The sequence below is a fragment of the Bombyx mori genome, chromosome 22, assembly GCF_030269925.1.
Source record: "Bombyx mori chromosome 22, ASM3026992v2".
NCBI classification, from domain to species: Eukaryota; Metazoa; Arthropoda; class Insecta; order Lepidoptera; family Bombycidae; genus Bombyx; species Bombyx mori.
In genome coordinates, this window is record NC_085128.1 from 18,397,665 (window position 1) to 18,469,132 (window position 71,468).

The 71,468-nt window shown below is 49.0% G+C and overlaps 4 protein-coding genes across 6 annotated transcripts; 3 read left to right on the forward strand and 1 right to left on the reverse strand.

The window, feature by feature from the left end:
• Positions 1-1,936: 1,936 nt before the first annotated feature.
• On the forward strand, positions 1,937-29,587 carry LOC101744743 (cadherin-87A). 2 transcript variants are annotated; one of them, XM_038018880.2, is made up of 25 exons: positions 1,937-2,658; positions 5,487-5,681; positions 6,523-6,666; positions 8,085-8,233; positions 9,070-9,198; positions 9,491-9,709; positions 12,246-12,458; positions 12,744-13,568; positions 13,641-13,836; positions 13,925-14,228; positions 14,996-15,878; positions 16,183-16,368; positions 16,448-16,622; positions 18,264-18,383; positions 18,516-18,736; positions 19,636-19,762; positions 20,331-20,506; positions 21,078-21,198; positions 22,290-22,456; positions 22,527-22,733; positions 23,175-23,278; positions 23,971-24,031; positions 25,909-26,069; positions 26,177-26,427; positions 28,528-29,587. In XM_038018880.2, exons 2-25 carry the CDS (start codon positions 5,492-5,494, stop codon positions 28,602-28,604), a joined length of 5,406 nt encoding a protein of 1,801 aa, XP_037874808.1. In that variant the 5' UTR covers positions 1,937-2,658; positions 5,487-5,491; the 3' UTR covers positions 28,605-29,587. The 2 variants fall into 2 exon arrangements, with proteins under 2 accessions (XP_037874808.1, XP_037874810.1); XM_038018882.2 differs by having other exon boundaries at positions 2,468-2,674.
• A 3,645-nt stretch (positions 29,588-33,232) lies between these two features.
• LOC101744601 (retinol dehydrogenase 12) lies at positions 33,233-37,434 on the forward strand. Its single transcript, XM_012688773.4, has one exon. It carries the CDS (start codon positions 34,103-34,105, stop codon positions 35,162-35,164), a length of 1,062 nt encoding a protein of 353 aa, XP_012544227.4. The 5' UTR covers positions 33,233-34,102; the 3' UTR covers positions 35,165-37,434.
• A 4,146-nt stretch (positions 37,435-41,580) lies between these two features.
• LOC101739675 (microvitellogenin-like) lies at positions 41,581-42,547 on the reverse strand. The gene has a single exon (NM_001309593.1). It carries the CDS (start codon positions 42,481-42,483, stop codon positions 41,623-41,625), a length of 861 nt encoding a protein of 286 aa, NP_001296522.1. The 5' UTR covers positions 42,484-42,547; the 3' UTR covers positions 41,581-41,622.
• Positions 42,548-44,422: 1,875 nt separating this feature from the next.
• On the forward strand, positions 44,423-46,177 carry LOC101737755 (microvitellogenin-like). Of its 2 annotated transcripts, XM_038018691.2 has the most exons (2): positions 44,423-44,576; positions 44,821-46,177. In XM_038018691.2, the coding sequence occupies exons 1-2, from the start codon at positions 44,557-44,559 to the stop codon at positions 46,109-46,111; spliced, it is 1,311 nt and encodes a 436-aa protein (XP_037874619.1). In that variant the 5' UTR covers positions 44,423-44,556; the 3' UTR covers positions 46,112-46,177.
• Positions 46,178-71,468: the final 25,291 nt, after the last annotated feature.

Consider the following 71,468-nt stretch of genomic DNA (forward strand, 5'->3'; position numbering starts at 1 on the left):
TTTACTCTACTTATATACGCCATTGATTAGCGGAGCTCCGTACACCCCGGGGTTCCAAACGGTACATGAGAACGGGAATGTCGAAAATCCAAACGGCCTACGTTTGTATGAATGAAATGTTTTATGCAAATTTTACTTCGCTAATGAAAAAATGGTCCGGATTTAATACGTCGTAATAAAGAATCACAAATGAGTACACGGCTCATTAGGTTTCTTTCAGTGAGCTCGTAAGGTACCCAAATATCGAGCTTTTTTGTGTACCCAGTTTTTTTCAAATGCGCCAAAACTATTTAGTGGTCAATTCCCAGCTCTTCAGCTACGCCGTAACTACTGATATGCCGATCTTGTTCCACTTTTCAAAAATGGCATCCATTTTATTCATAATAGGGCGACCAGAGCGACCTGCATCTTTCACATCAAAATTTCCGGATTGAAAACCAAATTTGTGCTACTCTCACAGACACTGCACTAGATCCAAAAACATCACAATTTTTTTTCGCGGCTTGCGTTGCATTTGCACCTTTTTTGTAGTAAATTTTTAAAATGTATCGAATTTCTTTATTAGATTCACTCATCTTGACAGTACGAAAAATAAATAAAAATCACACATTTTCCTAATTTGAATTTGGAATTATCTTCTTTATAATTTAAACTTTTAATGATAACAAAACCAGCCAGATACAAATAGTATAGCCAAACAGATTTTATTACAAGTTCATACATACAATAATGCGAAAATACTTTTTACAACCTATTATGTGACCCAGACCGAGGGACTTTAGTCAGATATCCGTTTCAGATAAACACTAATCAAATCAAATCAAATCAAACCAAAAAAAAATTATTCAACATAAAGGAAAGTACATACTTATTGAACGTCAAAAGAACTACCGCCAATTCACAAGAACTAGCCTCCGTCCTGAGAAGAATTGGCAAGAAACTCAGCGGGCATGTCTTTTTTTTTTAAATATTAGATAAAAAAAAATATTAGATTTTTTTTTAATATTCATTTTTACTTGAGTATTATAACATAACAATTATTACAATATTGAAATGCCCGGAGCGAGCAACTCATTCCCACTTTGTGCAATCTTCTAGATAATCATTGACTTTATAGTAAGCTTTATTGCACAGATGTTCTTTAATAGTTTTCTTAAACCTATGTATATGTAGGTTCTGAACATCTTGTGGGATTTTGTTGTACAGGCGCACAGACAAACACCCGAATGAATTTCGTATCTTATGTAACCTACTCATCGGCACAACAAGCTTGTGTTTGTTCCTAGTGTTTCTATTATGTATGTCCGACATTTTAGGAAACTCCTCAATATGTTTACGAACATACATCAAATTTTCAAAGATGTACTGGGATGGCATAGTGAGAACTTTAATTTCTTTAAATTTTTCCCTCAAGGATTCCCTTGAGTGCATGTTATAAATAGTACGTATAGTTCTTTTCTGCAGAATAAATATCATTTCTACATCGGCCGCATTGCCCCATAGCAAAATGCCATAGGACATGACACTGTGGAAGTAACTAAAGTAAACTAAACGAGCCGTGTCCGCATTTGTTAACATTCTAATTTTTTTACTGCGTATGCTGCAGAGCTGAGCTTATTCGCCAATTTATGAATATGAGGTCCCCACTGCAGTTTGGAGTCCACTGTTATACCAAGAAATACGGTACAATTAGTGTGATAAATACGATTATTTACTCTGAGTTCAATGTATGTATATAAGTAGTCATTTAAATGTATATTATTAAATTTTATTACGATTTCGTGTATTATACCTTGATTTTCACAACAGAGAAAATCCTAGCTTGGGAGATTGGTTATATACTACTAGCTGCTGGTCGCGACTTCAACGGGCGGCGCGCTCAAGGAAAAGTGTCAGTGTAGTTTCCCGAGGGAAAGAAATAAAAGATAGCTTTTACATTTGTAATTTAATAGTATAGACAGTTAATAGAAATGAAGTCCGATCGGTAGTTCCGCCGCGGACTGCGTCACCATCATCGGCCAGTAATAGTTGTCTGAGGGCCGCCAGGTCGCCTGCCGCCCGGCGCCGCTCGTCAGCACGAGGCGTCTGACGTGTCGACCTACTTCAGCGCGCGGTGCGTGTGATGCCGGTGGATACGCGCGAGACCCGACGTGAGGTCTGCCCCCACCTCGCTGTTCGCTACAATTTCACAACAACAACCTTCCGACCCGCCGCTGCTCTGTTATGAGCGCGAACATTGGACCTCTTTTTCTAACACCATTCACCTTACGCGTGTCGTCTCATCTCACGCGTTTAAAGAAAACCCGTTACTTTTACCTGCAAAAAGACTCTATCTGCAGTTGTTAGCAGACAGACCTATCACCGATCTACAGCCTCGCTCTGACGCGGCGTTTCTGTGAGTGTTGAAGCGAGACAGAAATAAGTTGTACGAATCCAACACAGCATACCGGTGCTGCAAGTTTTTGACAGTTTCTTCATTTCAAAGTTGGCGGAGTGATACCTCTAACGTCATGTTTGTTTATTAAGCGTTAATTAAATTTGCAAAAATAATAATAAATAGAAATAAAGTATATGTAAAAGGTTGAGTGGGACGTATAACATTCGAGTGAGAACCGTGTCAGCGGTGCGTGCTCTGTGCGCGAGTGTACATCGAGGAATGTAAGTAATACATAAGGTATGTAGCTGGTTTTGATAACTGTAAGTTGACAGTGAGATGGAGGCGTCACGACGTATTGTCGTGCGGAGTACGGACCACAAGATGCATGTTGGCACGCGCACGGGGCATCAAGGTCACACAGTCACACTGCGAGACTGTGCTGTGCTTGCCTGCAACGTTCGAGCACGACAAGCCAACGAGAGAAGAGACTGGACATTGTACTAATATGTGTGACACACAATATGCTTTACTATGTTAGACCCCGGCCGATGACTATTGTTCTAACAATTATAATAAAAATGCCAGTTATTGAGTGAGTCAGCGTGTGCATAGTAACATGCACATTTTGGTTACATAAGCGATAAATTGTTATAGTTGCGTTCTTGTAGTTTGTCTTCAGTTCCGGGTTCTGTTCTGAACTAGTTAGCAATTCATATAGTCTCCCACGAACTCTACAACTAGGGCACGACGGCGTCGGTTCATTGTCCACAACCTGACTGATTCCCACGAGCCTCGAGTATGGTCCCCATTTGTTTCGTCGTTGAAGTGAATGATAATGACACGTCCATGGACATCAGGCGCATGCCCCGCTGCCGCACGAGCAGAGGCAGACGGCAGCCACGTCCTCCATCGTGGACCCTTGCGTGTCTACTACACAGTCTCTCTAGTGCGATTTAGTCTTCATAGATTTTATTCGGATCAGTCTATTTGTCATCCAGCTAGACCTTTGTACGTTATTCATGATGCGTCACATTTTGTGCACAAAAATAAAATTATTTCCGAAATAATATCGTTTGAAAGTTTCACATGGCAAAATGATGAACCCACATGATCATGAGCGACCAAGTCTAAATATAGAAACTCATAAGCTCACTGGCTCACAATAATCACGATGGAATGATGTATTTATTCACATCAATTATGATAGCTACACGTGTATAGAAGGGAGCTCTACATAACTTATCTTTAGCTTTACATTCTCAGTTAAACCTCAGCAGATGTATAAAAGCACTTGCATAACTGAATATTCACAAAATAATGTAAGTTGTGAGTTGTATCTGCAGGCGTGGTGTGGTGGGTGTGGGGTGAGTTCAATTATCACATTTCTCACGGCTCGTCCCGTGCGGCTCACTGACTCAATGCCGAATGCATAGATCACACTTTACAAGTAGTGTAGTGTTTGACTTGAGGTTTCGTCTTCACAATTTGTACCGAGACCGATAAGTAAGTAGGTACATACTATGAATACCAGTCAACGCCTCGAACGTCAGCAGTGAATAGCGTTGTTCTTCAAGACGCTGACCTCCTAACTGTCCCGGCAAACAATAACACTGTTCTTGCGCGGCTCGAGAGAGCTGGATCGTAAACTCGTACAAACAATTTCCGTGTGACGTCATCATGGAGCAAACTGTACTAATGGTCATAACAGAAACATTCAACTCGAACGAAAGTTGACAAGTGTTAAACACACCACCACTGTGTACAGGATAGCGTTGCACTTTAAACTTGTCGCCATATTGTTGTTGTTGTTGTGTTATTGTATTGTTGTTTCTTTTTCTTTTATTTCCTTTGTGCCTACAAGTCGATTATACGGCCAACCTGATGGTGAGTGGGTACCGTCGTCCATGGACACCAGCAGTGCTAAAGAGTAGGACGACATCAGTTATCCCAATTCAATGAAACTTCGATTTCGATTAATATCACGATATGATGTCGTTCGGAATCTTGTGATACCTCTGCAGTGAGAAGGTTGTGAGTTGGCCTGCTAAGAGCTACGTGTTCCCGATATTCCAACTGTGACTGGTCTCGGTGAGCCCAGCGCATCACAGCGCTGTGACACTACAATTTACAATCAAACCACAGTAATTGTACGTATTAGTACTTATTAGTCGTCGTAATGTCTGCTTGCCCCGGCCGCCCGGACACGACACGCGACAGGATGAGTGTCATTTCTGTGGCCGCCCCGACCGACAGCCAGCGCTCTTACTGTAGTGCAGGAGTATCGGAACGCGGAATTTAAATCGTTTTAGAATTTATTTGAAAGATTCTCAAAGTGCTTAACATTTTTTTAGTTTCCTAAAGAAGTGATTTATAAGGCAGTAAAATTAAAGCCAAATAATAGATGGCGTCAACAACATGATTTGCATAAGCAATTGCAATACTTAGTCAAAGTATTAATGTTAATTATAACATAATTTATTATTAATATATAATATGCTTTATTATTATTTGAGTATTTTGACAATCATTTATGTTTTTAAACAATAAATTAAACATTAAACATCTTCTGAACAATTTCACATCAAAACAGTGTGTACTAAATATGAATTATGGTAGAATAACAGCTTCATATTACTAATAACAAATAAATAATAACATAGAATAAACTAAACTATTAATCATGTTAATTATTGCTAATACGAGTAGTGGCGGTGTGCGACCATACACTCGTACTCGTACCTGACTGTATGTGTATGATCTATGTGCCTACCTAGCTGGCAGTAGATGATGGCCCGTGCACTATTTGGTTGACATTATTAACTATATTTAGATTGTATGTGACATTTAATAAAAATGAATACAATTACCTATGTTAAAATTACATTCCTTTAGTGCTTTGGCAAATGCATTTATCGACCATTATATGCGTTTATATTGTATATTTGATGACAACTATTGTACATAAACAGGAAACTTCATACGATGTTTATTTTATTTTAACGGGATACGCTGGGAATATTTCCGGCACATCAGCCATGTAGGATCACCTCACGGTGTTAATATGTGAAGCTAACAGTAATAATGTACAATTGTAGTCGTATGTTTTCAGAGGAAATGGCAGAGATCCTGCCGCGGCGAGGGGCGGACAGCTGGCCCGTACCCCTGCTGCTGCTTGCCGTGCTGCATCACGTCACGGCACAGCACGTGAACCGCGCGCCTCACTTCGTGCCGCAAGTCGGGGACATGTCTCACTTCACGCTCGCAGAGGACACGCCGGTCGGGACTCCCGTTTATCAACTCAAAGGTAACCAATATTTAATTAACCCTTTTCTGATTTTTTCCGACAAGGGGCCGAACCTCACGCGTGGCTTCTACGCTTAGAGGATTTTCGGGGTATGTGTATTTTAACGTCTACAGATGTTCGGAGCAGACCGCGGGCCCAAAGATCTCTTTTGGGCCTTACCTACCAAATGAATCCCTTAGAAATCTTTTACCTCACGTCTGATCTCCACGCGGGGCTATAACTCGTGCAGAGTAAGGAGCTTCCCCCAGTGAGGGAGGTGATCGTCGACGACCAACGATGCTGGTTTCCGTGATGCGGCAGCGCGCCGCACAGCCCAAACCCCCTCAAGTTACCCCTGACCATCACAGAGAAGAAACTGCCTCTTAGGGGTCGGACGGCATGCTGTCGAGAGGGAAGAAGGGCTCTCCCTCTTCCGCTCCGCCGCCGTTGCTAGCACTGGTCTAGCAAGAGCAGTGCCTCGCAGAATCTACCACCGGATCGGAAACGTGACCTACTGAGAAGATCCGGCGAGAAACTCAGTGGAGGGTGTCCATGGGTTAGTTTACTCGTTGGGCCCTTCGTCGCAAGGGACGGATTCGGCAAGGACGGTGACTGGTTGGCAGCGACAGGTCCGGTCCTGTCTTCACGACGAGAAGCCGGCGCTACTCTGCGAAAACAGGGCATTACTGGAGACATCAACCTCATGTCTGTGAATGGGGTATTCATGTTATAGTGACTATGAAAGCGGATAGGTATGCTAAAGAGTAGGTGTACTATAGCTGCATGAATTAAGGTATTTGTTGGGATACATAATTATTGCTTTAAGAGAAAAAGTTTTGTTAACAAGTGTATGCAACCGCAGGCATCGATCCGGAGAACGATCAACTACGGTACTCGATATCTGGGCAACACTTGTCGGTGGACGCACTGAGTGGCGTGGTGACCCTCGTGCGGAGCCTCGACCGTGAGGAGCTGGACCAGCTCGAGGTCATCATCAGCATCACTGGTCAGTGCCGTTAGTGCACTATGTGCACATTTCTTATTTACTATAATAATATGCTTAGAGTATAAGTTATATTCAGTAGGAAGTCGCGAAGGGAGCATCCAGCTTCTATATTTAAATGATATTGATCGTGTTGCCGTGGGAATTTCAGGACTTGTCTAATTTGGTTATTTCCACAGCATTTTGTCTTTTGTTTATCTTGCAAAAGAGGACTATGCGAGTAACGTATAATGTAAAAATCGAGATTCACTACGCCGGATGAATAAAGATGTCGGCACGCCCACAGTTGCACCACAAAATATTATATTTTTACTAGTATCATCTACGTCGTTCAGAATTTTGCCTTATACATATTTTATGATTGCAGTGACATGCCTTCGAAGAACACTAGAAATAAAAGTAAACTTGTTTAGCTCATATAGAAAGGCCTGCAGAAAGTAATTAGCTCGTTCCTTGACTAGTGCATAATTTATTATAACAAAATCCTAGGGGCTATTTTGAATCTCCGCTTTAAAATTATTAAAATAATAACTAAAAGTACCTTAACGGCAAAGGCTTAACACTCAGGCGCGAATGTTGTCTCAAGACGCGGGGCTCTCCCCACGCATCAGCAACACTGAAAAGATGGTTGGTCTTCCTGGATGAGCCTTTGCTCGCCCACCTGCCCTGGAAAGCCTTCCGGGCCACCATTACTCTTTCAATCATAAAAAAAGATGGTTGGTCAGTGCTAAGTAATGCACCTGTAGGCCTCTGTTCTAGTCCTAATCATGTTTATTTTATAGAATTCTTTTTTTATGTACTGATGTACATAAGCATATTGTAAAAAAGAAAGCCCTGAGTTTCTTGACATTCTTCTCCATGGTGAAAATGATTTGCTAATCGGTGATAAGGTTGCGACGATTTGTAAGTGCCTGCGATGGCTTACCAGAATAAAAGCGCTTTGACTTTACTTTTAATAATGAGGCACAATATACCGTCTTTTCGACTATTTCTCTGTCGAAGCGTCCCCATGTTTCAACCCGCAAAATTATAATTTGCGTAATTACTGGTGGTAGGACCTCTTGTGAGTCCGCACGGGTAGGTACCACCGCCCCGCCTATTTCTGCCGTGAAGCAGTAATGCGTTTCGGTTTGAAGGGTGGGGCAGCCGTTGTGACTATACTGAGACCTTAGAACTATATCTCAAGGTGTGTGGCGCATTTACGTTGTAGATGTATATGGGCTCCAGTAACCACTTAACACCAGGTGGGCTGTGAGCTCGTCCACACATCTAAGCAATAAAAAAAAAAAAAAGTCTCAAAGTAGATCAGAAAATAGAAAAAGAAAGACACATTTACCTTGAACATCTACAGCGGTGTTGTACAGACTTACATGTATTTCTCTATACTTAGTATAATCTGTTGTGTTGTTGTGCGTGATCAGACGAGGCCAGGGAGTCATCGGAGCCGAACACCGTGTCTCTGAGGCGCGTGATCCCGGTCACCGACGTCAACGATAACCCGCCCGTCTTCCTCAATCGGCCCTACATAGTGAACATCAGCGAGGCGGCCCCGGTGGGGGCAGAGCTCCAGGTCTGCTCCATCACCAGTCACGAATCATATGGGATCTTCTGGATGTCATAGACCCACCCCGCCGCGTTACTGTTGTGACGGCAACACGGAGTCAGGTGTCTTGAGAGCCCGTACTGGGAGGTACCACCATCCGGCCTAGTTCTGCCACTAGGCAGTAATGCTGTCCAATTTAAAAAGCAGGACAGTCATTATACATAGTATGCAATTGAGACATAGACCTCATGTCTTGAGACGGGTGGTGAGGTGCGGAAGACAATCTTTCATCACATCATGACCGCTTTTGAGCACTTTGTACAGCTCATCAGTACGAATGTTTGATAAAGTCCATTCACCGTAAGCTTTCTGTAACATTGTCGGTGAGTCCAAACACGAAATTCCATTGGCGATGGAAAATTTAAGACAAACTTTTTGTTCAATGTTTTTGCCCAGTATAAAATTAGCAATGCACAGTAAACATAATATAACTACAAATAGAACTAAATTTAATCTGAATAACAGATGGAACTCAAACTGCGCGCCAAAATAGAAAACAGCTTTTCGACTTTTTTTTTTATTGCCCTTGTAGGCAGACGTTCATACAGCCCACCTGACGGTGAGTGGTTACCGTCGCCTATGGACCTCAGCAATGCCAGGGGCAGAGCCAGGCCGCTGCCTACCAAATTATACCTGACTGCCCTGTATTATAAGTTTTATTGGGATTGTATTATGTCATTCCGTCTAGAATCACTTATTGAATATTTATAATTAATATACATCGAGATATTATGATAATATAATCTCGATGTTAATAAACCTGCTTTTTTTTTACAAATTACAAATGATTAAATTATTTTCAGATAAATCCAAAAATACTAGTAACAGACCGAGACGCCGGACTAAACGCAAATCTCCTGGTGACGTGTTCCACCCGGGAGAAGGGCAGCGACGCTGAGGCGTGCGCCACCTTCAGGGTCGAGACTGTCGTGGTGAGCTGCTGCATGTTCACGGAAATAAACTTATCGTTATGGTTGAATGTGGGAAAACAACTCCTGCACGGGAACCAACAATAATATGTATATTGTTACATTCCAAAACACACACTGCAGACAGAATTGCGCTTTTACCAGTTACCAATGACTGATCTGTTTCCTGAACGACCGGATTAAAAATGCCGTGACACTGTCAGTGACCGTACAATTAATTCAGGATAATAGTTGATGATGCCAATAGTCAAGCGAAGCTGTAAGCGGGCCGGTTCTAATTAGCAACGTCGCGCAGTTATCGTCGAGCGAGTACGAGGTGCGGCTGTTCGTGGACGCCGCGCTGGACTACGAGCGCAGGTCGGCGTACGTGGTGACGCTGCAGGCCGCCGACGCGTCCGAGTCCCCGCTGCGCGCCGCCGCCAGCGTCGCCGTCGCCGTGCGGGACGAGCAGGACCAGCCGCCCGTCTTCCTCAACGCGCCCTACTCCGCCACCGTGCCAGAGAACACGCCCACAGTAATTGTGCTACTCTCTACTCCACAAGCCCGCCAGCTTTTGACTTCTTTGACAATCTTGCGACTATGTCGTGGTGCGATCAGAGCAAATGATGTGCCAACCATTTTACGTGCAAGCACGAACGAACAAAATCTAACACGCCAAATGTATTGACGCCGTAATGTCCATTAGAAATTACGTTCTGTTATACGGAATTGAAAAAATATCTTTTTAAAAAAGATTTTATTGACGAAATGAATATATAAAGATTTCACGACGATTAATGACGGCAACCGTGCCGTGTGGAATTAGGAATAGGACTGACTGGATAGGGAGGGGATTGTTCTCTAATAAAGGATCATAACTGATGATGCTATTCGGGAAAGGTGATGATGAAAGAAAGCTAGGAACCAGAGGGTATCATAACAGTTCGTACGTATGATTAAAATATTATTTTAGATTACGTTGGGTGAAGTCATATCATCACATATCGTTTGCGCTAGTTTCCAGCTTTATATTTACTCTCTCGTTCACTGTTATAAATAAACGACCGTATAGACAAGACAACGTGAATACCGCTACCTACCTTGAAACATGAAATCACAGTCTTCACGTGTCGGATAGCGCCTTTCGCATGCCTTGAACTAGAACTTCGCGAACTTCGTCTTGCATTAAAATACGACAAGATGGTGGTACTTGCTCACGAGGATCACACCACGCTCTGCTACTGAGTGTGCTCCATAGAGGACACGCGTCAACAACAAGACTTTCCCCCGATGGAAGTTAAAGACTTGATCAAAGACCTACGTCCTCGCAAGGCTCCCGGTTCCGACGGTATATCCAACCGCGTTATTAAACTTCTACCCGTCCAACTCATCGTGATGTTGGCATCTATTTTCAATGCCGCTATGGCGAACTGTATCTTTCCCGCGGTGTGGAAAGAAGCGGACGCTATCGGCATACATAAACCCGGTAAACCAAAAAATCATCCGACAAGCTACCGCCCGATATAACTGTATGAGCGTCTGCTCTACAAACGCCTCAGAGACTTCGTCTCATCCAAGGGCATTCACATCGATGAACAATTCGGATTCCGTACAAATCACTCATGCGTTCAACAGGTGCACCGCCTCACGAAGCACATTCTTGTGGGGCTTAATCGACCAAAACCGTTATACACGGGAGCTCTCTTCTTCGACGTCGCAAAAGCGTTCGACAAAGTCTGGCACAACGGTTTGATTTTCAAACTATTCAACATGGGCGTGCCGGATAGTCTCGTGCTCATCATACGGGACTTCTTGTCGAACCGCTCTTTTTGATATCGAGCCGAGGGAACCCGCTCCTCCCCACGACCTCTCACAGCTGGAGTCCCGCAAGGCTCTGTATCACCCCTCCTATTTAGCTTATTCGTTAACGATATTCCCCGGTCGCCGCCGACCCATTTAGCTTTATTCGCCGACGACACGACTGTTTACTATTCCAGTAGAAACAAGTCCCTAATCGCGAAGAAGCTTCAGAGCGCAGCCCTAGCCCTAGGACAGTGGATCCGAAAATGGCGCATAGACCCAGCGAAAAGTACTGCGGTGCTATTTCAGAGGGGAAGCTCCACACGGATTTCCTCCCGGATTAGGAGGAGGAATCTCACACCCCCGATTACTCTCTTTAGACAACCCATACCCTGGGCCAGGAAGGTCAAGTACCTGGGCGTTACCCTGGATGCATCGATGACATTCCGCCCGCATATAAAATCAGTCCGTGACCGTGCCGCGTTTATTCTTGGTAGACTTTACCCCATGATCTGTAAGCGGAGTAAAATGTCCCTTCGGAACAAGGTGACACTTTACAAAACTTGCATAAGGCCCGTCATGACTTACGCGAGTGTGGTGTTCGCTCACGCGGCCCGCACACACATAGACACCCTCCAATCTCTACAATCCCGCTTTTGCAGGTTAGCCGTCGGAGCTCCGTGGTTCGTGAGGAACGTTGACCTAAACGACGACCTGGGCCTCGAATCTATACAGAAATACATGAAGTCAGCGTCGGAACGGTACTTCGATAAGGCTATGCGTCATGATAATCGCCTTATCGTTGCCGCCGCTGACTACTCCCCGAATCCTGATCATGCAGGAGCCAGTCACCGTCGACGCCCTAGACACGTCCTTACGGATCCATCAGATCCAATAACCTTTGCATTAGACGCCTTCAGCTCTAACACTAGGAGCAGGCTTAGGGACCCCGGTAACCGTACTCGTCGAACTCGACAAAGAGTTCGCCGTGTAAACTAACCCATGAATCAGCTCGCTGAGTTTCTCGCCGGATCTTCTCAGCGGATCGCGATTCCGATCCGGTAGTAGATTCATTCGCGAAGCAGCTGCTCTTGAGCTGTTAGGTCTCCTTCGGAGGCGCTCGGGTAGCTGTTAGCAAATCCCACCCCTCCTGGCTGAGCCTTTGCTCGCCCACCTGTCCTGGTGAAACTGGAAAGGCCTCCGGGCCACCAGTAATCCTTCAATCATAAAAAAAAAAAAAAAAAAACACGACTTTCTTTATTTATTTATAGAACACCAGTATACTAGAAATAATAGCAAAAGACGGTGACACAGCCAACCCGAGAGCAGTTCTTTTAACTATTGAGGGTGATACGGAAGGGTACTTCAAGTTGGTCCCCGAGAAGCCACTAGGGCGCGGTGTACTAGTCACTTCTGATAATCCAATCGACAGAGAAAGTGAAACTGTTTTACAAAACGGAGGAGTCTATACTTTCTTCATAAAGGTGGGTTTTTTTTTTGTTTATTTGTATAGCATAAATACTGTTACGCGCTGGGGCTCTGAATAAATATAGCTCTCACCGAAGTACAAATTACATCTCTATTTAAAACCGCCTTCGCTTCAGATGATCCCTTCGCTGTTTCGCTTCGAGTAGAACCGATTACTAATTGTCTTCATTTAATCTCTACTACGCTTTTATAATCAACACAACAAGTCTACAATGGCGTTACTCTTACCGACGTAACAATACAGTGATATAAATACAAAACAACGTTAATTGATTTCTCAGGCTACCGAACTAATAAACAACGAAGTGCCCTCGGACTACACGGTGACTTCGATCACCATCATAGTGACGGACGTCGATGATCACGCTCCGAGATTCAATAAAGATGTCTTCGATATTTCAATACCTGAAAACATAGAAAACGGCAGCCCCATACCAGGACTATCTATTTACGTTGAAGATGATGATATCGGACAAAACAGTAAATACGACTTGAAGTTGCGGGACGTGCTTAATTCGAGAGATGTATTCGCCGTGACTACGGAACACGGCGAAGGACGAACGCCAATCACCATCAAAGTAACAGATTCTTCCCGCTTAGACTACGACGTAGACAGTGATGAAGGCAGGTTGTTCAGTTTGGACATAGTGAGTTCACTGAATGACGTGGAGCTCTCGGCGGCTAGAGTCAATATTAAACTTTTAGATGTCAATGATAACGCTCCGGTTTTCGAACGGGCAACTTATAAATTCGATACTTTAGAAAATACTACCATTGGGTCAAAGGTAGGAGACGTTGCAGCGACAGACAAAGATTTCGGTATATTCGGAGAACTTGAGTATACTTTGACTGGCTTCGGATCCAATCTATTCAATACTGATAAGCAAAGAGGTGGATTGTATGTCCAGCAAGAGTTGGACTATGAGAAACAAAAGAGTTACAGTCTAACACTTTTCGCTAAAGATGGCGGAGGTAAAAGCTCATCCACTAGTATCTTCATCGATGTGTTAGATGTCAACGACAATGCTCCTATATTTGAGGCAACCGAGTACACCAGGACCATCAGAGACGGCGCCACCAGCTTCGAGCCACAACTCGTTCTGCGAGTAAGTTTTTAAAGTATCACTTTTTTATTAGTTGTGTCATCGTGATGAAGTTTCTCACAAATTTATTTTCAGGCTATAGACGTCGATGGGCCGACTCAAGGAAATGGTCGCATTAAATATTCAATAGAATCTGATAACAGCATTAACAATAAAGGCAGGGCGTTCGAAATAGATGAAGACACCGGAGAGCTCAGCATTGTGGATAAGTTAGATAGCATGGACACTCCGAGGGGACAATATGAACTTATTATTCGAGCAACTGATTACGGTGGGCCTTATAAGTTAGATGCCATACAAAGTCCAATAAGACACCACATATTTATAAGATCTAATGATGTTGAATCACAATGTTTCAGGCATACCGGCCCTTCATAACGACACTCGAGTCTATATTAGAGTCGGAGTCCCGGGAAATCAACGGCCTACGTTCAAAGGGAACTATCATCTGTACAAACACACCGGGAACAATCAGACTCTAGATAATACTAATGAATACTCGTTTGATCTGAATCCTATGAACTACAAAGCAACTATTAAAGAAAATGCAAAGCCGGGTGACACCGTGACCAAGGTGACTGCCAGCGACCCGGACGGGCTCGACGCGCTGCTCGTGTACTCCATCGTGTCCGGCTCCAAAGACAACTTCGTTATTCATGAAAAGTAAGCTCGAATTCGTTTTAAGTTTTCTAGGTAAGATCAATTTTTCTATTTGAGATGCATGAAGAAAACCCGGAACCTTAATGATGTCACGTCGTCCCTCTCTTAAGTGTGGAGGTAGAAGATGAAGGGAGGTGTTGTATTGTATGAACCACTAATCAGTATGTCGGATGCATAATTGCGAAAACATAATAATTAGAGTAGCTCTCCAGGCCGGTAACCGAGGGACCAAAAATAATGAAGAGTATCGACGAGAACGGTTCGTTAACTCAAAATCAAGTGGTAGGGGCGCGGCGGACGCACTCCACATTACTCGGTTATTTATTGAAGTTGGGTTTCTATGTAAACCACCAGTAGCCCGTGTTTAACTGATTTCTCAAATCCATGTCAAGTCAAAAATTCCATTTCCTTGTAGAAATATTTTTTCAAGTTTCTGAAAATTGTCTTTTCTAATGTATCAATATTGCGTTGGATAGTCTAATTTTTTTTTTCAAACAAACCAAAGCAAATACTCCGCGTTCAAATTTTTGATAGATGATGGAACTAAATTACGCGTAGTCAACAGCCAGATGAGCTAGGAGTCAACATTTGTCCGCTGCGCTCAGCATAACAACAGTAATTTTAATATACTTGAGACTTGAACCTCAAATCTAACGACGAGTGATGTCGACCGTGTTAGAGCTCCGACTTAACACAAGGGAGCGTGAGCTCTTCAATGAATTCCAATCAGTTTAACACACAATATAATTCATAAAATCGTTTATTTCTAGAAGTGGACTGATAACCGTATCGAGCGACGCGAACCTGGACCGCGACGTGAGTCCGGAGCGCTACGAGCTCGTGGTGTCGGCCGTGGACAGCGGCACGCCCCTGCCGGAGACCGCCACCACCACGGTGCTCGTGCTCGTACAAGATGTTAACGATAAGCCGCCCAAGTTCAATTTCACGGAGTCCTCCACGTACATCTCTGAGAAGACCAAAGTCGGTGACGTTGTCGCTAAGATAGTAGCGTTCGACACTGATGTCAGTTCAAAACTTAAGTACAGTATTGTGAAACCGATGAGAGCGCTCTCTAAGGCTGGCGTCCAGTTACAGCCAAACTCACCCTATGATTACGCCAACTTGTTCCACATCGAGGAGGACACCGGGGAAATCCGGGTCAACGGAACTCTGGACTACAATCAAGCCAGCATAGTTATTCTAACCGTAAAGGTGATTGACGTCAACGCCGAAATAGATAAAGACAAACAGTTTGCCACCATCGATCACACGATCTACATACAGCCTTATGCTGATAAAAACCCCCAGTTTACGAATCCTGGTTGGAGTACGTCGCGGCCCTTGATTTATCACAAAATTAAAGAAGACCAACCTATCGGGAGCACCGTGCTCGTTCTCGCCGCTGAAGACCCAGTCTCGGGACATCTGGTGTCCAACTACAAAGTTATCAATTCAGAGACGGAATTACTTCAAGTGGATCCTCTAACGGGGCAAGTGGTTCTGACTAAGCACCTAGACTACGAGGAACTCACCAGCCCGAACCTAACACTGACCGTGAAGGCCACGAGTAGTGACGGCGCCCGGCACAGTGAAGCTAAGATAGTAATTGAAGTCATCAACATTAACGACAATCCACCGATATTCGAGAAAGAGGTACATCATTTCTGTTTGTTGTATACTTAGTATGTGATAGCACTATGCTGCAATTCGCTCCGGGAGTCCACTTTAGTTGATATCTGCACCGTGTGCAACCTCTCTTGTAACAAACAACACACGTGACAACTTCTTCGTACAGTATCAGGGTAGGGGGAATATACTGGGGGCCCGCACGGTGGGACCAGCACTCCGGCGTACTGGCGACACGACCCGACTGCACACTGTGCGCCCTTATTGATCGTGACACACTGAGGGTAGCGTTATTCATAACTTATTGTACCCTGAAAGTATACATTTTTAGGTTTACAGAGTGAGCGTTCTTGAATCTGTGAAGCATCCGGAACATATCGTGTCGGTGAAAGCAAATGACGCAGACGCCGTTCTTACTGAACAAGACAAACTTGAGGGATATTCGGATATACGGTATGCACTGCGCGGAGAGAATTCAGAGCTGTTCACCATCAACAACGTCACAGGAGCGATACAGGTACATCCTCACAAATCTTCTGTTGTGTCCTATTAGCTCTGTACATTACATGAGTGAAGCATTGTATTGTTGAGTACAGATAGGCGCAGACAAGCATCTGGACCGGGAGCGGCAGTCGGTGCTGCGCGTGCTGGTGGAGGCGAGTGACGTGCCGCGCGGAGGCGCCCTCCGCCGCACGGCCGCCGCGCTGCTGCTCATAGACGTGCTCGACGTGGACGACAACGCGCCCGCCTTCGACAAGTCCCTCTACACCGGTAATTTGTCTCGACTCTAACCCACTGAGCCTTACAACTTGTAACCGCTCCGAATCTTTAACAGTAAGCTCAAGTGCTTGATCCTGCCTCCCATTGACGAAAAAATACAAACAATCAAAACAATATCGGTGTGTAGGTACCGAACAGCACATAAAATACGTTAGCTGTTTAGTTTTTTAATATACCTAGTCAGGTCATAAATTTTGTCACATGTTTAATGTAAAATAATTGAAACAAGTTTATTCATTATGTAACCATTCATATACCAAAATGAACTTAACAAAACATAGATTCTTATGACACTAAAGTTTATTCAAAATGACCTCCGTGATTTTGAATACAGGCCTTCAATCTGCGCGGCCAGTCGTCTATCGCAGCACGAACGAGGTCCATGTCAATATCGGCGGCTGCCTTAATCAAGCATGTCTTGAGTGACTCCAAATTGGGATGAGGCTTTGAGCACGCCTTCTCCTCCAAGTGTTGCCATATCTTGTAATCTAACGGATTCAAATCTGGACTGGAGGAGGGCCAGTCTTCGTGCCGGATGAAGTCGATTTCACGCGCCGCCAGCCAGTCTTGTGTGCTCTTCGCTCTATGAGCTGGCGCCGAATCTTGTTGGAATACCCAGTGCCTGTTATTGAACATGGTATGAGAAACAGGTTCCACAAGGTTCGTCAGGACTGTATTTTGATACACAACTGCATTCGTTTTTACACCTTTCTCACAAAAATGTACCTCTGTTAAGCCCCAATAAGAAACTCCCAACCATACCATAAGCGAGGATGGAAAATGACCTCGTTGGACACGCGGAATACGGTTGCTCGCTTCTTCACTACTGTGTGCGTACACCTTATTATTTTGTTTGTTGTAGCTCTCTTCTACGGTAAAAATTTTTTCATCCGAAAAAAGAATTTTCCGATATTTTTTTCCCGCGTACCGCTTCAACAAAGCGCGGCATCTCTTCAGTCTCAGGTCCATTAGACGAGCATTCAAACGATGTCCTGTTTTTCTTCTATATGCCCAAAGCCCTAAGTCTTCATTTAACACCCTTTTCACCGTGGTTCTGCTTAACCCCATCTGAAGGGCCAACAGTTTCTGCATACGTTTGGGATTTCTTTGAATTCGCGCCTTCACAGCTTTTATCACTGCTGGAGTCTTAACAGACCGAGGGCGACCACTTCTTGATCTGTCATCTACACTAGAGTCTTCATTGTATCGTTTGATGGTACGATAAACGAATCTTTTGGTTATATTCAAATTTTTCAGTATGTTAAAAATTTTAATTGGCGCGTAACCGCAACGATGCAACGCAATAACTGCAACACGGTCTTCTTTAAGCGTCCACTCCATATTTAAAAATGAGTAAAATTCTAAAAGTATACATTTTTATTTTCATGAACAATTCGAAATTCGAATTCAATAAACTTTTTTGTGGCCAGCATTCTAAAAGAAAAGTTTTTACTGTGTGACAATACTTATGACCTGACTAGGTATATAATTAAATTAATAAAAATATTTGCTCATTCTTCATTCTTCATTCATCACTCATCATTCATTAATTTTTTTTTTTTATTTTATCACATTTTTTTACATTGTAACTTAAATAACAATTTTATTCTCCCATTTTAATGCTAATTGCAGCTGTAGTTCCCGAGAACGTGCCGGTGGGAATGGGCGTGATCAACGTGACGGCCACCGACCCTGACGAGGGGCTCGGGGGGGAGATCCGATACGAATTCCTTGACGAGGGGGAAGCTGCAGGTTATCATAACAAAACTATTTGCATCCTTACAGTTATCTGGTTGCTTGTTATAATTTGAATAATGATGATGGGTTTGGGACTAGGGTGGAGCGGAGTGGAGTAACTCAGAGGATGTATCGTGCTGTGCACAGGCTTGTTTAGCATCGAGCCGCGGTCGGGGTGGGTTCACACAAGCGGCGCGCTGACCGGGCGAGGCCGCACGGCGCCGTACCGGCTGCTGGTGGGCGCGACGGACGCCGGCGGACACGCGGCTGACGCGTCGCTTGCCGTCTACATCGGTGACGTCAGCGCTAACGATGGCGTGCCGCGGTTCATCCGGCCCGCTCCTGGAGAACTACTCACCGTCAACGAGGTAGGCTACGCACGCGTACTTTACCAAGCGAGATAGACTCCGAGGCTAATGTTGATGGTTGTTTAGGATATGGCCTAGATCTGACGACTTACCGTGAATCGTCCCGCAACCACGTCCGAAGGTCCTGGTCAAGGATAAGTATTGCCCGCAGAATCAGTACATCTATCCTTCACTGTAGAAAGTCATAGGTCGCTGTCACTATTTTCCAGTTTTTTTTTATATGAAAGGGGAAACTTTACACACTATTTAAATAGTCGCATGTGGTCGCGATCCTCAGTAGTGAGGGAACGATATAGAAGAGAAGAAGACCGATGCGGCGACAGCGGCTTCGCGTGACAAACTCTGCTTCTATTATTTTGGCGCGCTAACAGGCGGGCAGCGGGCAGCGGGCAGGTGGTGGCGCTAGTGTCGCGCCGAAGAACCATTTCCCACGGAAATTGTGCATACCGATACACACAATATGTCGTAGACTCAGTACAAGAAAAATAAAAAATAATAATACATATAAACCAAATTGTGTCGCATTACGTACTTAAAGAATAAAAAAAAAGAAATGATTCATAATAAAAAATAATTATTATAATATTAACTTATATAGTTTACAACAAACTATTACGGAACGGAACAATGGTAAAAATCTCTTCCTGTATGCGTGTGATCAGTAGGACCTTGGTATTCACTTAACACCCGTAAATACCTATATATTATTATACCACAACGTAAAAAAATCAAAATATTCTTTATCTTATAAAGTGTCCAGTTATAAAGTAATGATGAGCCCAGTTTATTTTACAATGGGGGGCACCATCGGTTAAATTCTACTCGGCTTAAAACAGCATAGTAGGATCTCCAGTCACATACACACTTCTCTTAAAGCTAAAATAGGTATGCCTACGCAGAACACAGCGCCGGGCACTGTGGTGTACGAGGTGGTGGCGACGGACCCAGACGACCCCACGCAGCCCTCCGGCCAGCTCCACTACTACATCCAGCAGAGCGATGACCTCACTCCCGCCTTCACCATCGGTAAACTTTCGGTTTCGTTTGCTTATCTATTGCCATTCAAGGTAGACTACAAGACAGGCTACATTTCTAAGGATATGCGTTCTTGACGCATGTTTATGAGCGACTCCCACAATGAAGGCATAACATCGTGTATTTTTTTTATTTTTTATTTCATAGATACGTGAACGAGCTCACAACCCACCTGGTGTTAAGTAGTCACCGGAGCCCATAGACATCTACAACGTAAATTCCGCCACCCACCTTGAGATATGATTTCTAAGGTCTCAGTATAGTTACAACGGCTGCCTCATCCTTCAAACCGAAACGCATCACTGCTGGCGTGGCGACATTCACGTTGTGATGTATACGGACTCCGGTCTCTACTGAACAGCAGGCGGGAATGCAGCTGGTGCACACGTCTTAAAATAAATAGGAAATGCAAATGATTTTGTGACCCGCTTGCTGAATACCAGTGGTACAGGATAATTTCAAAAACTCGTTGATGTAAAGTCATCGAAGTAAAGTAACATACGAGTCACATGAGTGAGCAGTGCGAGTAATTGGTTGGCGCTGTGCTCGCTGTGGACAGAGAGGCGGACCGGTGTACTGCGCACGCGCGGCGCGCTGGACCGCGAGCGGCGCGCCGAGTACGCGCTGGTGGTGGTGGCCGAGGACGCGGGCCGCCCGCCGCTGCGAGCCACCGCGCTGCTGCGCCTCGCCGTCGCCGACCTCGACGACCACAAGCCGCACTTCGCCAGGAACCTCGTCAGTAGCATCCGCTTATATCTAATAATTAGATTGATTGTGCTCCGGTGGCGGACAGTGCGCAAACCATTCCTCAAAGCACTCCCCATGGAACAGCCAGTACGCAACATGGAGGGAACCGAAGTCACTCCGAGTCCGTTCAAAATTCCAAGCGATCGGTGAATACGGGATTTTCGACAATCCGAACGGTCCTCTTTATTTCTGTCATATAATATAGTCCTCAACTATAAAGATATATCCAGTATCTTTTTAAATTTGTATCATTAGCAAAGTAACAGAACGAGATACAACAAACCAATTTTATATCTCACAAACGTAATTACACAAGGGATGGGTTTAATATATTTTTGTACTCGATGATACGATATGGCTGCCGGGTGTGTGTGTTGCTTGTTACGAACTCATTCGTTGGCACGATCACTGGTAGAGGCGCACGTGCGTACGAAGGGTGGAAAGGTCGCTATGTCGGTTGGTAGTACAACTCAGATGAAAATTGACCTAGCTTGTGGCGCATATGAACCACATAATAATATTATATTACGTTGTTTTAATCCAAGATGGAATTATGCAGGACGACCCTCCAGTGGTGATGTTGGTGCAAGAGGAAGTCCCAATCGGTACCGAAATCGGGAGGCTGCGAGCCATTGATGAAGACATCGAAGAAAATGCAGCGATCGACTACGCCATCATATGTACGTTAACGTTACTTCTCTTCTACTAACACCAGAACACACCAATAGTTTTTGTTTATTTAAGATCACACTTGCTAAATGTTGTCTGTTCAATATTTTAGGTATAACATACATAATTCATATTATATACATACATATTACACGTATAGTAATTATGTCGTTGTCAAAAACGATGTTCAAAAGACATCAGTAAATTCGAGTCACCTGAAAAATACACAAAATATATGTAAAAAAGAGTCGGCCTGGACCAGAAATCCCGTTCACATACCGCGCTGTCATCGAGTAACCACTGACTTCATCATTTGCTATACTGCACAAACATTTCTCAAGAGGTTTCTTGGGTGGTTTTCTACTTTTCTTTTACTGGTGGTAGGACTTTTGTGAGTCCGCACGGGTAGGTACCACCGCCCTGCTTATTTCTGCCGTGAAGTAGTAATGCGTTTCGGTTTGAAGGGTAGGGCAGCCGGTGTATTTATACTGACTGAGACCTTAGAGATCATATCTCAAGATGGGTGGGTATTCACTTAACACCAGTTGGGCCGTGAGTTCGTCCACCCATCTAAGCAATAAAAATTCAAAATAGTTTACACAAACGGAGCTCCTCGTGGTAGAGGACAAGACGCCCGGCGCACACGGACCGATCGGTGCTGCTGTATCGGTGTAACCTACAAACCTCTTCCACCTATACTACTATACAGTTGAGAGTTAAACCTCACGTCTCCAGCTGGGGGGTGGAATTCACGATGTGATGAGATCTTTCAGCCAACGTACTCTGTACTCAAAAAAAATACAATTTCTTTTTCGTGTAATGACTACTTTACAGGACTTGGAATTTCTGTATAAACTTTTCATTTTGTTTCTGACGTAGGTACCTACTTTAAGTATTATCATTTATTAAAATAGGGATTAAAGTTTACCTAATTTCTGAATAATCTATTGTGCCAAGGTCGAGTTTCATATTGTACTCAAATTTGACTTACTGATGCACCCAAACCAGTACAAGACAAAAAATCTATAAAACTGCACATGGAAGTCAGACTCAGTACGAGTCACCGCCGCTAGTGCAATCTGAGTGTAGTGTTGTGTGTCAGCGGGCAACGAGCTGGGCGCCGTGCGGGCGGAGCGCACCACCAGCAACGAGGCGCGGCTGGTGGCGGCCGCGCGGCTCGACCGGGAGCAGCTGGACCGCCTGCTCATCACCCTCAAATGTTTCAAGCACGGAACCACCCCGACACTCACCGACGCATACAACAGACTGGTGAGTGGTTCGACGATTGCACAAAGCAGGGTCCATCATATCGACGTCTCATTCAATGTGTGGTGTCCAGGATCCGTCGCATATCCAGGTGTTGATAAAGGTGGAAGATTTGGACGACAACATACCCGAGTTCGTGGGCGGGAACGTGACGGTGGGCGTGCGGCTGAACGTGGCGCCGCACACCGCGGTGGTGACGCTGCGCGCCGCCGACGCCGACCCCGGGGCCGCCCCCCTCCGCTATCTCCTCGCCGCGGCCTCCTTTCAGTCACCTATTCAGGTAATCTCATTCAACTCCTCGAGACAATGCCAAGGCCTACGGTCTAATTATAAAAGGTATAAAATTACCTAAAAACTGTTGCAACTTATTGTTATTATTTTATCTATAGTATATTATATTAATTATTATTATTTATATTAGAAAGCGCCAATCTCAGAAACTACTGGTCCGATTAGATTAATTTCATTAAAGAAGAATGTAAAGAGTGATTAAAAAGAAAATTCTGAACTGCGAACGTCAAGTATCTTCCTGTCCCGCCCCTCCCCTCCCGCCCACTGCCTGGGCTCGGCACGCCATCGCGCCATCGCGCCTAGCAATAGGGCCCGCCGTATGGACGACGCCTAATAACTATTGATATCCCATATCTGAAATCAATAATAATTAGAATTACATTTAATTGTTAAGTTATTTATTATAAAAGTACTGTCATCAATTCCACAGGAGAAGTCGTTGTCCAATGTTAGTGATGTATTTTCACTGGACAACGTGACCGGAGAGCTGAAGATCGTGCAAAACCTCATTCACTACGCGGACGGGATATTCAGGTCAGTGGGTCGTCGGTGATGCTTAGCATTATAATACCTACATACTATGTGTTAGGACTACTTATAAAGCAAAACTTGTCTAATTAACATTTTTAGGTTTCCAGTCATCAAAAGGGAAGCGAACCCTTAAAGATGACTTTGTGGTCCGTCCGTCTGTATGTCTGTCTCTCTGTCTGTCAAGAAGCGTCACGTTGAAATTAACTCCAAGCTCTTTAATATCTAGAGCAGTTAAAAATAAGACATTAATTGCACCTCTATCTACACATAAAAAGTCATTTTTATCATTTACAAACTTACATTCACAGATTAAGCATCACATGGTTTCTAGAAAATGTATAGGCGAATTAATTTTTTTCCTCATTATTGTTTGTTTTTCTATAAAAGCTGTTTATGCTATTATTTCCCTCGAGCGGGCAGACAGGGCCGGCACACAGGCTTGCGGATGTTGCTGTTCCAAACCCGCGTACATAGATGCAAGCTTAGCGTCATCATACCATTCAGTGTCAAAACGTGAATTTCACAAAAACAATCTTTTGAAACAATATCTATATCTTTAAGATATTTATATTCCATATATGTATATAAAATCCATAAAGCGTTTAATTATCACGAGATTTTTAAAACTATCACCAACACACCTCTTCATCTTTAGACGCCCTCTGAAGAATTCATTGCTGTTGGCTTTGTTTCAGGCTGCGGGTCCTGGCTTGTAATTCGGACGAGGCCGATCGTTGCGGACAGGTGTGGGTCGAGGTCAGTAGCGGTAACCACACACCACACACCACACACTTTGAGAAGGCGGCACGACATGAGAACCCTCTTGTGGTAGCCGCTGGAAATTACATACCCGATCCTGTAAACCGAATGGTAAACAGTCGACGTCGCCCAAAAAACGTCATTACGGATCCTCCTGATCCATTAACGGTGCTTTTAGATATCACAAGCACCGGTCACCGTCCTCGTCGAACCCTTCGCTTGCGACGAAAGGTTCGACGAGTAAATTAACCCACAGACACAGCCCACTAAGTTTCTCGCCGGATCTTCTCAGTGAGTCGCGTTTCCGATCCGGTCGTAGATTCTGCAAAGCACAGCTCTTGCTAGGGTTAGTGTTAGAAACGTCTTCAGCTTTGAGCCCCGTGAGCTAACCTACTAGTTAAGGTTATGCTGAAATAGCCTCTCAAGGCTATCAGCATAGGTAGGAAAAAAAAGCATTCTTAACTCAAACGAACTATAGTGCTATTCACTCAACCCGCGTCGTCTTTTTACCTAATCCTGTAGATGGTGTATCTTAGGAGTGGGTGATATAAATCGTATATAGATTCAATATCTATATATCGCAGCAATATCGTTGAATCCGATATCGCCCCGCACGAAATCTATATATCGATATCAGCCGATACACGATATTGCTCGATGTGGTGCGCATCGCCATATCGTACCGATTCGTGAATTGAAATCTATATATCGATATCAGCCGATACACGATATTGCTCGATGTGATGCGCATCGGCATATCGTACCGATTCGTGAATATCAGCAATATTCGTTTGGTTCGTATCGAATCGGCCAGAGTGAGTGAGCGCACGATAGGGATATCATGTGATGAATGAAACAGAAACAGGCATTATCCATACAATTGTAAACCTTATAATATTTAAGTCTATATGTCTATAGATTATTCTTAGTGTATCAGCAGGATACAATTTAGGAAAGAAGTTTCAATTTTCGACCCTAACTTGAATGCAGTATAGCCTATTTGCATCGTTGAATTTAATTTCACGCGCTTTGACCTTGAACTAGAATTTTTGGACAAGTGTTTATAAATACTTAAAAGTTTTTTGTGTTTGATTTTTAAAGTACACATTTTTCTATTTTTAGTTGATTCCAAATAATTGAGTTTATTTCTTGTGTTTGTATTAAACTTTTGAAATCTACACTCTTTTGGTATATTTTGTAATTTTAAATTAAGACACAAAATACTAAAAACTGAAAATAATGTAGCCAGTCCTAAGCCTGATAAAAGCATGAAGGAAAGTTTTTTTGATATTTTTATTTTCATGTTCTTTTTATTACTTTAAAATCATATTATAAATTGATATCAGAAAACCAACCGTATAACGTTGACTTAAATCTATATCTACTACGATATTATATCAGCGTATCGTTTCAAATCTCAAATATCATGAATCGAGAAAATCTACTAGCATCCATCAATATATAGATTCAGAAAATATATAGATTCAATATCCGATATTGATACTCGATATATAGATACGATTCGATACGCGGCAAAACCGATATTACCCACTCCTAGTGTATCTTCGCTTCCTAAAGAAGTCCACAATACTTCATTATGGTGCACAAGTGGTTATACAAGTGCATTAGCATAATATTATCGTTCTAACAGTGCGCGGTAAATCAAATTACTAACTTGCTTACACAATAAACAAACACCTATGCATAATAATATCGACATAGCATAAAGATAACATCCGTTTAAAGCCTTAACATTTTAGTTCCACAAGTCGGTTTAGTTCGCTACATCGGTCGACCGTCAGCGCTGTGCAGGCTTTCACTCGTTTTGAATAGTTAAACTCTATGACGTCATCGATGTGATTCGTATCGTGCAGGTGACAGTGGTTCGCGAGCGAGAGCTGCTGCGGCTGGAGGGCGCGGGCTGGTCGCGGCGGAGGCTGGGCGACCTGCAAGCTGCACTGGACGCAGTGCTGGCACCCCGAGCTCTTCGACTCCAACTGCATCTGCACGATGCCGCCGCACACACGCATCTCGGGTTAGTGCTGCTCTCGCACACTATCTACGTGGCGTCCATCTGCAAAACGGAATTCAAATCACATCGCATCACATTAAATCGGTAACGTGTGATACGTGTGCCCGCAGGCCGTGCTTCCAACTGCGCTCGGTGGAGACGGGCAGCGCCCAGACGGCGCGCGCGATGCTGGCGACGTTGCGCGCGCTGGACGCGGACGTGCGCCGCGTGCTGGAGCAGTACTCCGTGCGCAACGTGACGCGCTGCGGCCCGCCGCCCGCCCCGCCCCGCGCCGCGCACACCGCCCTCCTCGCCCTCGCCGCCGCGCTGCCCCTGGCCGCCCTCCTCACCGCCGTCACGCTGTGCTGTATGCACGATGCCGGTCAGTATTACATAATAGGGGTTAAACTATGAAATTGCCGTTTTATTGTAATAGGTACTTCAAATTGACATAGGACATAGGTACATGGTTTGAGATTTTTGAGTGAAACTTTTTTCAAATGGTTTCCTTTGAGGTTCTTCTTTTGAAAAATGTGCAACATTCGATAATCGACTTTCCGATGACGCGGAACTAATGCTGCAGAAACAGCTAGCAATATCAATGTTTCGTTTGAAGAGGGGACTGCTAATGAACGCACCGTGCGATTTTGGTTTAAACGCTTTCGTGATGGATATTTTGATTTGAAGAACGAACCACGTGGAAGACGGTCCACACATGTGAATAACATTGAATTGAAAGAGATTGTGTAAGCCGATCCGAGCCAAGCTACCCAGGAATTAGCGGCATGGTTCAACGTTACCTTACCAATTGCCTCATTTGCGTCAAATCAATCAAATTAAAAAGTATGAAAAATAAGTACCTCATGGTTTGACTGATCTGCAGTAAGAAACGAGTGTTGAAACTTGTGTTGCCTTGTTGGATCGATACAGAAATGAAATATTGGATGGAATTGTGACATGTGATGAAAAGTGGATTCTTTACGATAACCGTAAGCGAAAAATGCAATGGCTGACCTCAGTTCCAACGCCGCAACAGTGTCCTAAAGCAAAGCTTACCAATAAAAAGGTGATGGGAACTGTTTGGTGGTCTCAGCATGGTGTTATTCACTATAGCTTTCTCCGAGCTGGTGAAGCAATAACGGCAGATGTCTGCTGCGCCGAACTCCGAACAATGATAGCAAAACTTGCAGTGAAACAGCCCCGACTCATTAATCGATCTTCGCTATTATTGCTCCATGATAACGTGAGACCTCATACAGCACCAGAAACCGTTTTAAATCTACAGGAACTGCAATTAGATACCATTCGTCACCCTTCGTATTCGCCAGACCTTGCTCCAACGGACTACCATTTTTTTCGTGATTTAGACAATTTTCTACGTGATAAAAAGGTTTCTTCTCAGGAGGCAGTACAAAATGCTTTCACACAGTTTGTAGAATCTAGATCACCAGAGCTCTATCGCAAAGGCATAAATGACCTTCCTATTAGATGGCAGCAATGTATATTATTATTTTTTATTGCTTAGATGTGTGGACGAGCTCACAGCCCACCTGGTGTTAAATGGTTACTGGAGCCCACAGACATCTACAACGGAAATGCACCACACACCTTGAGATATAGTTCTAAGGTCTCAGTATTGTCACAACGGCTGCCCCACCCTTCAAACCGAAACGCATTACTGCTTCACGGCTGAAATAGGCGGGGCGGTGGTACCTACCCGTGCGGACTCACAAGAGGTCCTACCACCAGTACAAGAGGTCCTACCACCAGTGCAAGATATAGATAATAATGGCAGATATTTGATTAAATAAATAAAAATAAAATAAAAAACAAAAATTTAAATTTTTCAGTACAAATCGGCAACTGCCTACATTAACCCCTCATATTACACAACACGTTTCTTCATGTTTGGATTCATCGAATCCTGAGCGAGGCAACATCGCATGCGCACACACATTACAGTATGGATTACAACATGGAGCCGAGCAACACTCAAAAACATGTATCTTTCTCATAGTCATTCAAGTCTTATAATATTATTAAAATTTATGCCTACATAATATGTATTAAAGTCTCAGCAAAAAATAAAAAACAGATTCTATTTGAAATGGCTACCTTTAATATGTTTGGCCACGAATCTATGGATTTCCAAGGGAAATTCCGCCACTGCTTGCTCCAAAGATTTTTAAGAGACTCAATGTCGCCGTATCGTTTAGAACAACCCATGTCCTCTAAAACTGTCCATAATTTGAAGTCTAAAAAGTTGAGGTCAGGGCTAGATGAGGGCCAGTCTTCAGCTCTTATAAATCCCGGAACGTTGATTTCAAGCCAGGCTTGGGTAGTTAATGCCTATTTACCAGGTGCAGAGTCCTGTTGGAAAGTCCATGGTATAATTTTAAAAGTGTATTGTTGTGAGGTTTCACAACATGATCCAAAAATTATAAATAAAAATGAAGACTAAAATGAATCGTTCTCTGTACAGCAAAGAAAAGTTCCCGCAAAGACTTGGTAGGGGTTGCGCCGAGCCGCCTCTACAGCGAGCCGCTCTACTCGTCCTGACGCGCGGCGGTCGCCCCGGACTCTCGACAGGACTAATGCGACCAACCAACCACCAGCAAAACTCTCCCCGCGTGGGTCTCTTCGCCTAAGCTACGTTGATGCGTTAACTTTCGATATTCGAAATCAAAATAACCTAATGACCTCGCCAGAACATCAGCAAATATATATATAATTGTATCAAACGTTTGAATCCTTAATTACGCTAGTTTATTGTTCGTTGTGATCAGCCATAATTAGTACGATATCTCTAGAGCACTGCACTGTGCGAGCTGTCGTCGCGAACTACGCGTAACTAAGGTTGCCTGTCCACCGGAGCGGAGCGAGGCAGTGAAGCGGAGAAACGAAGAAATATTAATCAATAAGACTGCACAAAATCTCCGCTCTTTAGTGGACAAGGAGTTGCGAGCTAGTTTAAAAATTCATACAAAACCGGTAAGCGGAGTGGTATAGCGGAGCGAGGCAGCGGAGCGGGGAAGCGAGCGCGGGTGCGGGCGCCCGCAGTGTGAACTGACTCGTCACCTAGGTACTAAACTCCGCACCGCATTACTTTTTCGCTCCGCTCCGCTCCCTCGCTCCGCTCCGGTGAACAGACACAGTACGCAACTCCGCTCCGCCTTACTCCGTTGCTCCGCTCCGCTGCCTCGCTCCGCTCCAGTGGACAGGCAGCCTAAGACTCCTCTGAGTCCTCTGACTGAGAAAATTTAACAAATATTAATGTATTTATATTTATGCACTTGCACGGTACATTAGATACGCAAACGTACATGCGTATTGATGTAGAGATTCTGATAGTTAGTGTTAACGAGTAGGTACTAGTTGTAATGAATAACTTTGGGTGGCGATGTTTCTGTCCAAAACTCCGACAAAACAATGTGATATAATATGTTTATTGAAATTTAACAAATTACATTCTAAGTCATGACGAAATAATGTACATACATATATTAGTATTTACCAGATATAATAAATATTTTTTTTAAGAATACGTTTATTTTTAATATTGCTAGCTAACCCGGCAGGCTTCGTAGTGCCTCAATCGATAAATAAAAGATCTAAGCCTTTGTATAAAATAAACTTAAAACGAACAAAAGGAATCCGTCCGACGGGGGACACGTCAAAGAAAAAACAAAATTATTATTCTTATGTAACTCCGAACATTTTCATATTTATCTATCTTTTAAACCCTCTCTGGACTTCCACAAATAATTCAAGTCCAAAATTAGCCAAATCGGTCCAGCCGTTCTCGAGTTTTAGCGAGACTAACGAACAGCAACTCTATATAGGTATTTTTACTAATTCAAGTGACGAATTCTGACGAATTCTGCGTTTTCATCCACACACTCTTGCTCCTACTTATTTGTTGTACGACATACCTTCATAATTTATAGATTTTATATTGCAGCCAAGCGCTGGAGTCAGACTGAGTCGCAGCAGCCTATCTTCTCTACCGTTCAACGTTTATACGAAAGTAATAATGGAAATCGCACTCGGCTGCTGAAAAGATGATATGTGCGGTACGGTACGGTCTGCGATATATCGTGATCAAACCTGGCAGGCTGGTTCTGACTCAGCGGGGTATCCCAGAACACCAGCGACACCGCCGGGTAATCTGACTTGCCGCCGTACCGCGAAGAACGGCGTCGTTAGTCGTCTACCACACTTCAGTAAGACGTCCTCGAGGCGACGCCGCGAGTTTGGTTGTAATGCTGACGGCATCAACTCCCCCAGTCTGCATGGGTTCTGTACCAGGGCGGAGATCGGACATCAGGTGAGGGAGTGCAAGGGAAGTCGTTTAGTGGTTAAGGCCATAAAACCATTGGATGCGCATTCCGGTCGTAATACCTGCGGACCGTTAAGATCTACACACTCCGCACCCCGATTCACCGAAACCTCTTGGGTCCTATCTCGTGGACAAGTCGATGGTGCGCATCGGTCACAGTGGTGTGGTGCTCTACTTTCAAGTCGATCGTGGTATTCCACAGTGGTCGGTCCTCCGGTCAATACTACAATCAGACTCGTGGTGCCGCCGGTAGGACGCCCGACCGACAGGTCACCGAGGCAATAAACGACGACACTACGTCGGCCGTCTCGATACGGCAGCACTTCAGGCCGTCAACGACACCACCAACCGGTTGTTCCGTGTAGCACGCTAAAGGGGAGGTAGACTGCCGCGCGGCCTCGCCCCCCTTAGGTCGCCCCGTAACCTTCACTGGGGGAAGAGTTGCCTCCTACCTTTTAAGGAGGCTTCCCGGCGAGAAGGCATGCCATCTCGAAGGAGACTGTGCGGTATCCACGGATCGCCCTGACCGCAATCGCATGCTACGGGCGTCGCATCGTCGTGACGTTCTTGCGGGTCAGGGCGTGGCACCGTACGGTGACCCTACATTGCCATGGCCGCAGCAACCCACATAAAGGCGCGCATCATCGTGTTCCCCAAGGTTTGGCAAGAGTCAGCTCAACAAGCTACCTGTCGTCATTAGCTAGGAGCCCAACATCTCGAAACGAGTGCGGAAGACCCAACGACCGTCCTATTCAAGATTGTGGCACTGTGACCCTTCGGATGCTACCGATGATGAATACCACCCTCAACCCTTAGGCCCACAAGAGTACTGTAATGGTACTTCGTAGGACCCAGTCGTATCCGATATTCCACAGGGGAGGGCCAAGGACTGACCCCTGTGGATCATCGCGCGCGACAGAAAAGTGGAGCTCCACACCACCGTGTCCGGTGCACACGACCAACCTGTCCAAAGGATAGGACTTCATCAGTCGCCGAAAGTAATATTCGCCGAAAGTATAAATTGTGGGGATGTCGTAATATTCGAGTGCAATGTGTTGAAAGCGTTGGCGATGTCCAGGGACTGTGCCAAAGACACCCTGCCCCGGGCGACAGCTTAATCAGAGATGATCGGATCCGTCGCGATTCGAGGCAGCAGTGGCGAAATTTCCCTTGGCAACAGTGTGTATATCCATAGATCGTGGCTAAACAGATTAAAGGCCTGTATAAAAGCCAAAGGTGGCCATTTCGAATAGAGTTTTTTTTTTTTTTGCTGAGACTTTGATAAATATGTATAGTATTTTACAATTTCTATATTAATATTACATTACTTCATTTAAAAAAATGCACATTCATTTGTAACAGAACTTATTATAGCATTTTTTTCAAAATCACCATGAACATGATTTAAATATGACGATTTTTCATAGGCTTAAATCCGTCTAAAGACTTCAGACTCCTTCAGCAGTCTGGTACGAAATAGAGGGAAGTGTGAGACATATTATGTGGAACCAATTTAGGTCTATGTCGAAAGTTTTAAATGACACTACCGCTCGTTATAAAAATATTTCTCTGTATGTATAATGTTAAGCCTTTGCCTGTCGATAAATAACATCGTCGTATTCCGGGTCCAGGGTTCAGAGGATTCACTTGAAGCAGCGCGCACCACTTGTCTCGCTTGCGTCATCCGTCACCTTGCTCGGGCCATACCTACACGAATGACAACATCTCCATTCAACTACACGCACATAAGTACATAACCAATGAAACCTCGAGCTATAAGAAAAACATCGATACATTGAAGCCACTTGCGCGTTGACGGAACCACGTGGTGGTGTGCGGTACTGATACACACGCCGTGTCAGTACTACTTTATATTGAATTTCATTTGAGTAACGACGAGGGACATTAACTATGATGGTCGAAACACGGCTTTCTGTTCGTTTAGTACCCACTGTACAGAGCGCTGTCTGCCGGCTCCAGCACGGTGCCGCACACGCTCCGCACACACTCGACACTCACTTGCGTAATAAACCCTATTAATAGATAATAATAACGTAGTGTTTCTCAAGCGGAAATTATAGATGAACTTGAAACCGTCACGGCCGCTGATCTTTTTTATAATACATATTTATATTATTTACTAGCTAACCCGGCAGACTTCGTAGTGCCTCAATCGATAAATAAAAGACCTAAAACTTTTGTATAAAATAAACTTAAAACAAACAAAAGGAATCCGTCCGATGGGGGGGACATCAAAGGAAAAACGAAATTGTCATTTTTATTTAATTCCGAGCATTTTCATATTTATTTACCTTTTAAACCTTCTCTGGACTTCCACAAATAATTCAAGACCAAAATTAGCCAATTCGGTCCAGCCGTTCTCGAGTTTTAGCGAGACCAACGAACTGCAATTCACTTTTTATATACATAAGTATAGATTGCAATATATATATATATTTCAATATTTGTATATATCAAAAATATTTTATTTCAAAGTGAAATATGTATAATATCTTAGTAGTCACCATACTAAACGCAACCTGTAGCACAGTACACCTTCATCTGCTATGTTTACTAATATAAGTATATAATATGTACATACAATTTGTGACAGCTCGATTAATGAACAGTATAATATTATTATACACAATGCTACTAATAATAATGAACAGTCTTAACAACTGGTTTGTTCTGTTCATAATGTATAATGACTGGACATAGCAACTTTCTAGTGCCTGTGTGGACTTATCTAGCTACTGGCCGCTATAATATTTTCGGAGTCAAGGTAATCAAGAATGATCTACGACTGCTTTTAAGGAATCTATAAATATAAATCCGAACATATTTTTATTTATATTTATTAATACTTTATTTCAGCTTAAAAAAACCATAACATTTAATAAAATATTTTTTACTAATAAGTAAAAAATATTCATAATCTATGTTAGTAACTTAAAAACCTAATATATAATCAGACATACATTATATTATATCATTACAATTTTTTTCTCCCAAGTGCCAGCTGCGAAGGCATCTGCAGTCCCTCGATCTTGTTCGATATGATGGTTAGAAGACTGTAGGCACTGTCACGCACTCGGCGCAATAACGATGCACTCCTCTGCCTCATTATTGCAAACAAGTCATCGGTGTGAGATGTCGCAAACATTGTGGATGCGCCACAAAAGCGCGGCAATGACAACCATATCCTAAACGCATTATCATATTGAACACGCAGGGCATTGTAAGCTCTCCGCGTATATGTGGTCCACAGTCTACTGGCCTAAAAATTCTGACAATAAGCTTTAAAAAAGTGTAACTTTGACAGAGCTATCGCAACCAGTGAATCTGCGGGCCGCCATATTGCATCTTACTATCAACGCCCTACGCTCCCTATCTATATCACAATCATCCGTACCGCTCTCTGTTACATGTTACATAATATATCTGTAGCATTTTACTAAATCACGAAAGTGAATTATAGTCAATGTTCTTAGAAGGCAGAACTGCGTAAGGCAGAAGGGCAGAAAGGCATTAGTCAGAAAGCTCTAAGTTAGTGCATTAAACGTAAAAAGCGTTAAGACAAAACAAACTGTACGATTTGTTCGTTCGTCACAGCACTATATAATAGACTGACCGTGGTGATTATACACGGAAAAAAAATATTAGATGAATAGTAAATTGAAAGAAAAAATACTGATTCTTTTTTGTGAACGTACAAATGAATGATTCGTTTAACATAAATACGAAGTTGCGTCGCGGCCTCCCACAGTATCGCCACGAGCGTGCCGACATGCTGATCGTAGTGCTGCTCATCGTCGCGTGTGCCATTGTCGTCGCTTTGTACCAGAAGCAAACCAATGGCGTGTGTCAGTCCCGACGGCGACTGGACGGGCGCACGGCAATCGTGACCGGCGGCACCAGCGGCATGGGGCTGCACATCGCCGAGGAGCTGGCGCGCCGCGGGGCCCGTGTCATCGTGGCCTGTCCCTTCCCCGCGGAGGGCGCCGCCGGCCTCGCGCATGTCCGGAGCCGCTCCGGGAACGATGATGTCGTCTTCAAGCTACTCGACCTGGGCTCGTTGGAGTCGGTGCGCGCGTTCGCCACCCACGTGCTCGCCACCGAGCAGCGCCTGGACATCCTCGTCAACAACGCCGGAGTCGGCGTCCCAGGCGACTTCCTCACGCGAGACGGCTTAAGTTTCATAATGCAAGTCAACTACTTCGGGACATTCCAGCTAACTCTGCTGCTCCTGCCGCTGCTGATCAAGTCCGGCTCCCCCGAGGATCCGAGCCGCATTGTGAACACTTCCTCGATAGCCCACTGGATCGGGACCGCGGACATGAAGCGGTTGACCGGTGCTGGCCACTACTGGCCTACCGTGAGGGTCTACGCGAACAGCAAGCTCTGTCTCGTGCTGTTCACGCACGAGCTCGCAAAGCGGCTGAGGGGCACTAACGTAGTCGTGAACTGCGTGGACCCGGGCGCCGTGGGCACCAGGATCTTCGAGTCGCTGAACAAGTTGGTCGGCATAGTGTTGAATGTCGCGGTGCAGTGCTTGTTTAAGACGGCGCGTCAGGGCGCGCAGACGGCTCTGCACGTGGCGCTGGACGAGGCCGCGGGGAGGGTGTCCGGCCAGTTGTTCAAGAACTGCGCCGTGTCCCGCGGGGCCGCGCGCGCCTACCGCGACGACACCGCGCTGCAGCTCTGGGATGAGTCGGCCCGGCTGGTCCACTTGACCCCCGCTCACATCGAAAAGTGCTTCCTCAGCTCGACATTTTAATTTATTTATTTACAACATAGGTCGCGTAATGTAATGTATATTATTATGTATGTATGAGGTTTCTATTTTTCTTTGTTTAAAATGTAATTTAAAAAAATAATTACCATGTAATTAACCTATGTGAACCCGTTCGATTTCCTGCCTATATCGACTGACTCGGAGGTGCAGCAGTTAGTGCCCCTGATGGGCCGAGGGTCATGGATTCGACATCGGCCAACGTTCATGTGATGAACATGTTTGTTTACTCTTACTTGTTACTTGTCTGGGTGTTTCCCTTCTGTAAATGTATGAATGTACATCTGTATATATTTAAACGTATATAAATATCATTCTCTGGTTCCCATAGCACAGGAAATCTCAGCTCGGGGACAGATAGCCGAGTGTGACTTGTCAGCAATCATTCTTACTATTTCTAATTAGATTTGAACTCTACCAAGGTCGGCTATTTTTATAGAACCAGGTACAAGCATGTGCCTAGTAATCTGATTCCTTGTGAAATTTTAAGTGATTGAGTTCGCTTGTGTGTCGGCGTGTGCTAGGGAGTGCTTTAATGGGAACATAGTTGTATTTAAAAACCGTCGGACTAGTGAGCGGGCGTCTATAACGACAGATATCTGTACTGGTGCAGCATACAGCATACACAGGACAGAGTACAGGGACAGAGTAGAGGATACAGAGTGTCACAAAATTCAACGTTAACCTGTACTGATGTACCGGGCGAGACGCCAAGTTAATACTAGTTCAAGAAAATATGTTGACCAAAGTTATGAACGATAGCGACCCGCCCTCGCTTCGCTTCGGAAACATTAAAACACACATGAAACCAAAAAAATAAAATAAAAAAAATTTAAAAAAAGTAGCCTATGTTCATCAGGGACAATGTCGGCTTCTAATGGAAAAAGAATTTTTCAAATCGGTCCAGTAGTTTCGGAGCCTATTCGAAACAAACAAACAAACAAATCTTTCCTCTTTATAATATTAGTATAGAAGTATCTAAAAATACAGTGTGATCTCTTATAATGTGCACGTATCGAAATGAGAGAATCTATACTTAATTTTGTCGAGGGAAAAATATTTAAAAAAAGGTAAAAAAAAATTTTTAAATTTTTCAATTTTTTCGTTCAGTACTGCGACTCCGGTGTAAACAAAACGGACTTTTGAACTAAATGATCTATCGTGGTTAAACAAATTACATAATGATTGGAATTATTTAGGCGTCCTCATAAAATGAAAAAGTGGGAGAAAGCCTCCCCTCAATTGAAAATAAACATGTTTTTTAGCATAAATCTGTTATTTTTTCATAAATTTTTATTTTATTTATTTATTTATTTATTTATGTACACACAAAAAAGAAGACATAGTACAGAGTAATAGGAAAATTATGTACAAAGCCACTGCTTATTTCTTTAAGAAATCTCTTCCATCAGACCTACGAGAGGATTATGAGAATAATAATTAAAAGTGATGAGTGTATGTAGAACAGTTAAAATAACAAATACAACATGAGAATTATAGTAATGCACATACACATAGCAAATATTGGTAAACTTGAATACAAAATATTTACAACATTTTACAACGTTTTTTATTACAACATACAACATTTACAACAAAATATTTACAAGATATTACAACAATCCTAAAATTTTTCAAAAAGACGCCCCCTTTACCTTATTTTTTAATTACTTAAAATTATTCTACATCGTATTAGCTACCCATTAGTAAAAATTTCATGTTTATAACTCAAACGTACATTTTCTATGAAGTGTGCCATCTGCCCGCAATTTCCAGGAAGTTCACAGAAGGTCGTCGATCACTGGACTTTGATCAAGTAGAGATCGTCGCGAGCCGCCTCAAGTAATTATTGATGTGGCTATTGAAGAAGTAGTAATTAGTGATTTGTTTGCTGATCCATCCATAAGTATTAGAAGATTGTCTCTTCGTCACCGAATATCCCAAAAATCAGCGTGGCTCATTTTAATGAAAGAAGGATTGCATCCTTATCGCTATCAAAGGGTGCAACATCTACACGAAGACGTAGACTGCTGTCTGTTTGTTCCGGCTGATCGCTGGAACGGCTGGACCGATTTTGACGAGACTTTCACTGATAGGTAGCTGATGATATAAGGAGTAACTTAGGCTACTTTTTTTAGACTAGCTTCGCCCCGCGACGTCACCCACGTTACGACAATAACTGCGGGTAACATCGCGGGACACAGCTATCAATAATAATGTTACGCGCTGGAGTTCGGAATAAATAAATGAATGAATGATTTATTTTATTTCAGACAACAACAAGTCCATATGTGTACATAGTATCATTGAAATATACTCAAAATTAACAAAACTAATCAAATAAAAAAGATACGTTTATTAAAAATAATTATCAGTTGAATACTTTTCAAATATTCCATTCAACTGATACTTACTTCGAACCAACCATTATTATTATTATTTAGTCCGCAAGTGAACCACGGTACAATGGTTCAAGTACCGACACTCATAACGGTCTGTTAATGCCTTCAAGATGCTAAATAAATGTTCCAGAAAAGTTTTTTTTTTAATTGCCTTGATGTGTGGACGATCTCTCAGCCCACCTGGTGCTTAGTTGTTACTGGAGACCATAGACATCCACAACGTAAATGCGCCACCCACCTTGAGATATAAGTTCTAAGATCTCAGTATAGTTACAACGGCTGCCCCGCCCTTCAAACCGAAACGCATTACTGCTTCACGGCAGAAATAGGCAGAGTGGTGGTACCCACCCGCGTGGACTCACAAGAGGTTCAACCACCAGTAATTACGCAAATTATAATTTTGCGGGTTTGATTTTTATTACACGATGTTATTCCTTCACCGTGGAAGTCAATCGTAAACAATTGTTAAGAACATATTTCATTAGAAAAATTGGTACCCGCCTGCGGGATTCGAACACCGGTGCATCGCTATATACGAATGCACCGGACGTCTTATCCTTTAGGCCACGACGACTTCTTAAAGTTACAACTAAGAACTTCTTAGTACAAATAAAAACTGTATTCAACACTTAAGAACACTTAAAACACTCAACAAACACTTCAAAACTCTCAATTTACTTCTTCCGCTTCGCTTCAGGTGATCCGTTCGCTGTTTCGCTTCGAGTAGTTCTGATTACTAACTGAGTTCGTGACACCCCTGCAACGCTTGTATAGTCGATACGACATCCCAAGATATACCGAGAACATTCATAACACAGCAGAAGAACAACATAGCAGTCTACGTCGCCCAAAACACGGTCATTTCGGGTCCCCACGATCCACTAACGGTGCTTTTAAGTAACTCAAGAACCGGTCATTGTTGTCGTCGAACCCGTCGCTTGCAACGAAGGGCTCGACGAGTAAATTAACCCACAGACACAGCCCCCTGAGTTTCTCGCCGGATCTTCTCAGTGGGTCGTGCTTCCGATCCGGTGGTAGATTCTGCGAAGCACGGCTCTTGCTAGGGTTCGTGTTAGCAACGTCGTCAGGTTTGAGCCCCGTGAGCTCACTTACTAGTTAAGGTTACGCTGAAATAGCCTCTCAGGGCTATCAGCATAGGTAGGAAAAAAAAGGAAAAAAGCTTTTGCCCTTTTTTGTGCGTGCGGTTCTTATTGAAACATGTTGAGACTTGTTGTATAATTTTAACAGTTTTCGATAGTAGTAGATTGAAATCATTTTGTTACAAGTTTTGGTTAGTTCAGTGAAATATAATTAGGCCAGTTCTGTGTAATTTTGTGGGGCGCCCTTAGCGCTCCTCTCCCGGGTCTGAGTGTAGTTTGCTACGCGGACGACACTTTGGTCGTGGCCCGGGGGAAGGATTTACGCGAGTCTTTCCTGCGCGGGTGTGGCCTTCGTCGTCGGCAGGATCCGAAGGCTGGGTCTGGAGGTGGCGCTCGATAAATCCCAGGCTCTGTTGTTTCACGGGGCCCGGAGAGCGCCGCCTCAGGGGGCCCACCTCGTGATCGGAGGCGTTCGCGTCAAGATTGAGGCGACCGGGTTGCGGTACCTCGGTCTCGTACTGGACGGTCGTTGGAGCTTCCGCGCTCACTTTGAAAGATTAAGTCCCCGACTGATGGCAGCCGCCGGCTCGCTGAGTCGGCTGTTGCCGAACGTCGGGGGGCCTGACGTGGTGGTGCGCTGCCTCTACACGGGGGTGGTGCGGTCGATGGCACTGTACGGGGCTACCGTGTGGTGCCACGCCCTGACCCGCGACAACGTCGCGGCTTTGCGACGGCCACAGCGGGCGATTGCGGTCAGGGCGGTTCGCGGGTACCGCACCGTCTCGTTCGAGGCGGCGTGTGTGCTCGCCGGGACGCCCCCCTGAGACCTGGAGGCGGAGGCGCTCGCTGCGGATTACGCGTGGCGATACGATCTTCGCTCCAGGGGGGAGCCGCGTCCTGGCGCGGCGGAAGTTCGAGCGCGGAAGCTTCAATCTCGGCGTGCCGTGCTCGAGGCGTGGTCTCGCCGCCTGGCGGATCCCGCCTACGGGCGACGGACCGTCGAGGCGATCCGCCCGGTCCTCTCGGACTGGGTGAGTCGCGACCGAGGACGTCTCACATTCCGAGCGACGCAGGTGCTCACGGGACACGGCTGTTTCGGTCGCTACCTGCACCTCGTCACCCGGAGGGAGCCGACGCCGAAGTGCCACCACTGCAGTGGCTGCAACGAGGACACGGCGGAGCACACGCTCGCGTACATCCCCGCTTTCGCGGAGCAGCGCCGCGTCCTCGTTGCAAAAATAGGACCGGACTTGTCGCTTCCGACCGTCGTGGCTACGATGCTCGGCAGCGACGAGTCCTGGCAGGCGATGCTCGACTTCTGCGAGTCCACCATCTCGCAGAAGGAGGCGGCGGAACGGGAGAGGGAGAGCTCTTCTACCCTCTCGGCGCCGTGCCGCCGCCGTCGGGCCGGGGGTCGGAGGAGGGCGTTTGTCCAGCTCCAGCCCCTATGAGGAGGCAGTCTCCTCCCAGTGATGGTCACGGGGCGACCTAAGGGGGTTGAGGCTGCGCCGCACGCTACCGTCACTCTAGCGCGCTGGCACCAGGAGGACGGGACGGCGCGTCGGCGGCTGCGGACTGCGATGCGGTCCGCATTTTCGTCGTCGCTGTCGTCGCCGAACATACTGTTGAAGAGCAACCCGGTCGGCGGTGTATCGCGTTCCGACCCGGCAGGCGGGTTCTGGCCCAGCGGGGTATCCCGGAACACCAGCGGCACCGCCCGGGTGGCCTGGTAGGGCCGCTGTACCGCGGAGACCGACGTCGTTGGTCGTCGACTATCGCCTCGACGACCCGTCGGTCGGGCGTCCTCGGGGTGGCGCCGCATGTCTGGTTGTAGTGTTGACCGCGGGAACCCCCCTACTCTGAACGGGTTCTGACCCCGGACGGAGATCGGACGTCGGGTGTAAGAGTGCAGGGGAGTCGTTTAGTGGGTGGGCCCTAAAATCCTTGGGCCTGCGATCTGCTCTCAACACCTACAGATCGTAGAGTCTCACATACCCCGCGCGCCCCCTAGGCGTGGGGACCTCGTAGGAGGTTCGGCCTCTGGCCCGAAAAAAAAAAAAAAAGTTCTGTGTAATTTCTTTCCTTTTTATTTTTTACTACCAACTCACTTCTGGTCGATAACAATAATATATATTATAAATATAAAAGTAATCATGCAACTTGGTGCATGTGAAAGAAGTAAAACTTCTTTTGCGGTGTGTAGTATTGTGGTTTTATTTATTTTTTATCCTTAATTCAAATTTCAATTTGTAACAGGCAATGCTGTGTATAAGAGAAACGACCTCTTCGCCATTTATATACCTATATATTTTTAATTATATATTTTGAATTTTGAGTCATCGTAAAGGATAAAACGTGAGGTGCATTCGTATCTAGCGATGCAACAGGGTTCGAATCCCGCAGGCGGAATACTAATGAAATACGTACTTAACAAATGTTCACGATTGACTTCCACGGTGAAGGATAACATCGTGTAATAAAAATGAAATCCGCAAAATTATAATTTGCGTAATTACCGGTGGTAGGATCCTTTGTGAGTCCGCGTGGGTAGTACCACCACCCTGCCTATTTCTGTCGTGCAGCAGTTCGCAGCAGAATGCGTTTCGGTTTGAAGGGTGGGGCAGCCGTTGTAACTATACTTAGACCTTAGAACTCATATCTCAAGTTGGGTGGCGGCAATTACATTGTATATGTCTAGAGGCTCCGGTAACAACTTGACACCAGGTGGGTTGTGAGCTATTAGCTGTGCTAATAAAATAAATAATAGTAGCATAAAATAAACGCGCAAGTGTGCGACTAGGAGCGTCCGTGCGGGACCTCATACGGCGCGACATGACCGGTACACTCACGCTGACTGCGGCTCATCAAGTTAAGGAAAATCATTTTGAATCAGCAGAAATATTTATTGTCGCCTGTAAGCTATCTGTAGTTATGTGAAGTTCTACGGCCACGCGTTGATGACCCAGCCGAAGTAGCCAGGGTTACCATCGACGTTTCCGTTGTTTCCCCAGAGCAGGCGGTCGCCGTAGCTATCCACGTGCGCGTCCAGCTTCAGACTCTGCCCGTACTCGTGGTTCTCTATGAGTAAGACGTTGCCGGTCTCCAGCACTACAGGCGTCAGCTTCCACAGGTGGCGCTTCTCGTTCGAGTTGTTGGAGCCCCACGCTTGCCTGTCTCCGTACCCGTCTACGTTCACGTCCAGCTTCAGGTACATAGTATGTTCAGTGTTCATTATTTTATACAGCAGCTTGTTATTCTCCCATACCGGGATAAGCTTCCAGCTCACTCTGTGACTAGTCTTGTCCTTGCTGTCGCCCCAGGCCAGGCGATCGTTGTACGAGTCGACATTGGCGTCCAGCTTCAGAGCTTGATCGTAATATCTTCCGATGATTTTCACCCTTTCTTGCTTGGTGATCAATTTTACTTCCGAAGGGAAAAAGTCATTGACTATATCGTGGTGTCCGGCGGACCACAACTTGTCCGCGTATGCGAACACGTTAGGTTCTCGTGCCCGCAAGAGTCTGTCGATCAGCTCTTCGATCATAAAACCGACGTTATCATCTTGCAAGGACTTCGTGATAGTCACTGCCTTGTCGTAGTCCCCGGTCGACACGTACTTGAACAGCAGATCCATAAGAAGTTGCTTGTTGAGGAAAGCCACGTGCGAGTCCATCATTGTCGGTTCCTGTAAGTAATCGGGCAGCTCGTAGTCCGGACAGTATAGCAGAAGCTTGTTCTTCAGCTCGGCAGCCAGGAGCTTAATACCCTGGGACTCTACTGGCATTCCGTAGATGACGACCATGCCGACGCGCTCGTTAACGATTCTCGTAATGTCTCTGGCGCTGTTCGGAATGATGGGCGCGCTCATGAGCGTCACTATTTTGACCGAGTCATCCTTGATGTAAGCCCGGGTGTCGCAGTCGTTCTCGTCGCGCACCGGGATTCTGTTGGGGATCTTGCGATCCTTGTCCGGCCCGTTGCTGACCTCTTGGTACTGTCGGTTTACGTTGTAGCAGTTACGGAAGCCCGAATACAGTCCCCCGTTGACGATACTTCCCTCACCCCAGTAGTCGACATGCTCGATCAGCTCTCCAGTGAAGGGGAGCTTGAGCAGCTTGTACTGCGCTATGTACGGTAGCTCTGAGTACGGATACTCCAGGTCCACGTTGGTCAAGTAGTTGGGGCGCTCGGCAGACTTCCAGTCGTCGTGTGGATCCATCTCGTGTCGTCCTGCGCTCATTATCGGTGGACAGTGTGTCGTAGAGTCGTATGTCGGCTGCATGGAGTCGCATCGTTTATATATACATTCGACGTCAACTCTATGCCTCGTATTATTTTATGTTTTAAATGTAGTTTGTTGTAAACCACAGCCGCAATGTTACTGATACTGGTGATAAGAGAATCTAACTTTGGGTGAACTTGGGAAAGGCCAATTGGTTTGATTGCATTTTAACTGATAATATAACTATCGCCTTAACTAGTAACTAATGCTCGCAGCTTTGCTTGTCGTTTATCGGCTGTCATCATCTATATATTAATACGTGAAGCAAAAACTTTGCATCCCTTTTTACGAAAATTGCGCGGACGGAGGAGTATGAAATTTTCCACACTTATAGAGAATATAGAGAAGAAGTGCACAATACTAAATTTTTTTTTAAATAATGCATAAAAGATACATTTAATCAATAAAGAAAACATTACACACACTACATACCATGTATTTGACGCACACACGCATGCATACTATTTATTGTCAAACTTTTGTTCTTGACGTCTGTTGTCAAATTGAAAATAGATTAAATATTGTTTGTCTTTGTTAATATTTTTTATAGTGTAGTCTTGGCGAAATTTGTGATTATAGAAGTATAAAATACAATCATAATAGTGTACAAACTTACAATTCCAATTAATTATAGTCGAGTTTCGACTACTGCGGGACCTCTAGTATATAAATAAAAGTTAAACTTTCTTAAGACATCCACCTGAGGTGGAAATGGAATAAAGTCGTGTGAGCGGAACAGAAGACTGATCCGATCTGCACGTCATCATCAGCATTGTCATCGCGCGCTCCTCCGTTCTGTTTCTACGAGGATGAGCTCTTCATCACTATAAACACTTTGGATCATCAGAACGTATTGCGACATGGCAGAAAGTGCTATCGGTTGCTTCGGCAATACTTTATAATCATAATAAAACTAACCTGGCTCATACTATTACTATCAGTGTTATCGGCTCAAAGCGACGTCTTTCAGGCAACTAACAGATAGAGAACATTTCGTATGTTGGTGAACCACCAGGACCGGGCGCTGTCTTCATATCCGGGAACTGATCCGGTATATGTGTGGCGGTAGCCATCACAGAACACAACAGATGCCTGAATCTCGCTTACGACATTTTCAAGATAAAGCGCATATATTATACAAGTTTCGAACAACAACAGTTGAACCGTCGGTCTACCCAGCAATATCAGCCGCTCGGTGGAAGATCTTCCCTCCGTCATTAAGCTTTGCAAACATGCATCATTGTACAAATATCAATTAGGTAAACACTGGCCGTACCTGTTACGAGTCCGCGCCCGCCGGTCCCACCAGCCCGCCCGTGTCGCCTGTCCGCTGTGCAGGGCGGGGCGGCCGTCATAGCAGACGGTTGAAACTTAGACTATTTTAATAAAAACAAACAAACTAACATTTGTTCGCTTTTTATTATTATTATTAATGAACACTTTATTATTATCTAATTAATATATTATCAGGTTGGTCAGTAGTCTGTTGCGGTTTGTAGTATCGTGTGCAGGCGATAGTAGGGCCCTGAACTTTAGTATATAAGAGGGGCCGTCTAGACACGACGCACACGCAGCAACACGCGCAACCTCAATATGCTGACTAGCTCCAGCCCGTAAGTATACCCTTCCTATTTATATCTATTATAAAATATATACTATTTTCTGTTAAATTTACGTGAAGCGGTAGGGCAGTCCCCTGGTGGATCCAGACCTGTGAACTGGAGTACCTCCTCCTACAGTACCTACACAACGTACCTGAACCTACAGTGCTCGTGACGAAACATTAATAGTAACGCGCCCTTCAGCAGTTCCCTCGTGATATCATTCATCGCACGTGATTCAATTTATATTTCATAGTTCACAGGTAAAAACATCGTCAGAGGAAGAATGGGAAGCCGCCTCTGAGCCAGACTACGACACAAATGAGGACCTGTTGTATCCGTACTCCCCAACACCCTACTTCGGTATGTACCACCTCGTGAAGATCCCGATTGGTAGAGGGCTGCTACACCACGTCGATTACTGGGGAGAAGGAAAAGTGACTAACCTTGGCAAGATAAGAGGCTTCCCTCAAAGCTACAATGTAAACGAACAGTTTGCGCTCGTCAGTAAGGGCCACAATAAGGGAAAGCAAATACCCAACAGGATCCCCGTCGTGTCTGTGGACGACAGCGACACTTCCAGTTACATCAGAGACGACAGCGTCAAAACTGTTACCATCAGCACGGGGCCAATCACTAAGCGGTGCGCTGCAGACGTCGCCAGGATCGTCAACGCGTCCGAAGGACTCGTCGTTGCCTACGGATATTCTGACAATTCTGACGACATTCAAAATCTCGAGCGTGAGCTTGGTAAAAAGGGCTTATACTATGGAGCCGGGTACGAACTGCCCGCAGACTTGAGGACCCAGACGGAATTCAGCACGAAGAGGGTCTTTGCCGACGCAAGTTCAATCAACAATCACTTGTACAACTTGGTTACGGGCGGCGACTACATCAACGCGGTGAAGACTGTGCGCAGTCTCGTCGACAACCAGGGCTCCGACGTCTGTCGCGACGTCGTCTCGCAGCTTGTCTCGCATGGCATCAAGAACGCCATGTCGTTCGCGTACAAGCTGTGGCACGAGGGCCACAAGGACATCGTCGAAGATTACTTCCCGAGCGAATTCCAACTCATACTCGACCAAAAGAGAATTAAACTCATCGGCAAACATTACAATCAAGCTCTCAAACTGGATGCTAACGTTGACCGGTACAACGACCGCCTAACCTGGGGAGACGGAAAAGACTACACCAGCTACCGAGTCAGCTGGCGACTCATCTCTCTTTGGGAAAACAACAACGTCATCTTCAAGATACTGAACACCGAACACGAGATGTACTTGAAACTGGACGTGAACGTGGACAGTTACGGCGACAGGAAGACCTGGGGATCGAACGATTCCAGTGAGAAGAGACACACCTGGTATTTATACCCGGTGAAGGTGGGCGACCAACAGCTGTTCCTCATCGAGAACCGGGAGTACCGGCAGGGCCTGAAGCTGGATGCGAACGTGGACTGGTACGGGGACCGCCTTGTGTGGGGGAACAACGGGACAGTCGCCGACAACCCCGAGTACTACGGCTTCATAATCCAGCCGTGGCAGTGAAACCCTCCTACATCCCAGACGACTGCCGCTACATCTGACCATGTTACAATAAATTTTATCACTGTATGACGTGTTGTCTTATTGAGTCTTTACAGAGGAAGCAGTTGTTAAGCATATTTATAATAACACTAGGGTCATCGAACTTTGTATCACCTACATGATATATGTATCTTGTATCGAAACAGTGAAGCTCTCACTTGATTCCACAAACTTGCAGCAACTGGTCTTGCGATTTATTTAGGTTCAACGCAAAGACTGGACGCACGGGAAATTGTAGACGCTTAACATCAAATAATCTGTTAGAATCATCGGTATACGCGGGATCAAGCATTGTCATTAGATTTTCACTGCAAGGCTCGTTCCATTGCACAGTCGGGGTTGATTAATGTTATGCACTATAATCACATCGAATCCTACTTTTAATTGTAATTTGTGAGGTAATTTGTGTAATAGTTGACTACGTCATCTTGTTTTCAAACTGTATCAATTATTTATAAGAAAATAACTCTCCTGGAAGAAAGTTCTGCTGGTCCTAAAATCACCTAACAACAAAACCATGGCTCGACTAAAATTATATATTTTAACGTTATGTTCTGTGCCTCCAGTGACCTCGCCCTTGTACTTTTAATTAGGCCATGTTGCAAGCTGGTGCTGCGTTGATTTGCATCTTTAGCGGTAATTTGAAGGCAGAGTGTGTGCAGCTCGTCCACTTTCTGCCGATGTTGCAGCTACGAGGATTCCAGATGAAGCCAACGCGCTAGGGTTATTTCATTTTGCGATCTGATCTTTGCCAACAGTAATGAAATTAGGAAGGAACATCAAGGAAGTAATATCCTCCAGATGTAAAGGAGGTTGTCTTCAGCTTGGTATTTTTTAAAATCAAAGTTTTCACACATATTGACTAATTAATGATAGATTTTATTTTAAACTGTATTTAAAATGTTATTAAAAACTGTATTTAACACTTAGAACACTTAAACAGTTCACAAACACTTTAAAACTCTCAATTCGCTTATTCCGCTTCGCTTCAGGTTGTCCGTTCGCTGTTTTGCTTCGAGTAGTTCCGTTTACTGACTCACCTACAACGCTTTTATAGCCGATACCGCATACCTAGAATTATCGAGAATATTCTACACATCTCTAGTAGTAGTTTCCGCTATCTGTCAATAGATGGCGTTGTACTTCTCGAACGTTCTAGATATTCGTTCGACTATTCGGCGATAGATGGCGTTACTCTTACCGGAGTAACAATATAAAAGAATGATATATATATTTGTATCCAAAAAATAAATATATCTCTCTTTTCTTCTTGGTGAGTGATTTTGCCCATGACTATTGTCTCCACTCGAGCGATGACATCTTGGCTCTGCCGAAGCATGCCACCCGAACTGAGCGAGACGTAGACGGCCCACTAAGTGGTGCGCTTTCCGTGGCTATCGTACCATCTACTTCGAGGCAGCGTGTGTACTGGCTGGGACGCCACCTTAGGTCCTGGAGGCGGAGGCGGTCGCCGCTGACTATCACTGGCTGACCTTCGCCTAAGAAGACAACGTGAAAGCTGCTCTGCACGCGTTTTACGCAAGTGTTCGGGTGATTAAAGCCGGCTATCCTCGACCACACTGGTCAGAACTAGTTAGAACCGGTTAGAACGAACTATCGCCACGAACGAACGGCGCCATCCAGGTGGGCCTCGGTTAGCCTGTCGACTGAGAGGTGTAGTGTTCATGGCGCCGTTTAGAATAGGTTCAGGTTTACTTTGGGTCCTGCCAACCGGTCGCTGGCTTCTTACAGGCTGCAGAATCCAAGGGTCGTGACTGCTTGACGGCCGTAATAGCGGCCGGTCTTTATGTTATAACGTTTAGGCTTAGGTAAGGCTTAGGTAAGGTTTAGGCTTAGGTTTGGGTTAGGTTTGGGTTAGGTTTTGGTTAGGTTTGGTTTAGGTTTGGGTTAGGTTCGGGTTAGGTTTGGGTTAGGTTTGGGTTAGGTTTGGGTTAGGTTTGGGTTAGGTTTGGTTTAGGTTTGGTTTAGGTTTCGTTTAGGTTTGGTTTAGGTTTGGTTTAGGTTTGGTTTAGGTTAGGTTAGGTTAGGTTAGGTTAGGTTAGGTTTTTTTTTTTTTTTTTTTTTTTTTTTTTTTATTTTCACTCCTAATCCGCCAACATGTTATGTCTTGGCGCTAACTAAATACCTAATTCTCACCCATACTAGTTCTCGCACGTCATGCCTCTCGTACTTTCATTCCGCATACTTTATCTTTCTAGTTTCCATCTGTCAGTCATTCGTGTGGGTAGGACTCCCACATTTCCCGAGGGACCTGGGCGGGCCCCCCGGCGCGCACTTTGCGTGGCCGGGGGCTCCGTCTGTGGGGGAGTTTTGCTGGACTTCCACCGGGCGCGTCCGTAGGTGGCGGATAACGGGATCCTCTGGGAACAGTCCCACTCCCAGGGGTATCGTCCGATCTTTTTCGTTGCAAGGATTCTTATGTGTTAGGGAGGTAGGTTAGCTGTAGGTGTAGGATAGCCTAGTTAGGCTTTGCAACGAAAGAGATCGGATGACGCGGACCAAAACCAGCAGGGGGAGTTGCGGGCTCTCCACGCCCTTCACTCGCCGAAGGGTGTTCCTCCTGGAGACGCTCGGGCTCCCTCTCTCTTCCCCCTTCTTCCTCCTTTTTGTTTTTCGGGTGACGTCCGACCCGTTTCGGACGTAACCCATGGGTGGTGGTGGGCCACTTTTGGCCTGCCCTTCGATGGAGAAGTGAGCCGGCGTTGCTTACGCATCTTCCGGCCGCTGGTCGCCATGTCCCCGGCTTCGGCTACAGGGGCACGCCCTCCAGAGGGGGGTACCGGTATACCGGCGTGGCTTCGTCGTTGCTGCTCTTTTGAGCGTCGGGCGGTGGTCTGCCGTGTTGCTCGTTGCACTCGGCGGGCCGCCGGCCAACCCGTAATCCTCACCGCGTGGGGGACGGGGGCCGCTGCCGCGAGGCACGGGGCCGCGAGGACGTAAACCTCTTTAAAAAATGCCCCAATCCTAAGCTCTGGTGCCCGGCGATGGGATGAATGGCTGGAGGGAGTCCAGTCCCAAGGGTACCAACCAGACCCCAGGGGACCGACCCCTGGTTAATCAAAAAGGAAACATGGATACAATGGCAACTGTTAAAAATGTACTACCCCAGGAGGGTACCTCCCGCTCCGCGGGGGGAGAATCCCTCCGTGCGGTCGAGCGATCGGCCGCACGCTGCCCCACCGTTTCTGGGGGGGGCAAACACTGCCACGAGGAAGGGGGCGACAGCACGGGTCGCGTAAGGGACAGAGTCCCCACCGTGCGCCTTGAGCGCTGCGAGAGCCTGATCTCGCTGTACTCGGCGCGGAGCTCCGCAAGGGGCGATGCGTCTAGTGGGCGGGAGACGCCAGCGCTGTTTGCCGATTGCGTTCGGCAGCGGACTCGGCGGAAGCGGAAGTCGGCTCGTCGGCCGGCGTCCTCCGCTCCGTCCGACTCCTCGGAGGGTGAGCCCGCCAGCGCCAAATATATGGCGATGGCGGAAGGGCCGGCGGCTGCTGCGGCGCCGCCTGCCACCAATTGTGACATTTCTTCCCGCGTACTGGACGCTGCCTCCTCGGCGCAGTCTAGGGCCGCCTGCCGCAAGGCAAAGAACGGGACAGAGGTAGGAGAGGTCGAGCGTCTGGAGCGCTCCCTGACGGAGGTGGGTCCCTATGACCCCCTCCGTAGATTGAACATTATCCAGAAACTTGTGTCTGCGGTGGCGACGAAGTCGAGCGCGGGCTTAAAGGGTGATTACCTACGGGCCCTCAAATCCTCAGCCGCCTCGATGGAGGAGATATTGGTGGAGGTGGTGGAGCGCACGACTGATAAGGAGAACGCGGACCTGCGGCGAGAGCTGGACCTGATGCACGCCCGCTTTGCGCAGGTTAGCGAAGAGAACGGCCACCTGCGAGCTGAAAACGGCCAAATCAAGGTCGATATGGCAGAGCTGCGCACGGTGGTCAACGACCTGGTAGAGAAGCAGCGCAGCTCGGCCCCCGTTCCCCCTCCGCCCGAAGTGGAAGATGAAAGCGAGGCCGAAGAGCTGAGGCGGCAACTCTTAATCTCGGAGGCACGCAGCTCCAAGGTGGAGCGTGCGAGACCGCCCCTCGCTCACGAGGCGAAAGGCGCTGCCCCCACACCGGCACCCCGAAAGAAAATGGCCGCAAAAACATATGGCGGTCCCAAAAAGGATGCGACACCAGCGGCACGTTCGGCCGCTTCAGCTGCTGCTCCGGCCAAACCCGGATCATCGGCAAAGGATACGGGGGCACCAAAACCCGCCCCCTCAAGGGCACCTATCACCGGCCAGCCCAAGACCCAGAAGGCCGCTCCTGCCCCGTCCCAGCCTGCGAAGGTGGGGCCCGGCAGGAGCCGGAATAAAAAGAAGGGGGGCGTCAACGCCGCCAAACCGGCACCGACTCCCCAGCCCCGCCCTCTGCCCCCGGCCCCAGCAAATATGGATGAGGCCTGGACGACGGTAGTGCGGCGTGGGCCTAAGAAAGTAGCGGTGCCTCCTGCGCCGCGTCCCAAGCCCGCCCCTGCGGCCACCGCTCCCCGCCAAGAGGGTCGAGCGGAGCCGAGGGGCCGAAATGGACGAAGGAGGCCGCGCGCCCCGCGGTCGGCTGCAGTGGTAGTGGAGCTGCTGCCGGCCGGCAAAGAAAAGGGCATCACCTACCACGAGGTGATGACCCAGGCGCGCGGCGGCGTGAATGTGGACGCCCTCGGCGTGGAGGGGGGCATCAAGGTCCGGCAGACGGCCAACGGGGCCCGTCTCATAGAGTGCCCCGGCCCGAACACCAACGCCGCGGCCGAAAAATTGGCGGCCCGGCTGAGGGAGATTCTGCCGGACCCCGAGGTGGTGCGCATCGCGCGGCCCGTGAAGATGGGAGAAGTCAAAATCACGGGCCTCGACGAGTGCGCAACTAAGGAGGAGGTCGCCGCGGCCATCGCGTCGCAGGGCAACTGCGCCCTCGCCGACGTCAAAGTCGGAGAGCTCCGGGTGACATATTCCGGAACCCGGACGGCGTGGGCGCGTTGCCCGATTGCAACGGCGACCCTCCTGGCCACCCCTCCACAGGGGCGGCCTTCCGACAGCCCAGGAAGGCTGCGCGTGGGCTGGGTAGTGGCTCACGTGCAGCTGCAGGATGCCAGGCCGTGGCGCTGTCTTCGGTGCTTCGGCACCGGCCACGGTCTCGCCAAGTGCCCCTCGACCGTGGACCGCAGCGGCTTGTGTTTCCGCTGCGGCCAACCGGGGCACAAGGCAGCCTCCTGCACCACAGCCGCGCCGCACTGCGTCTTGTGCGACGCGGCCAAAAGGAAGGCCGACCACCGGGCCGGGGGCCCGGCGTGTAAATCCGCCCCCTCCTCTACAAAAACGAGGAGGGGCGGAAAGAAAAAGAAGCCGGCTGCAAAAAGAGCAGCCGGTGAGTCAGCTCCCGCCGCGGCACCAGAGCAGCCGCAAGGCGGGACAGACGAGGGAGCGATGGATGTAGCCCCGTAATGGGTTGCGTCCATCGCTTCCTCCAAAGTAATTTGAACCACTCCGCCAGGGCACAGGATCTCCTCGTCCACACCATGGCGGAGTGGTCAATCGACGTCGCTGTCGCCGCGGAGCCGTACTTCGTCCCCACCGACCAGGACTGCTGGATGGGGGACGTCGACGGCTCCGTGGCCATTGTGTTGAGACAGTCCGCGGCGTTACCCCCCTTGGAAATGGTGGCCAGGGGACCCGGGTACGTCGCGGCTAGGATCGACGGGACCGTCGTGATCGGGGCGTACTTCTCTCCGAACAGGAGCCTCGCCGAGTTCGAGCGGTTTCTGGGCGGGCTCGAGGCGCTTTTACACCGCCTCGGGTCCCGCCCTGTCATCGTCGCGGGGGACTTCAATGCCAAGTGCACGGCTTGGGGTTCCCCCCGCACGGATGCGAGAGGCGAGGCCCTTTCGGAGTGGGCGATCGCGACCGGCCTCTGTCTCCTAAACAGAGGCACGGTCGCGACTTGCGTGCGGTGGAACGGGCAATCTCACGTGGACGTGACGTTCGCGTCCCCGTCCGCCGTGCGCCGCACCCGCGGCTGGCGCGTACTCGAGGGGGCGGAGACGCTCTCGGACCACAGATACGTCCGATTCGAGCTCTCCGCCTCCTCCTTGTCGTCGTCGTCAGCCGCGGGCGCCCGCGGTGAGGAGGAGCTCCCGCAAGGTGCGCCCCGTTCGTTCCCCAGGTGGGCCTTGAAACGAATGAACAAGGAGTTGCTGATGGAGGCGGCCGCTGTTGCTGCGTGGGCGCCAAAACCCGCGCGGCTCGCGGACGTGGATGCGGAGGTCGACTGGTTCCGGGGCACCATGGCAAACATTTGTGATGCCGCCATGCCCCGGGTCGGCCCCCGAGCACCACGTGGGGGTGCGTTCTGGTGGTCGCCCGAGATCGCGAGACTCCGTGAGGAGTGCGTGAGGGCGCGCCGCCGGAGCGCACGCCACTGCCGCCGCCGTCGTCGCGACGCTACGTTCGCGGAGACGGCGGCCCGGCTGCACGCTGACTGTCGTCAAAAGCAGACGGCGCTGCAGCTGGCCATCGGCGAGGCCAAGAAGCAGAGCATGAAGACTCTCCTGGAGTCGCTCGACGAAGATCCCTGGGGGCGCCCATACAAGATGGTTCGCAGGAAACTGCAACCGTGGGCGCTCCCGGTGACCGAGCGGCTCCAGCCTCGGCAGCTGCGGGAAATTGTTGCGGCACTCTTCCCGCCGGCAGCGGGGGGGGACTTTGAGCCTCCCCAGATGGACGCCACGTGGGGCACGCCTCCGCGTCGCCCCAGCGTTCCCGCTGCCGAGGAGCCCCCTCCCCCTATCACGGGGGCGGAGATCCATGCGGCCGTGTCCAGAATGAGAGCGAAGGACGCGGCCCCCGGCCCTGACGGCGTTCACGGCCGGGTCTGGAGCTTGGCCTTCGAGGCCCTAGGGGACCGGCTCGGGGGGCTTTTCGAAGCGTGCCTCGAGTCGGGACGGTTCCCGTCGAAATGGAAGACGGGCAGACTGGTCCTTCTGCGGAAGGACGGGCGCCCTGCGGACTCACCCGCGGGCTATCGCCCCATCGTGTTGCTGGACGAAGCGGGCAAGATGCTCGAGAGAATCGTCGCGGCCCGCATCGTCCGGCACCTGACCGAGACGGGTCCCGATCTTTCGGCGGAGCAATACGGCTTCAGAGAGGGCCGCTCGACTATCGACGCAATTCTGCGCGTGCGGGCCCTCTCCGATGAAGCCGTATCCCGGGGCGGGGTGGCGATGGCGTTATCCTTAGATGTAAGGAACGCCTTCAACACCCTGCCCTGGTCGGTGATCGCGGGGGCGCTGGAGTATCACGGCGTCCCCGCATACCTCCGCCGACTGATCGGCTCTTACCTCGAGGGCAGGTCGATCCAGTGCATCGGACACGGTGGGGCGATGTACCGCTTCCCCGTCGAGCGCGGTGTTCCGCAGGGGTCCGTCCTGGGCCCCCTGCTGTGGAACATCGGCTACGACTGGGTCCTGCGGGGCGTCATTCGGGGACCCCTCCCCGGGCTCAGCGTAATTTGTTACGCTGACGACACGTTGGTCGTAGCTCCGGGGAGGGACTACCGGGAGTCTGCCCGTCTGGCGTGCGCAGGCGTGGCACACGTCGTCACCAGGATCCGACGGTTGGGGCTCGAGGTGGCGCTCGACAAAACCCAGGCCCTGCTCTTTCACGGGCCGGGACGAGCGCCGCCTGTGGGTGCCCACCTCGTGATCGGAGGCGTCCGCGTCGGGGTCGGGGTGACCGGTCTTCGGTACCTCGGCCTCGAACTGGACGGTCGGTGGAACTTCCGCGCTCACTTTGAGAAGTTGGGCCCTCGGCTGATGGCAACGGCCGGCTCTTTGAGCCGGCTCCTTCCAAACGTCGGGGGTCCCGATCAGGTGGCGCGCCGCCTCTACATGGGGGTGGTGCGGTCGATGGCACTATACGGCGCGCCCGTATGGTGCCACGCCCTGACCCGCCAGAACGTCGCGGCGCTGCGACGTCCGCAGCGCGCGATCGCGGTCAGGGCGATCCGAGGATACCGCACCGTCTCCTTCGAGGCGGCGTGCTTGCTCGCCGGGGCGCCACCCTGGGACCTGGAGGCGGAGGCGCTCGCTGCCGATTACCGGTGGCGTAGCGACCTCCGCTCTAGGGGGGAAAGGCGCCCCGGCGAAGGAGTAGTTCGAGCGCGGAGGCTCCAATCTCGGCGGTCCGTGCTGGAGGCGTGGTCTCGCCGCTTGGCGGACCCGTCGGCCGGCCTCCGTACCGTCGAGGCGGTCCGTCCGGTCCTCGCGGACTGGGTGGGCCGCGACCGCGGATGCCTCACCTTCCGGCTGACGCAGATGTTGACCGGCCATGGGTGTTTTGGCCGGTACCTCTTTAAGATAGCCGGAAGGGAACCGACGGCGCAGTGCCACCACTGCGCGGACCGCGACGAGGAAGACACAGCGGAACACACGCTGGCGCGTTGCTCTGGATTCGACGAGCAACGCGCCGCCCTCGTCGCGGTCATTGGAGAGGACCTCTCGCTGCCGCGCGTCGTGGCTACGATGCTCGGCAGCGACGCGTCCTGGAAGGCGATGCTCGACTTCTGCGAGTCCACCATATCGCAGAAGGAGGCGGCGGAGCGAGAGAGGGAGAGCTCTTCCCTTTCCGCACCGATCCGTCGCCGTCGAGCCGGGGGCCGGAGGCGGGAATACGCCCGTACGTCCCGGCCCCTGTAGGTGGCGGCCTCCCCCCGGTGAAGGTCAAGGGGCGACCTGAGGGGGTGAGGCCGCGCGGCGCGCTACCAGCACTCTAGCGCGCTGCCGTGGAGTGAATAGAGCGACCGGTCGACGGTGTATCGCGTCCCGACCCGGCAGGCTGGTTCTGGTCCAGCGGGGTATTCCGGGACACCAGCGGCACCGTCTGGGCGGCCCGACGGGCTGCCGTACCGAGACGTCCGACGTTTCAGAGCCTTCGATTCGCCTCGAAGGCTCCGTCGGCTGGGCGTCCTTGGGGTGAGCCGCGCCGTCTGGTTGTAGTGTTGACCGCGGTAGCCCCCCTACCTCATCCGGGTTCTGACCTCGGAGGGGATCGGACGTCGGGTGTAAGAGTGCAGGGGAGTCGTTTAGTGGGTGGGCTCTAAAATCCTTGGGCCCGCGGTCTGCTCACAACACCATGCAGATCGTTGAGTCTCACATACCCCGCGCGCCCCTTTTGCGCGGGGACCTCGTAGGAGGTTCGGCCCTCTACCCGAAAAAAAAAAAAAAAAAAAAAAAAAAAAAAAAGGACTCCCACATTTCTATATTCTACTAAATATATATATTAATTTGAAATTATGTACTTTTATTCCGGGGAAATAAATGTGGACACTTCTCAGATCTTATTTTACAAATTTTCTTAGTCTAATACATGTTATATATCAAAATTTTCTTAACTAATTACTTTCTTATACATATAATTACAACTATTCCTAACATACTGCTTATACATTTTAAAAACTTAACAAATACGTACAATAATATGTTTTCATTCTTATATCCTATATGATATAAATGGAACATACATTTTTAGCTAGTTTTATTATTCTTTATAACTCTTCTAGCTACACTCACGCAATACGCTAGGAACATATCTCTAGTTTTCGTTAACATTATCTCCGCAATGCTTTCTATTGTTAATTTTATTTTTAACTCTTGTTCCAAGTTAAACCTTTCCAAGGCGTATGCAGGACAGTCCAAAAGCACATGCGGGACTGATTCGCTAATTGCAGGATCGCAGATGCACGATGGGCTCCCCTTACACCTGAACCGATTCAAGTATTCGGAGAATCCACCGTGCCCCGTTAAAACTTGTGTAAGCACGCCTGTTGGCCTTACCCTTCGAACGATACGGTAGGCTGCTATGGCGTCTGGAAGAAACATTTTCGTCACGGAGGCCGCCTCGCCCGACACATATCTCCGATTCCATTCATCAAGCGATCTCATTCGGATCTGCCGTCTGATGAATGAAATCGGACACAGGTCATAGTCCGGCTTCCTCCGCGACGCCAATGCTGCCCCCTTTGCCAGTTCGTCCGCGCGCTCATTCCCCGGTAGGCCCGCATGGGCTTTAACCCAAAACAAAGATACAGCTTTGCCTTGAGCCGAAGCCGCTGCCAAATTGGCACGGGTGCGCACCACCAGAGGGTGGAGCGAGCGCCCGCCTGCAAGCGACTGCAATGCGGACATTGAGTCGCTATACAGGCCGAAGCTCGACTCCCGGCACCTGAGGATCTCGTCCGTCGCCTTGCAAATCGCCAGTAATTCCGCCTGGTAGACCGTGCAGTACGCGGCGAGGCTAAGTTTGAGGTTCCGGACTTCGCCTTCATTATCCCATACGGATAATGCGGCTCCGACCTTACCCTCAATCTTGCTGCCGTCAGTGAAAATCCGCACTGTCTGCACGTTGTAGCTTTGAACAAGCTCCTCGTCCGCCAGGCACACTAATTCCAAAGCTATTTGCTTGGCGGGGTGAGAAGTTTCTGCAAATCTCACCGGACGCTCAATCTCCCGGTCTCCTGGTATTAGCTGGGATGACCCTCTCCTCGCCTCATACATGGCAGCTGCTTCTTGTATGCGGAGGTCTAGAGGCAGTATACCCGCCAGTACCAGTGCCGAGTTCAGAGAGACCGTGCGGTAAGACTTACAGAGCTTCTGGACGAATCCTCGTTGGACAGAACCCAGCTTCCTCCGTATGCCCAGTTTTTTCGTAGCGGGCGCCCAGGCTCCGGCCGCGTACATGATAATTGGTTCTATGGTGGCAGTGTATATTGTGTGGATTATGTCTGTGTTAAGGCCCCAGGTCACCTTGGCTGCCCGTGACAGCTGCTTGTATATATCCGCAGCCTTTTTGCAAACGTTTTTTACATGTTCGTTGAACGTCAATTTGTCATCTATTGTAAGGCCTAGTAATTTTACGCTGCGAACCATAGTGATGGGAACACCCGCCATGCTCAAGGCTGGTGTGTCATATTTCAACTTGTTGGTACAAAGCATCGCACTGGTCTTGTGTGGAGCAAACTTCAGTTTATTTTGGACACCCCAGCCATGCACACAGTCAAGCGTTGCATTTGTCGCTCTGGATACCTCGTCAGCTGTGTCTCCATCCACCACCAGCACAATATCATCTGCAAACGCCTGTGCAAATCTCCCCTTCCTTTCCAAGTCCTGCAGGAGTGGATCCAGCAACAGGTTCAGTATAGGACCACCAATTGACCCTTGGACACAGCCTTTGTTTGTCTCTCTTGTGCATTCTTCCCCAGCGTACCTTACTCTCACTTTACGGCAGTCGAGATAGCTATCAAGTAGCCTCCTAGTGTTCACCGGGCACCTTTCCTTAGCTAGCCTGACTTTGATTGCTGGCCACCATGCGCTGTCGAAGGCTCCCTCTATATCCAACGACACCAGGACAATTAGCTTCTTCAGCCTCAACTTGTCTTGTACGTGTTTTATTAGAGTATAGAGGGCGTCCTCGGTGCTCTTCTGGGGCATAAAGCCAAACTGGCGAGTACTAAGCCGCGGCACAAATTGCCATTTGATCCTTGCTACTACCATCCTCTCCAGGACCTTCCCCAAGACCGGCAAAAGTCCTATCGGTCGATACGACTTGGGGCTCGTGTAATCTTCCTTGCCTGGTTTTCGGAGAACCACCACCGTTGCCTCTTTCCAGATGTTCGGGAAATGTGCCAATTCTAGGCACTTATTGTATAGGGCAAGGAATGCGTCCAGGTCCTGGCAGATTGCTCGACTGCATACGTCCGACGTAAATCCATCCGCGCCAGGGGCTTTCTTTGGATTAAAACCTTCCATGGCAGTCTTCAGCTCCAACGATGTAAATGGCGGGTCATGAACTTCATCATGCTGCCACTCATTTACTCGGCTGGCCGCTTCTCTAATAAGCCTGTGGTCTGCGTTTTCCTCTTCTGCTGTGTCCCTTGGATAGAATGTGTCGGCGAGCAAAGCGGCTGATTCCTTCGGGTTCAGGAATGCACCATCGCTACTTAGGGTCAAATCCTCTTGTCGTACTTCGGTCCTTCTAATGACTCTGTATACCCCCTCCCATAATCCTTCCCTATCTTGCTTCTCGCAGAATTCCTTCCAACTGGCAGTTTTGGCTTTCTTGGCTTGACACTCGTATTCTTCCTTTGCTTTCAGGTACTCATCAACGACCTTCGCTCTCCGAACTGGTGCGGCGTTACGGATCCGGTTTTTCTTTCGAGAAACCTCCTTCTTCTTCACAGAGAGCTCCTTGGACCACCATGAAATGGTAAGTTTCACTTTACTATTTACCTTAGGGATTGCACTTTCGCATGCTTTTTCTATTGTGTTGTGATATTTTTTAACGACTTCTTCTAATTTATGTTTATTATTTATCTGTTTTATGTTATTTATGTCTAAATTATTTTTAATTTTTAATTCACTTAATTTATTACTAAATATATCCCACTTTGCTTTCCTAGTGTTGTATTTGCGTGTTGTCCTAATTATGCTAATCCCTTTATCCTTTTTAATATTTATGTTAAATAATATAGTATTGTGATCCGAGCTCGTTGCCCCTGTGTCGACTCGCCACTGATTCACTAGGTCTAGTAGACCGAGCGAACAGGCCGTGACGTCTACATGGCTCTTGAGTTCCATGCCGCCCCTTACGGTATCGAATGTTGGTGTATCGCCCGTGTTCAGTACCTGAAGCTCGAGTTCCTCCAGGGTCCCGGACATTTCTTCTCCCCTGAGGTCCTCTACGGTGCTACCCCACCAGGTACTCTTAGCGTTCGCATCTCCTCCTATAAGCAGTTTTCCGGTACCCAATGCCAACGTTATTTTGGACAGTTGGTCCAGGTAGGGCCCTATCGGTTGGTCTGGCTCAAAGTAGTATGAGACTACTGCGATTTCCCAGGCTTTTGTCCGGATCCCCACCACAACGATGTTATTTGTGGTGAGTTCTGGGTAGGGGATGACATCAAGGTCACCATCAAAGACGACTATTGCCGCCTTTACCCTCCCGCTTCCTTCGATCTCGCACTGGTAGACTCTCGCACCACGGTAGCTTCTCATTCTTCTAGCCCCCCCCACATACGGCTCCTGGACCAGTGCCCATGCGATTGCTCGCTCACTGGCCTCTAAAAAGAGTTCGGTGGTCGCCAGTTCCTTCCTTTGTAGGTTGGCTTGGGCTACTGCATATCTTCTGGTTGGGGTGCCTGCCATGTTGCCAGTCTTGCCCTTAGCAGTACGCTATCTTGGCTCTTGCTATCGCCTCCCACCTCCGTCGAACTGGGCAGTCCTGGCTAAAAGCACTGTGGTCAGCTTTTTCCATTTTGGCGTGCACACAATTACAACAGGAGGGGTTTTCGCCCGCGAGCCAGTCTGCGCACTCTGCACGCATGTGAGGTCCCCCACAGTGACTGCACTTCTCAATTTGCTCGCTGCAGAAACGTTTTCCGTGGCCATACCCCAGGCAAAGAGAGCACTGGACCAATGGTGATTGATCCTCCGCCCTCACCCTCTGGAGATCTATTTGCACCGTTTCTGCATCGATCAATCGCCGCCAGATCTTAGGAGAGACTCTCATAACGATATGGTGCGTATGCGGGTTTCTGGTCCGCCTCTTGTAGAGGATCTGCATTCTGTGCTCTTTCTCGCCAAGGTCTTTAAGGATGTTTTTGTTCTGGTTTCTCAGGGCATTAAGAACATCCTCATCAGTATTAAACTGGAAGACGTTCCTGAGAATTACCAGCGGGTCCTTGTTCTTGACCTCCTGAAAGTTCAGGTGGTCTTCTGCCCTCTTGAGCTTTTCCATTATTATTTCCCTTTCTTTCTCTGTTTTACATCCGACGATGATCTTCCTGTCTTTTGCCTTTCTTATCCTCTCTATTTCAACTCCTCCTTCCTTGGCGTTTATCACTTTTCTTATTCTGCTTAGCACTTCTTCACCAGTTTCTGTCTCATTTTTTGCGGTAACCACTACTGAGTGCAGCGCCGTCCGCTCCAAAGGCTGTCTTTTAGCAGCCGTCGCCGCAACGCCAGCGTAGGTTAATCGCTCTTGAGTCTCGTTGTTCCTTTCTATCACTTCTTTTAGTCTCTCCATTTTTTCATTGCTTTCCTCTATGAGTTGGGCATGTTTTTCCATCTTATCCAATAGCATGGATTCCTTTTTTCCTTTGTCCTCCTTTTCTTTTTCCTCCTCTGATTCTCTAATCACTTCTTTCTTTCCTTTTCCTTTTACACCTTCAGCCTCTTTCACAAGCTGGAAGAGTCTGTCGATCGCAATAGTAACCTCGGCTTTTATTTCTGTCTTGAGATTTCTAGCATTCCCAAGATTAATTTTTGCCTTCGTGACGCACGCCTTTGCCTCCGCCAGCCTATCTGCGTATTTGGCTCTCCCCGACTGTGAGCTCTCTACGACTTCCAATGAGCCTTTTTGAGCTCCCTCTTTTAAGTCATAGGAGAGTCCCGCCTTTGACTTTGGCTTGCTTGTCGTGGACGCTGTGTTCTTTCTAGGCGAGCTCAACCCCTTTCCCCTTGCTTCAGGAGATTGGGATGCCGGGACAACTCCAGGTTTTCCGGTTTCCCACTCTCCTATGCTTCGCCTAACTTTCGATGTAGTTGTTTCTGCAGAGGTTACTGTCTCTGAAGGTCCTGCCCTTTGCACCTGGGAAGGGGACCTTCGGTCAAGGTCAATGGTGAGGTTAAGCGTTTTGATAGGTGTACGCTGCATTGTTTAGTTTTAGAGGAGTAGTGATGATGTAGTGAGAGGTATAAATAAATATGAAATATTGGTAAAAGAGGTTTGTATAAGTTTTAAAATAATTTGTCTTAATTGTACAGCAAATTTGTTCTTTCTCTTTTTCAGGTGGTGTTTTAACGGCAAGTACGGCGCAAGATAATTTTGAGAAAAATTTATATTATTGTGTAACTAACTGTTTCTTCTCTGTTTCAGATGGTGTTCGCCGATGGTGCGCTTAGGATTTACTTCACCGTTAACTCAGGTAAGTGTGAAAAAGAGAAATCGTTAATGACTCTACCTAGAGCCCGTCCCAGTCTAGTGGCAAAGCTGCTAATTGAAAATCTACGTCAGATTGAGCTTTGACAGAGAAAGTCACGAGAATATACAGTATACAAAATGTTTGCTCTATGTAGAGTCAATCTTGGTCAATAAACCATAATACTCAGTTTCTTATTTCTAACACAAAAATACGCGTCCAAATTGGAGCTAACGTTATAAATAAGCTTAAAACAAATAGGGGCTCTACTTAGAGTCCGTCACAAAGTATTGGCAGAAATGCAAGCTGCCAACAGAAGCTACGTCAATCACAGATTTGGTTCTGAATAACAGTCACAAAGTGTGCGGCACCCTAAGCTCTACCCAACAGTCAACATGAGTCAATTTGAGGCTGTAGGTAGGTAGAGATTTTTAGGTACAATAATATACTGAAAACCCCGTCTCAATCGGCCCACGGGTTAAAAAGTTATAGCCTGTTTTAGGTTTCCAATATGGCGGCCAAAATGGCCGCTAATTTCCTAAAATCGTCAAATGTAGGCCAAAATAGGTCGTGTTTGGGCTCTATGGATAGGGCTTTTTACATGGAGTAAGATTATTTACACAACACAGTCAGTAAAGGACTCCTCGATTTTAAATTTGTAAAAAATAAAAAATAAATTCTTAACTTTGGCACAAAAATACAAAAAATGGCCAAAAAATTCTAAATAAAAACTAACAATACTAAAGCTTTCTTACTCTACCTAATTATATTTAAGTTTCTTGAAAAAAGTCTTCCAGGGGGTTGTTTCGCCGGGGGTGAATTTTTCAAAAATCAATATCTCTGTATTTTGTCGATCGAAAAATCTGAATTTTTGTAGAGAGCTTTAACTACACTAGTTCTTTTCAGATTAGTAATAAAAACTATGTGTCATCGATCGCTTTCTCGAGATATTTTTATTTAAAGTTTTTGAAAATTTTAAACGGTGATAACTCTATGAAAACTTAACTTTTTTTCCCCTCCGCAAACGATTAAATCTTCTGTTTGTTGTTCTCCATCAGAATAGATCATCAAAAATAGCCGCAGTGTCCTGGATCGCTGACCACGTGCCACGTGGTTTCTTGTTTTTTTGCGTTTTTCTCGGCCGTCCTTGGCCGAAAAAATCCAAAAAAGGTACCGCCTTGTAGAATCCACTGGGGCGCTTAAACTTATAAAATAAAAACACTGGGTCACAGCGACTAATCGCGCAGCGTTCAACGTCAAAGTTTTATAAAATTTGGTTTTTCAGGTGTTCCGCTAAAAAAGTATCCAGAAATCACTGCAATCCAAAAACTCGAACTGAGGGCGTATGCGACTCTTTTTTACGCGTCGTTTGACGTATCGCACATTAAAATCGATGCACTTTTGCCACTTTCCCGAATTTTTTAAGGATTTTCGAACGTAAATCACGTGCGGAGCGACTTGGGACGCGCGTGTTCGCTGCGGAGGACCACGACTGGGTTAGGTTAGGTTAGGTTAGGTTAGGTTAGGTTAGGTTAGGTTAGGTTAGGTTAGGTTAGGTTAGGTTAGGTTAGGTTAGGTTAGGTTAGGTTAGGTTAGGTTAGGTTGGGGTGCCTGGCAGAAAACCTCCCCGAGTGTTCAGTGGCTGCTGGTCCTTTTGTTTTCTTGAGAGGACGAGCAGGCGCTGGGCCGGTGCACCCTGGGCGTGGGCAACAATCTCCTCGTGAGGGGTGAGAAAGAGGAGATTGTTGCCCACGGCGAATTTCTGCCGGGGCGGAGGAGTCGCTCCCGAGGGCTCTCTATCTGCGCTCTGCAGCTGCAGAGTACACGACTAGGGAGCAAGGAGGGGTAGACCACGGGCTGTTTTACAGTTCGTGGCCTAGGGGTCTCCGCTACGTGTACGTCGCGGTGATCGAGGTGGAGAAGACCGTGGGTTGCTCCTCAACCTGCGGCCTAGGGGCATCCGTGGCGAGGTGATTAAACCACGGTGCCGGGTGGTGGCTAGTTTAAGTTAGTTTAGTTTCGTTTAGTTTAGCTAGTTCATATATATATATATAAAAAAAAAAAAAAAAAAAAAAAAAAAAAAAAAAAAAAAAAAAAAAAAAAAAAAAAAAAAAAAAAAAAAAAAAAAAAAAAAAAAAAAAAAAAAATTGCTTGTAGATACCGACCAGCGGGCGGTATATCCTGCACCGGAGGCATCTGCGGGCCTCGGGAGGATCAAACACCCTCCCAAAAAGAGCGGCCACATCGCCTTGGGGAAGTTATGTGCGTACCACCCACTTCTTTAATATGAAAATGGCTAACTATGAGAGAGATTTGTCATGCGACCCGGCTGACGCCCGGCGCTCGCAGGTACCCGGGCCTGCGAGTGATAAATTGGTTACCGATGGACGCGCAGGAGTAGGCGACCAGGCCCCTGTTGCTGATAATATTACTGGAAGCAGTTATTTTGAAAATATTGACGGAGGACCGCGTGGGTCGTCTTCCGTTAGAAAACGCTCACGCGACAATGCTCCAGTGGGAGATGGGTCGGTGGATCTGTCCTCAGATGAGGAAGGCTTGCTGCCCCCCAAGAAATTACCGACCACGAGGAGAGGTCGGCAGGCTTCGAGAGGAGTGAGTGCTTCACGGCCGCGGAGGAACGCACAGGGTAGGTTCGTGTGCTCCAATACTCCGGCTGCCAGCAAAGCAGATAGTGACATGGGGGTCACTACCGAGGACCCTGGTGGCGAGAGCTGTGCCTCGCTAGGGAGCTCAAAGGCGGAGATCAACGCCGCCCGAAGAGAGCAGCGCAAAGCTGTCGCGGCCGACGAAGTGTCGGAAATGGCCCGACGCGCACGCGAGCGACGCGCTACTCTAGCGGCGGAAGGGGGGGAACCATCTGCGGTGGCCCTAAGTCAGCTTGCCTTGGACGGGGTGGACTTAGTCCTGAAGGTTGCCACCAAATCCGGCAGCCTGAAGGGCACGTTTACCCGCGGTCTGAAAGAAGCTGCCGCGGACATTAAGGAGGCGATTGGCATCCTCCTCAACAGGACGGCCTCTGACGAGGTTGCGAAGTTGCAGGAGGAAAACAGCCGTCTCCGAAATGATATGGAGGACCTCCGGCGACGAGTCACTGCGTTGAGCGAGCAGCAGCAGCGGCGTACGTCCACTGATGCCGCATCGGTAGTGACCCCGGCTCCCGCACCGAGACCGACAAGCACTCATACCGACGACGAGGTCGAGCGCATTGTCCGGCTCTGTATGCTCCAGTGCGGGAGCATGGTCAATGCTCGTATGGAGGCAATTTCTCGGCGCCTCCCTGCGGAAATCCTCCGTCCGCCACTAGCGGCCGATACACGGCGGAGGGCTGAGGAGCCGCCGAGACCTAAGCCTAGGGAGGGGAAGCCCGCGGAGGGTGTCAAAAAGCCCGTCGAGGGAGCCCCATCGAGCGATCAGCCCACGACTGCTGGGTCTAAGGGTGAGACCTGGGTTACAGTCGTGGGCCGCAAGAAGGCACGCAGGGTCGCCAAGGCGGCCTCAGCAGCAACGCATGCGCCCGGCCAAACCGCAAAGGCGGTTGCGCAGCCTGCGCGGCGGGCTGCCAAAGGCGGTCGCAAAGGACCGGAGATACGTGCTCCGCGTTCCGAAGCTGTGACGCTCACGCTACAGCCCGGAGCTGCGGAGCGCGGCGTAACGTACCAGTCGGTCATCGCCGAAGCAAAGGCCAAGATCAAATTATCAGATCTTGGTCTTCAGGCCGTCACCCACAGGCAGGCTGCCACGGGTGCACGGTTGTTCGAGGTGGCTGGTACTACGAGTGGCAGTGCCGAAAAGGCGGACGCTCTGGCCGCCAAGATGAGGGAGGTCCTCAGCCCCGAGGACGTCCGGGTCTCCAGGCCAATGAAAACCGCAGAGGTGCGGATTGCTGGACTGGATGACTCCGTGACCTCTGAGGAGGTGGTAGCGGCCGTTGCCCGAAGTGGAGAGTGTCCATCGGACAAGGTGCGGGCCGGCGATATACGCACCGATGCCACCGGACTCGGCGTGGTCTGGGTTCGGTGCCCTGTAGCGTCGGCGAAAAAGATCGCCTTAAGCGGCAGATTGCTGGTTGGCTGGGTTGCAGCGAGGGTGAAACTTCTACAGCCCCGGGCTTTGCGGTGTTTCCGGTGCCTGGATAAGGGGCACGTCCGGGCAAAGTGCACCGCTGAAGTTGACCGCAGTGACCTTTGTTATCGCTGCGGTCAGCCCGGCCACAAGGCGGCTCAGTGTTCCGCGGCGCTCAACTGCAGCTTGTGTTCAGCTGCAGGGAAGCCAGCGGGACACAGGCTGGGTGGAGGAGCCTGTGGCGCACCAGCCAGCAAGGCCAAGAAGAAGAAGAGGAACTCAAAACCTGCCGGGGAAACCTCGCCACCCCCGCAGGCTAGTAGCTCCGTAGCCGACTCCCGGCCCAGGACCGTTGCCGAGGGAATGGAATGTCAATAATGGCACAATTCCATTTCCTCCAGGGCAATATCAATCACTGTGCCAGAGCTCAGGATATTTTACTCCAGAGCATGGCAGAGTGGTCGATCCACGTGGCTGCGGTCGCCGAACCGTACTTTGTCCCCGCCCGTGACAACTGGCTGGGGAGCATTGACGGCTTGGTGGCCATTATCGGCCAGACTCTGATCAACCCGTCTCGGGGCCGCGGCTGGGTTGCTGCGGTCTCGGACGGTATCGGCATTGTAGGGGCGTATTTTTCTCCCAACAAGAGTCTCGCCGACTTTGAGGGGTTCCTCGTCGAGTTGGGCGCCGTCGTAGGCCGCTATCACCCTCGTCCCGTTCTGGTGCTCGGGGATCTCAACGCCAAGTCATCGGCGTGGGGATCTCCGGTCACTGACCATCGGGGCGAGGTGCTAGAAGAGTGGGCGGTGACAACTGGTCTGGTCGTCCTGAATCGGGGTTCGGAATACACGTGCGTGCGGCAGCGGGGCGGCTCGATAGTGGACGTCTCGTTTGCTAGCCCCTCTGTCGCCAGCCGAGTCCGCGACTGGCGTGTCGCCGTGGAGGTGGAGACGCTGTCGGACCATCGGTATATCCGGTTCGACGTCTCTGCCCAGACCGCGAGCGGCCGCCAGCCAACCGCCCCGATTAACGACGGCCCACGCTGGGCACTTAAGCGCATCGACGAGGAGCTACTCGAGGAAGCTGCCTTAGTCCAGTCCTGGATTTGGGAGTCGACAATGAACAGTCCCGTCGACGTCGAAGCGGTGGCGCTGTGGTTTCGAGGGGCGATGACGCAGATCTGCGACGCGTCCATGCCCCGTGTCCACCAACAGTCCGCAAGGCGCCAGGTGTACTGGTGGACCGACGAGATCGCGCGGCTGCGCGTTGAGTGCGTCGCGGCTCGCCGCCGGTACACGCGATACCGGAGACGACGTCGACGGGATTCCGTCGAGGAAGACGCGCTGTATGAGGCGTACCGCGCGTCTAAGGAGACTCTGTGGCTGGCCATCGGCGACTCTAAGTCGCGTGCCAGGGAGGAGCTGCTGGGGTCCCTAGATCGGGATCCGTGGGGGCGCCCCTACCGTTGGGTACGGGGCAAGTTGCGTGCCTGGGCGCCTCCACTGGCGCAAAGCATGCAACCCCAGTTGCTAGAAGCGGTTGTATCGGCCCTCTTCCCTGAGCGAGCGGAATACGTTTCCCCGGCGATGGCTTCACCCTCAGCCACAGACTCTCGAGAAGAGGAAAGCACCGATGTCCCCGAGGTGACGCAAGCAGAAATGAGAGCGGCCGTGTCGCGACTCCGGTCTAAGAACACGGCCCCGGGACCCGACGGAGTTCCTGGTCGAGCACTCGTCCTGGCTCTGAAGGAGCTAGAGCCCCAGCTGAGGGGGCTCTTTACGGCATGTCTCGAGCAGGGTCAGTTTCCTAGTGTATGGAAGGAGGGGAAGCTGGTCCTGCTCAGGAAGGAGGGGCGCCCCGCGGACTCGCCGTCCGCGTATCGGCCCATAGTGCTGCTCGATGAGGCGGGCAAACTTTTTGAGCGCATTATCGCAGATCGCCTCGTCAGCCACTTGTGCAGGGAGGGGCCGGACCTGGATGACAACCAATTTGGTTTTCGTCGGGGGCGCTCCACCATAGACGCCATCATGCGCGTGAGGGCCCTGGCGGAGGAGACGGTGTCCCGGGGTGGGGTGGTACTGGCGGTGTCTTTAGACATCTCCAACGCTTTCAACACCCTACCCTGGAGTTGTATTCGGGAGGCTCTGAAATACCATCGCGTGCCTCCCTACCTCCGCCGCACGGTAGGGGCTTATCTGGAGGGTAGATGCGTCACTTATCGGGGACGTGACGGTGCCGGTCGGCACCTCATGTCGTGCGGTGTTCCACAGGGATCGGTCTTGGGACCGCTCCTGTGGAACATCGGCTACGACTGGGTGCTGAGAGGCGAGCTCCCGTCGGGCGCCAACTTGACGTGTTATGCGGACGACACGCTTGTCACTGCCCGGGGGAGCTCGCACAGGGAAGCGACGTTGATAGCCGCGGCTGCGGTGTCACTGGTGGTGAACCGCATCCGGCGCCTGGGCCTGGAGGTGGCCCTAAACAAGTCGGAGGCTATGGTGTTTCATGGCCCCCGACGTGCGCCGGCGCCGGGATCACACATCGTGGTAAGTGGGACCCGGATAGCTGTCGAGTCCACCATGAAGTATCTGGGATTGGTGCTCGACAGCCGATGGGAATTCGGGCCCCACTTCCGGCGGCTGGTGCCCAAGCTGATGGGTGCAGCGGGCGCGCTTTCAACGTTGCTTCCCAATTTGGGGGGCCCGAGCGCCGCCTGTAGGCGGTTGTACGTGGGAATCGTGCGGTCCATGGCCCTGTATGGGGCCCCTGTGTGGGCGATGGACATGACGGCCAGCACACTCGCCATTCTGCGTAAGCCGCAGAGGGTGATGGCCGTCAGAGTCATCCGCGGGTACCGCACGATTTCCTACGAGGCGGCTTGCGTCCTGGCCGGATCCCCGCCCTGGGACCTAGAGGCGAAAGTACTCGCGTCATTATATCGATGGCGCGAGGAAGAGCGGGCACGGGGCTCGAGGCTGGTGCAGCGGCAGATCGCGCTGCGCCGAGAGGAGCTCCGTCTGGCCTTGGTGGAGGAATGGCGGCAAAGGCTTCTGCGCCCTACCGCCGGCCTCGCAACCGTCGAGGCGATCCGGCCAGTACTCGACGACTGGCTCGGGAGAAGGCACGGATCCCTGTCGTTTAGGGTGACACAGGTGCTGTCGGGGCACGGTTGCTTCGGCAAGTACCTGTGCCGCATAGACAGGGAGCCGGACGCTCGGTGCCACCACTGCGTCCACTGCGGGGAGGACACGGCGCAACACACGCTCGCCGAGTGTGTAGCTTGGGAGGAGCAGCGCCGTGTCCTCACAAATGAAGTAGGAAGCGATCTGTCGCTGCCGGCCGTAGTGCGGAGGATGGTCGGCAGCGCAGAGTCGTGGGACGCGGTGGTGTCCTTCTGCGAGGACGTGATGTCGCAGAAGGAAACTGCAGAACGGGAGAGGGAGATCTCGACTCCCTTTCCCGGCCGCAGAAGGCGCACCGGGCGCAGAACAAGGGCGGACAATGCCCTTTTCCGCCCCCCATGAATGGGTCCAGGGGCGAGGGACTTGGGAAAGCCCTCGCCCCCTATTCGATGGACCTGAGACGGAGGCGCATGCGGGTGTCGGCGCGTGCCTCTGAGGCGATGCACGGAGTAGCTGAACGCCTCACTACTCCGTGCAGGAGACGAGGCCTGGATAGACCGGGCCAGCACTGGTGTGGGGCTGCGGAAGAATTTTGGATTCCCGCGGCCCTGCGCGCACGTGTGGGTGGACACCGGGGTGGTTTTAGCCGGTAGGAGTCCGGCACGCCCCTTCGCTTTTCCCTAGGCGAAGGTAGTCCATGAGGATTTCCCCCCGAAAAAAAAAAAAAAAAAAAAAAGGTTAGGTTAGGTTAGGTTAGGTTTCGGTGATTGCGGGGGCGCTGGAGTATCACGGCGTCCCCGCATACCTCCGCCGACTGATTGGCTCCTACCTCGAGGGCAGGTCGATCCAGTGCATCGGACACGGTGGGACGATGTACCGCTTCCCCGTCGAGCGCGGTGTTCCGCAGGGGTCTGTCCTGGGCCCCCTGCTGTGGAACATCGGCTACGACTGGGTCCTGCGGGGCGTCATTCGGGGTCCCCTCCCCGGGCTGAGCGTAATATGTTACGCCGACGACACGTTGGTCGTGGCTCCGGGGAGGGACTACCGGGAGTCTGCCCGTCTGGCGTGCGCAGGCGTGGCACACGTCGTCACTAGGATCCGACGGTTGGGGCTCGAGGTGGCGCTCGATAAAACCCAGGCCCTGCTTTTTCACGGGCCGGGACGAGCGCCGCCTGTGGGTGCCCACCTCGTGATCGGAGGCGTCCGCGTCGGGGTTGGGGTGACCGGTCTTCGGTACCTCGGCCTCGAACTGGATAGTCGGTGGAACTTCCGCGCTCACTTTGAGAAGTTGGGCCCTCGACTGATGGCGACGGCCGGCTCTCTGAGCCGGCTGCTTCCAAACGTCGGGGGTCCCGATCAGGTGGCGCGCCGCCTCTACATGGGGGTGGTGCGGTCGATGGCACTATACGGGGCTCCCGTATGGTGCCGCGCCCTGACCCGCAAGAACGTCGCGGCTCTGCGACGTCCGCAGCGTGCGATCGCGGTCAGGGCGATCCGAGGATACCGCACCGTCTCCTTCGAGGCGGCGTGCTTGCTCGCCGGGGCGCCACCCTGGGACCTGGAGGCGGAGGCGCTCGCTGCCGATTACAGGTGGCGTAGCGACCTCCGCTCTAGGGGGGAAGGGCGCCCCGGCGAAGGTGTAGTTCGAGCGCGGAGGCTCCACTCTCGGCGGTCCGTGCTGGAGGCGTGGTCTCGCCGCTTGGCGGACCCGTCGGCCGGCCTCCGAACCGTCGAGGCGGTCCGCCCGGTTCTCGCGGACTGGGTGGGCCGCGACCGCGGATGCCTCACCTTCCGGCTAACGCAGATGCTTACCGGCCATGGTTGTTTCGGCCGGTACTTGCACAAGATAGCCGGAAGGGAACCGACGGCGCAGTGCCACCACTGCGCGGACCGCGACGAGGAAGACACAGCGGAACACACGCTGGCGCGTTGCTCTGGATTCGACGAGCAACGCGCCGCCCTCGTCGCGGTCATTGGAGAGGACCTCTCGCTGCCGCGCGTCGTGGCTACGATGCTCGGCAGCGACGCGTCCTGGAAGGCGATGCTCGACTTCTGCGAGTCCACCATATCGCAGAAGGAGGCGGCGGAGCGAGAGAGGGAGAGCTCTTCCCTTTCCGCACCGATCCGTCGCCGTCGAGCCGGGGGCCGGAGGCGGGAATACGCCCGTACGTCCCGGCCCCTGTAGGTGGCGGCCTCCCCCCGGTGAAGGTCAAGGGGCGACCTGAGGGGGTGAGGCCGCGCGGCGCGCTACCAGCACTCTAGCGCGCTGCCGTGGAGTGAATAGAGCGACCGGTCGACGGTGTATCGCGTCCCGACCCGGCAGGCTGGTTCTGGTCCAGCGGGGTATTCCGGGACACCAGCGGCACCGTCTGGGCGGCCCGACGGGCTGCCGTACCGAGACGGCCGACGTTTCAGAGCCTTCGATTCGCCTCGAAGGCTCCGTCGGCTGGGCGTCCTTGGGGTGAGCCGCGCCGTCTGGTTGTAGTGTTGACCGCGGTAGCCCCCCTACCTCATCCGGGTTCTGACCTCGGAGGGGATCGGACGTCGGGTGTAAGAGTGCAGAGGAGTCGTTTAGTGGGTGGGCTCTAAAATCCTTGGGCCCGCGGTCTGCTCACAACACCATGCAGATCGTTGAGTCTCACATACCCCGAGGTTAGGTTAGGTTAGGTTAGGTTAGGTTAGGTTAGGTTAGGTTAGGTTAGGTTAGGTTCCCGGGACCTGGGCGGGCCCCCCGGCGCGCACTCAGCGTGGCCGGGGGCTCCGTCTGTGGGGGAGTTTTGCTGGACTTCCACCGGGCGCGTCCGTAGGTGGCGGATAACGGGCTTCTGGGAGCAGTCACACTCCCAGGGGTATCGCTCCTTCTTTCTCGTCGTGTCACGGCGGGGGAGATTGAGCGACGCGGACCAAAACCAGCACGGGGGGTTCCGGGCTCTCCACGCCCTTCACTGGCTGAAGGGTGTTTCTTCTGGGGATGCCCGGGCCTCCTCGTTCCCATTTTCCCCCTTCGTGTTATCTTCCCCTTTATGTTATTTTGTTTTATTTTCTGTTTGTTTTGCCTTCTTTTGTTTTATTTGTCTTATTGGTTTT

Coding starts and splice junctions, on each gene's coding strand:
- LOC101744743 (XM_038018880.2), top strand. CDS start 5,492: ATGGCAGAGATCCTGCCGCGGCGAGGGGCGGACAGCTGGCCCGTACCC. Junction 13,837..13,924: donor TATTCGAGCAACTGATTACG/GTGGGCCTTATA, acceptor ACAATGTTTCAG/GCATACCGGCCCTTCATAAC. Junction 18,737..19,635: donor AACTACTCACCGTCAACGAG/GTAGGCTACGCA, acceptor ATGCCTACGCAG/AACACAGCGCCGGGCACTGT.
- LOC101744601 (XM_012688773.4), top strand. CDS start 34,103: ATGAATGATTCGTTTAACATAAATACGAAGTTGCGTCGCGGCCTCCCA.
- LOC101739675 (NM_001309593.1), bottom strand. CDS start 42,483: ATGGTCGTCATCTACGGAATGCCAGTAGAGTCCCAGGGTATTAAGCTC.
- LOC101737755 (XM_038018691.2), top strand. CDS start 44,557: ATGCTGACTAGCTCCAGCCC. Junction 44,577..44,820: donor ATGCTGACTAGCTCCAGCCC/GTAAGTATACCC, acceptor TATATTTCATAG/TTCACAGGTAAAAACATCGT.